The sequence below is a fragment of the Anopheles gambiae genome, chromosome 3 (genome assembly GCF_943734735.2).
Source record: "Anopheles gambiae chromosome 3, idAnoGambNW_F1_1, whole genome shotgun sequence".
NCBI lineage: Eukaryota > Metazoa > Arthropoda > Insecta > Diptera > Culicidae > Anopheles > Anopheles gambiae.
In genome coordinates this window covers 15,839,040-15,901,675 of record NC_064602.1, presented here as the reverse complement: position 1 = coordinate 15,901,675, position 62,636 = coordinate 15,839,040, and the positions used below count along the sequence as shown (strand labels likewise).

General features: G+C 45.4%; 8 protein-coding genes across 22 annotated transcripts; 3 read left to right on the top strand and 5 right to left on the bottom strand.

Annotated features, from left to right (window-relative positions):
• The first annotated feature begins 5,093 nt into the window (after positions 1–5,093).
• Positions 5,094–15,150, top strand: LOC133393070 (facilitated trehalose transporter Tret1-2 homolog). The gene is made up of 4 exons (XM_061656366.1): positions 5,094–5,671; positions 10,615–11,036; positions 12,991–13,182; positions 13,264–15,150. Exons 2-4 carry the CDS (start codon positions 10,634–10,636, stop codon positions 14,364–14,366), a joined length of 1,698 nt encoding a protein of 565 aa, XP_061512350.1. The 5' UTR covers positions 5,094–5,671; positions 10,615–10,633; the 3' UTR covers positions 14,367–15,150.
• A 2,567-nt stretch (positions 15,151–17,717) lies between these two features.
• Positions 17,718–24,662, top strand: LOC4578076 (facilitated trehalose transporter Tret1). 4 transcript variants are annotated; one of them, XM_001237605.3, is made up of 5 exons: positions 17,718–17,884; positions 22,139–22,421; positions 22,521–22,712; positions 22,891–23,039; positions 23,175–24,662. In XM_001237605.3, exons 2-5 carry the CDS (start codon positions 22,163–22,165, stop codon positions 24,129–24,131), a joined length of 1,557 nt encoding a protein of 518 aa, XP_001237606.2. In that variant the 5' UTR covers positions 17,718–17,884; positions 22,139–22,162; the 3' UTR covers positions 24,132–24,662. The 4 variants fall into 4 exon arrangements, with proteins under 4 accessions (XP_001237606.2, XP_061513855.1, XP_061513856.1 ...); XM_061657871.1 differs by lacking the exon at positions 17,718–17,884 and adding an exon at positions 20,819–22,065; XM_061657872.1 differs by lacking the exon at positions 17,718–17,884 and adding an exon at positions 20,939–21,162.
• Positions 24,663–26,338: 1,676 nt separating this feature from the next.
• On the bottom strand, positions 26,339–27,437 carry LOC1275570 (S-phase kinase-associated protein 1). Its single transcript, XM_314827.3, has 2 exons — positions 27,299–27,437; positions 26,339–27,139 (listed from the first exon to the last, which is right to left on the bottom strand). Exon 2 carries the CDS (start codon positions 27,072–27,074, stop codon positions 26,586–26,588), a length of 489 nt encoding a protein of 162 aa, XP_314827.2. The 5' UTR covers positions 27,075–27,139; positions 27,299–27,437; the 3' UTR covers positions 26,339–26,585.
• A 1,354-nt stretch (positions 27,438–28,791) lies between these two features.
• LOC1275569 (sodium/hydrogen exchanger 6) lies at positions 28,792–37,970 on the bottom strand. 12 transcript variants are annotated; one of them, XM_061662613.1, is made up of 14 exons: positions 37,336–37,958; positions 36,424–36,740; positions 36,066–36,352; positions 35,750–35,997; positions 35,479–35,681; positions 35,302–35,413; positions 35,065–35,218; positions 34,945–34,996; positions 34,583–34,612; positions 34,004–34,063; positions 33,461–33,564; positions 33,285–33,393; positions 33,092–33,205; positions 28,792–28,982 (listed from the first exon to the last, which is right to left on the bottom strand). In XM_061662613.1, exons 1-14 carry the CDS (start codon positions 37,628–37,630, stop codon positions 28,866–28,868), a joined length of 2,202 nt encoding a protein of 733 aa, XP_061518597.1. In that variant the 5' UTR covers positions 37,631–37,958; the 3' UTR covers positions 28,792–28,865. The 12 variants fall into 12 exon arrangements, with proteins under 12 accessions (XP_061518597.1, XP_061518598.1, XP_061518600.1 ...); XM_061662615.1 differs by lacking the exon at positions 28,792–28,982 and adding an exon at positions 29,252–31,575; XM_061662619.1 differs by lacking the exon at positions 28,792–28,982 and adding an exon at positions 29,252–31,169 and having other exon boundaries at positions 37,336–37,957.
• Positions 37,971–39,335: 1,365 nt separating this feature from the next.
• On the bottom strand, positions 39,336–55,120 carry LOC133392913 (uncharacterized). Its single transcript, XM_061655485.1, has 18 exons — positions 54,179–55,120; positions 48,064–48,281; positions 47,746–47,992; positions 47,419–47,666; positions 45,787–47,345; positions 45,257–45,716; positions 44,850–45,189; positions 43,163–43,322; positions 42,945–43,090; positions 42,592–42,880; positions 42,129–42,520; positions 41,946–42,058; positions 40,977–41,883; positions 40,696–40,904; positions 40,486–40,621; positions 40,193–40,408; positions 39,892–40,128; positions 39,336–39,817 (listed from the first exon to the last, which is right to left on the bottom strand). The coding sequence occupies exons 2-18, from the start codon at positions 48,243–48,245 to the stop codon at positions 39,719–39,721; spliced, it is 5,940 nt and encodes a 1,979-aa protein (XP_061511469.1). The 5' UTR covers positions 48,246–48,281; positions 54,179–55,120; the 3' UTR covers positions 39,336–39,718.
• A 1,089-nt stretch (positions 55,121–56,209) lies between these two features.
• Positions 56,210–57,718, bottom strand: LOC1275567 (hydroxymethylglutaryl-CoA lyase, mitochondrial). Its single transcript, XM_314824.5, has 4 exons — positions 57,576–57,718; positions 57,212–57,484; positions 56,970–57,138; positions 56,210–56,892 (listed from the first exon to the last, which is right to left on the bottom strand). The coding sequence occupies exons 1-4, from the start codon at positions 57,630–57,632 to the stop codon at positions 56,417–56,419; spliced, it is 975 nt and encodes a 324-aa protein (XP_314824.5). The 5' UTR covers positions 57,633–57,718; the 3' UTR covers positions 56,210–56,416.
• Positions 57,719–57,879: 161 nt separating this feature from the next.
• On the top strand, positions 57,880–62,293 carry LOC1275565 (uncharacterized). Its single transcript, XM_061655483.1, has 4 exons — positions 57,880–58,426; positions 58,514–61,695; positions 61,758–61,942; positions 62,008–62,293. The coding sequence occupies exons 1-2, from the start codon at positions 58,335–58,337 to the stop codon at positions 60,564–60,566; spliced, it is 2,145 nt and encodes a 714-aa protein (XP_061511467.1). The 5' UTR covers positions 57,880–58,334; the 3' UTR covers positions 60,567–61,695; positions 61,758–61,942; positions 62,008–62,293.
• LOC133392912 (uncharacterized) lies at positions 60,699–61,305 on the bottom strand. The gene is made up of 2 exons (XM_061655484.1): positions 61,193–61,305; positions 60,699–61,131 (listed from the first exon to the last, which is right to left on the bottom strand). Exons 1-2 carry the CDS (start codon positions 61,303–61,305, stop codon positions 60,699–60,701), a joined length of 546 nt encoding a protein of 181 aa, XP_061511468.1.
• Positions 62,294–62,636: the final 343 nt, after the last annotated feature.

Here is a 62,636-nt window from a genome sequence, read left to right as displayed (position 1 = left end):
GTGCCGAATGATAGCGCCGATGATGATTCACCGCTAGCCGCTGTATAGATATATTACCACCGAGCCCACCAGCCGGTCCGGGACGGCCCGAAGCTACCGATTTGGATACCGTGAGGCGCTAACCGAAACACCTGATCATACATCTCCCTCCCCTCCCCGTCCACTTCCTCGTATTAATACACGGCTGCCCGGTAAACATTCAATTCCCTTTCCCTTATCGAACAGGAAAGTTTTGGTTTTATGATCTACCACCTTCAGCTAAATAATTGGCACCATTCATACCACCGGCGTAGATTGGTGGTGTTGCCTTGTCTACCTTTCGCGGATATTATTTCCTACCCCACGTGTGCGTGTGTGTGGTTGTGTCTTTGTTAGTGGCAATTAACTGCGCCACCGTCGCTGGGACGCTGGGCTGGAACGTGATCGTATCGTTCGCAACTTTGTCGCAACGCGAAGAATGGCCCGAGGTCCGAGGCCCATCCTAACAGGTCCAAGGCTGAGAAAATACGCATGTGATCTGTGGAGTAAATGAATCTTTATCCGTTTAACTATCAAATTCGCGCACATGTGTGTAAGGGGGAGACTTTCGTGTTAAGATAAAACACGATCAATAGATAGAAGATTGGTGGATTTCAGATGATTCATGCTAGCAATACTTGGCTGCAAGAAAATGAGAAAAACCCCGGATCGATAAGAGATTTATCAGACTCTGTGGGATAAAAACAATAATTAAATCGAGAGAAAAAGCTTATCAGTTGGCTCCCATTGGTTTTTGAGGACCTTATCATTGTAAATGTGTTTATTATAATTAAAACCCTAAAATTCGGAAACCAGGATATTTCATCATTTTGAGTATGGAACTGTATTAGGCTGACCAGATAGAGTTGATAAAAACGGGATATTGGATTTTCAAAAAAGACAAGCAGCCACTTTCCCTAGCTCGATCGAATTCGGCAATGATCGAAGCGATTGTCAAAATGACATAAAATAGTGGTTTCCTTGGATGTTTTATGAACACTTGTGCTGTTGCGGTAGCAACGGGTAGGTTTGAGGAGATTTTTAAATTTGCAACGAAATGTTTCATTTGCCACGGTTAAGTTTGGGTAGAATTGGAAACTATTGTAGCTTATCGTATGAGAACAAGATCGCTGGCCTAAATAAACATACATTTTTGGGAACGGCCCGTTCTTGATAAGCGATAACAACACGGACAAAGCTTAGGGTAATAAAAAATGTTTTTAGAGCTGGTACATCCGGCGGGTGGAAAGAAATTAGGAAAAAAATGCATGCAGGACGAAACGTGCATATGCATAAGGTAATGAATCCTTTCAGTTACCAATCCAAAGCGAGGAGGTCATAAAATGTCAAGTTTGTTTAGGATCAATCTAGACTGCGTGGAACTGAAGTATAAACAAAACACCATACGAAAACATAAGGAATATAACATGGAATAAGGAACATGGATTTCCGAAAAAAAGCACAATATTTTCACACGCACTGGCACCAATACATTCAAACAACGTGTACGGACACATTTCAACACCATCAAACATGTTAGTATATAAGAACCAATTTTTGTCAAATAAACGTTAAGGCCGGGCTACATTGATCGTACTCTCTGGTGTAATTTTGATTTTCACTAGCGCATCTGGCGGCGGCTGACCGAAGCATTTTTCCAAACAATTTGGAGCCGCTTCAGAAAATATGTTAATTTCCCATGTTTTTTACTTAAATCGGAGGAGAAAAGTTTTGTAAAACGTAGATACACATGTTTTGCACGCATTGCATCTATTTTTGCAATGAAAAACGATGGAAAAACTACTTAATTTTGAGATCCGGCATGACCATTCCCTCGATAACCAAAAAAAGCTTCCACCAGCCGCCGCCAGATGCGCTAGTGAAAATCAAAATTACGCTTGCGAGTACGATCAATGTAGCCCGGCCTTTAGATCTATTTCAGAACCTGAACGGAGAACGTCTCGATTTTCTTTGAACGTCTTGGCCTTTCCTAGGATTTGCTTTAGATCTCATCCGGATCACTCTGCCCCATCCGAAAAGTTATTGTATCAATTGTTCCACTTTTGCAGCATAGATTCCCACGAACCGTGAATACTAGCGGAAAGTTTAATGCACCATTGATTATAATAACTGCTTTCGGGCGGAAACCCATCTTTTCCAATAATCTTGTTTTTGGTTGAAACTTAGGACAATGAAGGCCTTTTCTTCGCGTGGCCTGGCCCGAGTTCCGCCGTCAACATGTGCCATATTGTACGCGTGGAGGAGAAGGATGAATCACGAGCTTGCTGAGCTGCCTGGCGAACCGTACATCTCCTGATGGTGGCGAAGGCTGGCAGGATACGATGGTAGCGGCATGTCATGAAGATGACGGACAACAACAATGTTTTGGAGAGCACACCGAACTTGATGGCTGGATCAGGTGAAGCGATCACCTGTCGGAGATCGGGTGTCTACATGGATGGGCGGCTGCAGCCAGGAATCGAGCATCCTGGAGAATAATTGTTGGCCGGACAATGTCATACAGACGTGCTCTATCGTGAGCGGGCTAACAAGAGAAAGAAAGAGAGAGAGAGAGAGAGAGAGAGAGAGAGAGAGAGAGAAGTGAGAGAGAAATTTGAATTAGAAAGGCAATATTACATGCCCCAAACGCCTTAAGGGAGTGCCTTAGAATCTGTCGTATACAACCCTCAATCTCTAATTTAGTTTAAAAGTCGGACCATTGTCCTAAACAAAATAAAGTGAAATAAATACTGAATTGAACTTTTTGTTTAAAATAAAAAAATAGAAGAAAACATAAATTCAATGTAAATTTGTATTGTTTCAAAGTGAAGCAAAATGTTACCTGAAATCTGCTCTTTTTTAGAAAATCCATTATCCCGTTTTTCACAATGTGTTCCGTTTTTTTTATTACTCTGTCTGGTCAGTCTACCTCTTAACTTTCTATCTTTTGTTCTTTTTGTTATCCACAGCCTATCTCCTTTCGATTAATCTTCTTTTAATAATTTTCATTTAAAGATGCAGCTTGTCTGAAGCGGTGGCTGTAAGCAAGGACCCGCCTAAAAACTCCTATCCGGTTTGAAGAATGTATCTGAGCTTCACCACGGAAGAAAGCTAGCAAAACAGCAGCAACACGAGGACAGAATTGCCGTAGTGAAGTCCGTGCGAACAGCGTAGTGAACTCCCGTCAAAAAAGAAGAGTAAACCAATATGCAATAGATAGCCTTCTTTCATCGGTTGCACATTGTTTAACATTGACGTTTAAAAGCCATCCCCTTTAAGCATATTAGTGTGAGCTTTACACATCTTCTTCTTCTTTGGCTCAACAACCGATGTCGGTCAAGGCCTGCCTGTACCCACTAGTGGCCTTGGCTTTCAGTGACTAATTCATTCCCCCCCATAGCAGGATAGTCAGTCCTACGTATGGCGGCGCGGTCTATTTGGGGATTGAACCCATGACGGGCATGTTGTTAAGTCGTACGAGTTGACGACTGTACTACGAGACCGGTTACACAGCTTTACACATACTTCAAATAATTTTTGGTCATTTAAATACTTACTTAAAAGATTGTAAAAAAAATACACGGTAACGGTCTGTAACGAGCATTTCAAAATGCACGCTTCAGTTACAACCAGACAACCAGATGACGCTAATTTACTTATAGCTGATTCCAGCAGACGGCGCTAACATTTCTGTCGTTAAATTCAAATCAGCGCGACGTGCCACGTGCGACGTCCGTTAAAGCTAAAAATTGAAGCCGATGTCTATGATGCTTGTTGCGGTAATGGCAACAATTTCGGACTATTTTTATTTATTGCAATAAAACTATACACGTATTGATCCTTAAAATGCTTAACAATTAAGTAGGGATCATTTCTATCCGTTAAGGTATGCAAACGCATCCAAAAAGGTACACGCAGCAGTTAAATATGAAACAAAACGATTTGTTTCTCTTGCGCTTATCAAAATGCACAGCAATACGGCCGTCACTGCTGAAGAACAAAGCAATAATTTACCTTGTACAGGAAATTAGCTTAACTTTTGTTCAATCTTTTTGAAACATGTCATTTAAATTCTAGCGTGCATAAATGGATTCTTACGCCAAATGCTACGACATAAAGGGACAGATAGTTTTCAATGCTCTCATCGCTACGCAAACATGCTCGTTACCTGTTAATGTATAAGCCCATTAATTATGACCCAATTAGCAACAAACTTCAGCGATGACAGTAAACAACAGAACAATAAGGACATTTGCTCCCTTAGAAAAAAAGAAACCCCCATCAATCGATAAGAATGCCAGGAAAAACAAAGTGACGATCTACGAAACATGTTGATAAAATGGGCGGCCCGTGCAGCATCACCTGTTTTGTTATTGTTATGCTATCTGCGCAGGTGATGGTGTGTTGCCGACGCGACCTACCCTGCGACTCGGTAGTATGCCTATCATTTGCCCCACTCCTCCGCCCGAATACAACATGCAAAATCATTCAACCCAAATGAAACAATGAGGAAGTGAGTGTGCTTGACCTGAATGAAAACACAGCCACGCGGGGGCGTCCAGTTTCGGATAAGATAAAATGGTTTGAATATTTTTGGACAACGTTCGGTTGTCCATTAAAAAAACAACAAAACAGGAAGGTGTGTATAAAGTACTACGTCGCGTTTTAAAAATGAAACACTTGGACATTACAGCACACCCCAGTACCCCTCTCAGAAGACACACACCCTCAGACCAGGGCACAGTTGTCCACTCACATCACAGAGCAGTTGCGGCGGAAAAAAGGTATGCGTTGCGATTGGAACGGTATGATTACTAGCTCTTTACACAAGCGATTGTGTGTTTATAGTGCGCTGATGATCAGTCATGTGTTTGAGAGAGCATTTCACGCCTTAAATGCAGCGTTTGCTCAAGTGACAAATTGCAGCAACAAAAAAGGGTGATGGTGGTGGCAGAAAGAAAGTAAGAACGGCCAGGAAATGCACCGACCGTGGCTAATCTCATCTAACCGTTAGCCAAACAAATCCACACTCATCATCAACGCCGTCGTCGTTGTCCTGAAACGATTTGCACTTTTGCAAGTGTTTTCATGATGATGACACATACGTTGCAGAGCATTCACAGAGAGAGAGTGAGAGGCAGATAGGGAGACAGAGAGTACTTGTCCATCGCAGCTGATACCAGTGCCGCCGAACAGCACGCCAAGTGTGCGACGCGAGTGAGGACGGTTGCGCGATAGCAGAGTTATGGTGGTGGAGTGTGCGCGCATCAGACAGACCCGGCACCGCGGTACTAACTAGTCAGGACCAGCGACCGTTGCGAGCACAGTCTACGATCGGACAGGGACCCAAACGGAGGTAGGCCATCGCAGAGTGGACAACTCCTTTCCAGCTCGAAGTGCTACCCCCGCCACCGCGATACTAGAAGCTACAAATCGTGCCAGTGTATAAAACCTTCCATTCCAGCAGTACTAAAAGTTAGTAAAGTCTGAAGTGTCTAAGTACACCAAGTAAAGTGAGCCACGAAACAAAAAAACACTTAAAAGATAGCTGTGTAGAGTGTAGTAATACCCGAAACGCCTTGGTTGTGCGTGTTTAGTGACCAGTTTCGACCAGTGAATGCAGCAAACCCTGCCCCCTGAACCCTGTCTGAAGGTAGGTTTCAAGCCCCCAAAAAGCCCTTCAGTAACTAGTTTTGGAGTGAAGCGGGCTGCGCGGGCAAAACACAACCCGAGCAAAACAAAACCTGTTCACTTCTGGGGGGAGGTTTAGGAAGTGCATCGTGTTGCGGTGGGGTGTATGTGTCCGTGTCCGTGTGTGTGGTTGATCTTGAAATGCAAGCGCAAAGGCAACCCACTACTACTAAACGATCGCTGGGCTGCTTGGGTGATGATCACTGCACCGATCGAGCGACGTATTTTCTCCGCAATGTCACCTTCGTCAGACAACGGAACGGGGTGGCAAGGGGGTGTATACACACTACTGGTGACTATTTAAATAAACTTGTCCGGGATTGATCGAAAAAGAGAGGGCGAGGAGGTGATCTGGGGAATGTGTGGACATGCATTCATTCCAACAAATTGGCCCTCAGCCCAGCCGCCCCAGCCCAACCGCTCGGGAGATATATTTTTGGCCTGTTGGAAGCATTCCATTCCAAACGTTGAAATCCCACATCCTTCTGAGCAGACACGAGCATCCGGTTCAATTTCGAAGACGCTCAATTAACGGAGATCGGAATGAAAATTACTTGAGGCGGCATGGTTAAATGAATGAACCACAAAATCACACCCTTTTGAAATTCACGATATCGTTCGTGTGTGTGTGTGTTATTGTTTTTATCATACTTTATCAACCCTGAGACTTGTGTTGTACCTTCACCGATAAGTGTCCGGGCGAGACGTACCAGAAGACGTGGAGTACGCCTCAAACTGCAGGTGAGACGGGCATGTTGGTCCATTCTCCCATTACGCGTAACTTTAGCCCGGATTACTGTAGTGATGATCTCGTGATCCCATGCGCCAAACTCATGTACAGTGATGGCACCCTAAAGTCGGACATCTTATATGTTCATATATATTCAGAATTTGAGTCATTCGGAATAGTTCCTTGTAACACTTACACACTTATGCACATACTCAGCCACCTTCGCAAACTCGATCGAACTCGGGAACGATCGTAGCAATTGTCAAAATGGCATTAAATGGTGGTTTCCTTGGATGTGTACGTATATGCCATATTGTACGTATAACTGAGCAGGATACTCAAGAAATTAATTAAAGCAACCGTTATATCTAGGCAACGGCAACTATCGTTCCTCTTCGAGCGAGTTTGGGAAAATGGCTGACTGTCTTCACACATCCATGCGGACTGTCTTCAACTATGATTCTGTCAAAAATCAGATATATCTTAAACAATCAATCAATATCTTAAACAATCTGGCAAACCATGTACAAAAGTCAAAAGGGTTAAATGAATGAAGTCCACTGAAGGTCGGACAGACATGAAGCTAGCTAATAATTGAGAATGTGATGCTGAAATGGGATAAATCTAGTTATTAGTCAATAATTTTAGTCAAAAGGCTGTATTGATACTTCTTGTGCGAATAATGTAACCTATGTTAAGAGCATCAGTGCCACAAATTCCACTAGTTTATAAATGCTTTTTTGCACCAAAATACCAAAGTAGTAGCCTCATCGATATGTCAAGACGATATTCTGACACATTATTTAAGATAATATACAGAAAACAGTAAAATTAGCACACATTTCGTATAATGTATGTACAAAAATTGGGTGTCCGAGTTAAGCCGTTAATCACTGTATGAGATTAAGGATCACCCAAACGCTACTACCACAGTGGCTTGTCTTTTTCGTGACCTTGTGTGATCCATATCTTTCACGTGATCCACCCGTATCCACTAATTTACAGCACGCACTCAGAACCCGGTCCGTACCAGACAGACAGACACACTTCGCCCATCCCCGGGGTTTGTCTTCCGAGATTTACGTTATTTTTCTGATTTATAACGTCAGCATGTTTGTTTGTGCTTTGCTTGGCATGGTTGAATGCTTTAATTTGATGTGGACGGGGCCTTACTTTTTCTTGCCTCTTCCGCTCCATTGTGGTGGGCGCTCTGTTTACGTTTCTGATCACAGGGACATCACACAGCTGGGCCTCAAGCTCGTGGGACGATGACACGGGAGAACTCATCCGCGACAAAACAAAGCAAAAATATGAACAAAAAGAAGTACAAGAAGACCCCAGACATCACTCCCGAAATAGTAGATAAGTACTATTTCATAATGTTAACTAATGGCGTAAAAGGAAGCCACGGCAGAACCCGTAGCCGGCATTCTCCTGATAACAGCACCGGGCCCTGCCATTAGTGTACCTTTTACCGTCCGGATCCTCTGTGTTCCGTGAGATGTTCCGTGTTCCTTATCCCGGTCGCGCCCAGCGCCGCCTTTTACGGCCTTGGCATTCACGCATCGCATCCCGCTAATCAATCGCACTGGAACGCGTCTTTGCGTTTTTTTTTTTTTGGTTGGTTGGTCTGATGCGCATGCCAGTTCCAGAAACACGGTTTGTTTACGGTACAACACGCTTGCGCGTGGCAAAAAAGTCCTTCTCGAATGTTCGACCTACGAAAGCGGCAAGGTTCTGGAAAGTTCTCTCCGGGGTTCTAAGTCTGCGTCCTGGCGGCATAGGTGGAACGGATTAGAGAGAGTGAGAGAGAGAAAGAACTACGACGCGCATGCATTCCGCGATCCCTCGAGGATGGGGCATTAGAACCGGCGAGAACAATGCTGGTGGAGATTACGGCGGGCCGGTGATGTCTTTAACCTTTTGCAGCCACAGAAGCAGGCACAGGATGCCTGATGGATTTTGCGTATGGAAGCGGCGTGCGATGATTAAGCTATCAGGAAATACGACGTCATTTTTGACGCAATCTACCTTCTGGAAGGAATTCCTTTCGGAACTGTTTCGAGACAGTGTACAGTGCCGTTAGGACCTGGAGAGCACTGGTATGAATCGTGTTCGGGGGCGATCTTTCTTCCAAGTAATAGAAGATCCTCTGTTTCCACGAAATTGATGCGTGATCACGCTTGTTGATCTTGTATGTAAGTGCTCTCGATGCTTGTTTTAGTCCATCAGCCTCCTGGATGGGACTCCAGCCAACATTTTCGAAACAATCTAGTCGTAAGGAGATGAAGAGCACCGGTCAGAGCCATTTTTTGTAAGAGATCTTCCTTCCGACCAAAATAACATCTTCTGTTTCCATGCAACTCCTACGTGAGTGCAAGATCACCTCGTTGATCTTTTGTGCTGCGAACGCTCTTTTGTTCCCTTTTTTTTTAGCCAGCCAATTAGTTAGGCCCATAAATTAATACACTGATAGAGGCAGCTGCTGATAGAGAGCAGGTTTCGGATCAGTTGGAAGAAATTTAGCTCAGCCAGCAAAGACCGGCTGCAAACTGTCTGTAAAATTGACCGCTGAATCCTATCTGATGTACTACATACCCGGTGGTGCGCTAGGGCAAATCTATCAGGTCATTATCACCACACGCGAAGACGCGGCCCCTGAGCTCAGCTGATTTCATCCTGGTGTTGTAACAGGATCATCGGCCACGTTTTTGCCCTTTTGGGGGATTGTGGAGTCAGCCGCAAGCAGCATTTTGATGATTAGATGATGAAACACGATTGCATGTGTTACTGTAAATATAAACAAATATAAGATGAGGGGGCAACAGTTAACAATAAAAAATATATTAAAAAGTCCTCGAGACGAAGAGGGCACGAAGATCAATGTTTCAAAACGATGAAGAAACCATGAGGGAAGCGAGATTAAAAAGCTTTGCCTGGGGAATGTTGAATGCTTCTACGGTTCATATCACACACACACACACTCACAATCAGTGGAACGAATAATTGCATTTTAATCTACCTGGTAAGATAAGTGCTATCGATGGGCTAAAGTCCGGGAATTGAATGTCCGGGATTCCGCCATCCACGTCATTTTGAAGTCTACGATGATCTGCGTTGAGTTCCGATTGGGAGTTTGGGAGAGCTTCATTGTAGAAACCCACTTATGGCTGCAATTTCTAGTTTATCAAGCTCTTTGTATGAATACGTTTAAGCGTGCAGTCTTTTGAAACCCGTTTTAATGCCAAAGTGCATCCTACTCCTATTTGAAGAAACCAATGTCCAACAACAGTCCACCACATGCGATCGTGCGCACATGCAAATGTTATTCCCTCTGCGACTTCTCACGCTCTCCCGCTACGCTCCAGGATGCATTGCATCTCCATGTGCCCTGGTTAACTGCAATCGCAGCAGCGTCATATGCACTAAACGGCACTCACCATCATGCGCGACCGCATGATGGGCACCTCATTAATGCCGATTGGCGTTGATTACCGTTCATCAACTGCGCACGGTAACAATCCATTATCGCTCCGCGGTATTTTTTGTGATTGCCGCTATGCCTCCACCGAAAGGGGTGGAGGCAGCAGGCACTTGTGCCATGTTTACATAGCTCCTTCTCCCTCATCTCACACCTTCACCCCACTGGGAACTTCAGATTGCCTTCGGGGACCACACCTCTCGAGCGCAGGCTGTGCGCTGTGCGAAGGATGTGTTTGCGGGCCCTTTGGTCGTTGCTAACTTTGCGCGCGTAGGTCCCCGGTCCCCGTTATCAGGACAGAGAATCGCGAGATTCCTACAACACCATCATCATCATCATCGCCAATCGCACCATACATTATCATTGGTTTGTTGATCGATTATTATTATTGTGTTATGTTATTGGTCACAACAGGGACAAGCCCCGCCGGGGGGGTTGTGCTGTCCCATGCAAATCTCCCATTTGTTGTTTGTGCCTCATTCAGCATCGATCACCCACGGTTGATAACGCGATAAGGGGAGTCTTGGCCCCAGCTTCCCTATTCCCATAAGGGAGGGTGGGATGAGGGACTTCGTTTAGATGACAGAAAACTCACACGGTCACAAACGTGGTGACGAAGCCAGTGCGTGAGCTGATGTAATCTTTCCCCCGCATTATTCTTTGTTTTCAATGTGTTTTTTGTTTTTTTGCACAGTGACCCACAGAGCGAGATAATGGGCAACGGAACGAAAACCACCCAGCAACGGCAGGCGGAAGAGGATCGGGCCGATCTAGCGTCCACTGTGGAGGAGGAGGAACGCGAGCAGCTGACCGCCCCCTCCAATCTGCACTACATTCAGCCGAGCTTCATTTCGCTCATAAGCGAAAAGCAATGGAAACCGGACGTGGAAAGGGCGCAGGACGTGCCGGTGTATGGAAGGACCACGATGGCCACGACGATACTGACGCAGGAAGCGCACACGAACGGGGCCCGCATGCAGCTGATCATGAGCATACTGGCGAATCTGACCGTACTGTCGTCCGGGATGGGGCTGGGATATTCGGCCATTACGCTGCACGCGCTTACCAGCGAGGACAATCCGATGCGTATGAACTCCAGCCAGGCATCATGGTTCGGTAAGCATGTATTTCTTTTTCTGTTTTGGGCGTCTTGATTGAAACAAATCAATTGCGTGGAGAAGAGCAAACGAATCAATTTTTGGCGATCGTTGAAGGACTTATTCATCAATCGCATTGTCAATTAAGCATTCTTGTCAAAATGTCCAAAAATATCACAAGACCAAGTGAGCAGGATAGGCGTGTTTCGAGTTGTGGCATGATGGTTAATTCGATGACTTAGAAAGGGTTCCATCTCTACGAGTGAGGGCATGAAACTCATATTTGCATCTCCTATTATAATTATAAAACTCTTCAAGAAGTTTATTTTAAATGAATGTAGAATCTTATGATACACGGTTTGAATTTTCGCCGTTCCTCCGGAATAAAAGAAAACTGTTTAAAACTGTTTGAATTGTTCATTTGCAAATTGATCATTCGGTCATAGATCAGATAGGTCTAGATCAGGGGTCTCCAAACTTTTCAGTTCGCGGGCCGCATTGCTTCACATATAATGGTGTTGAGGGCCATTTTTTCGTTGCCTGTAGGTAATACGAACGTTCAAATTTTATCTTTATAAGAAAATACTAGCATAATATACAAAACTCCTATTGCTTTCTATTATTTAAGCTTGGTCTACGTCGCTAAAAAGCAACAATTACATTTTCTTTAGAAATAGTCACAAAAATTTTCTATTTATTTCAACCTTCACAAAGTTGCCACGGGCCGCATAATAGGCTCTCGAGGGCCGCATGCGGCCCGCGGGCCGTAGTTTGGAGACCCCTGGTCTAGATCATACCTTTGGTTTGGTATCTAATGATCTATAATTTAATGTGTATATCATCATTAAACAATATTTCACGATCTCTTTCACGATATTTGATATTTATGCTCATATGGCCTTTGATCGAAGGTCGAATCGACCTCGAGAAGAAGAAGAAGAAGAAGAAGAAGAAGAAGAAGAGGAAGAAGAGGAAGAAGAAGAAGGAGAAGAAGAAGAAGGAGAAGAAGAAGAAGAAGAAGAAGAAGAAGAAGAGGAAGAAGAAGAAGAAGAGGAAGAGGAAAAAGATATGTATGATGTAATTGAAAATTTGGAATTTTGATAATATTTGTAAAAAAACAGCTTCAAATTAGATATATAATTACAAATACATCAAATGACAGGCGATAGGAAGTTACAACGGATAAACATATTTTTCAATCAAATTAAACTCAATCATTTTTTAAAAATAATATTCCAGTATTTGTCTAATGTGTTTTTCTCGAAATTATCAGGGAATTAGAAATACATATGATTGAAAGAGAATAATTTGATAGGAAAACAGCCATTTTAATGCAAGAAAAATAACGGAAACACCGCAAAGTTCATTTTTCGCAACCTCTTATCGTTAACAAAACAGATAACGTATGTTCTTATTAATTGGAGCCAACAAATCTAGAGAAATTAGCAATGTGCCGAACAAATAAATAAAAAAGACAACTTTAAAGTAGAGTAAAACATGAAACAATAAGGACAATTTAAATCAAATAATTTAGATAAGGATAAAATTATTCAACGTGTTTGCAAAATATAGGAATAAATAGAAGATTAGATTGAAATAGTACAATAGAGCCTATATAAGGTTTAGATGTATAGATGTTATTACGGAAATTAAAATCTAGGATATATACATAAGCAAAATTGAAAAGAGTTCTTGTACACCAAAAAAGTAAAAATCCTAATTTTCCTAGTAATTTACATAGTAATTTCCAAGCTGATAATAGTTAAATACAATCAAAAGTTATTTACAAATAAAAGCGTACAATTTACCCCGGTCGGGTCAATGGACAATGGAGACGTAGCACACCACAAAAAAGAGAACGAATGCAACGTCTGCCGTCGTTAGATAAGATCGTACGCAGCCACTGCAAACAGTTTACACCCAACAAGCTCTAACAAACAAACAACTATCTTTGCTTTACTCTCTCATTACAGCATCCATCAGCTCGTTCGCGTGCCCCCTGGGCGGGCTCGTTTCCGGCTACCTGCTGGATCGCATCGGGCGCAAGAAGACGCTCATGCTTATCAACGTACTCTCGATCGTGTCCTGGGCGCTGATCGCCGTCTGCAGCACGACCAACTTTGATCTGATGTACACCCAGATCCTGATCGCGCGTGTCATCATCGGTAAGTGGCGTGTAATTTCCCCCAGCCGGCTTTACTTCATTTTGTGACTAATCTGACTCTCCTTCTTTCACTTCCAAACAGGCATTGTCATCGGGTTGGTAAGCGCACCGGCCTCGATCTATTCGGCCGAAATCGCGACGCCGAAGATGCGCGGACGGCTAACCGTGCTAACGTCGCTCAGCATTGCCGTCGGCATCCTGCTCATCTACTCGATGGGCTACGCCGTGCCGGACGATTTCCGGCTGGTGGCCGGACTGGCGGCCGGCATCTGCGTACTGTCGCTCGCCCTGCTGCTCTTCATGCCCGAATCGCCCGCCTGGCTAATGTCGAAGGATCGCGAGGAGGAAGCGGAACGATCGCTCAAGAAGATCCGCGGCTACGGTGCGTACAGCCAGCGCATCCCCGAGGTGGAGAAGGAGCTGATGCGCATGCGCGACAACGTGCTCGCTCAGCGCCGTGCCGGGCAGGAAAGCTTCCTGCGCCTGCTGAAGCAACCGCAGGTGTATAAGCCGCTCGGTATCATTATCGGCTTTTTCGGCTTCCAGCAGTTTTCCGGCATCTTCGTGATCGTGGTGTACGCGGCAAAGGTGTCCTCGGAGGCGAGCGTCTCGATGGATCCGTTCCTCTGCACGGTGCTGATCGGGATAACGCGCGTCGTCGCGACCATGCTGGTGGCGTACATCCTGGACACGCTCGGCCGCAAACCACCGTCCATCTTTTCCGGCGTCGGCATGCTGGTGTGCATGTTTGGGCTGGCACTGTGCAGCTACTTCCCACCGATCCAGTCGCTCAACTGGATCCCGACCGTGCTGATCCTCACGTACATCTTTACCAGCACACTCGGCTTTCTGACCATGCCGTTCTCGATGCTGGCGGAGCTGTTCCCGCAAGCAGTGCGTGGGCCTGCCTCCGGTGTGACCGTGTTCTTCACCTACCTGATGTCGTTCTGCACGATCAAGCTGTACCCGACGATGGTGGAGCTGCTCGGCAGTGCGAACGTGTTCCTCATCTACGGTGCCGTCTCGCTGCTCGGCGTCCTGTACGTCATCTACGTCGTGCCCGAGACGAAGGGCAAATCGTTGCAGGAGATTGAGGATTACTTCCGCGGCATGTCGCACGGTTCCACGCCCTCGCAGGAGGTGGAGGAGGACGAGGTGAGCAATCTGTCGTCGGAGAGCGTGTGAACGCCCGGGTGGCACGCGCGCCTTGCGAACGAGAACGCGTGCGAACGCGCTTTTGTTGACGCCAATTTAGAGGCCGGCTTACTGGCACGCCGCCACAGAATGATGGCGGCGGCTTACGCAGATGCGTCCCCTTGCTGCTCAGGAGTTTCGCTTACCATTATTGGGTTCAATTGATGTCAATCAGTTGGAAGTACGCAACCGTGGTGACCATCCTTTGGCTGGTGGCGTTTGGAGTCAAGCGCCACACGCATAGACACTACCATACACACATACACCCTAATTTGGAAGGAATGCGCTGATTAGGTTTAATTGGAATGCGTCGTTGTGGTTAATCTTGCGCCAGGAGAAACGCACACACTCAGCAAAATAGCATAGCAGAAAGAGGCCGGGCGGTTCACTCGTTTGGCGGTTGGATTTCGAATTGAAACCTGCACTTCTGGGAATAGTAGGAGAAGTAGATCGTTAATATTAATTTAGCCCGCGCTCTGTGATCAACGATAGATCTGTGATCCGTCAAGGAAAACTTAAATGTCCACCTCTACCCCCTTAACCCTAGAAATAGTACTATGTGGTCAATAGTATCTCAACGCATACGTTTTTGATAGTTTAATATAGCATTAATAGTGTCCGATAAACGAAATAGAAACACACAAACACACACTTTCATATCTTGTCAACGGAATAGGACTGATTAGTTCCCATCAACTCCTTTACCAGCATCACCGACCGAGTGTGTATGATTGAGATATAGAGAGCAAATAAAGAATGAGAAGATTAAAAAAAACCCTGTAACTCGTTTAATCGTTTAATTAGGACAATAAATTACCCAACCCAACCCAACCCTCAGGCAGCATGCGTCTCGGGGAGCTAAGCTACTGAATTTATGCTCGCTAATTGTACCGAACCACACACGATAAGGCATTATTATCGTCGCTGACAAAGTGACGAGTGGTTTAATCACTGTGCCCTCTCCGATATGACCGTAATTATTGTAATTAGCCATATGCCATTTAATCTCCCGTCCCACCCATCCCTCTGTGATTGAGCCGCCTCCGATGAAGTATGAATGAAGTATAGTCTGGCTCACATTGGCAGTGTGCTACCGGCATCAACTTCAAACATTTTACACCGCAAAATATGCGTATTACGACATGACACAGGGCAAAAACAAAGCTTCCGTGTGTATCTGTGTGGCACCGTCCTCCTGCTTCTCCGCTCCATAAATCCATCAAGTTCAAGGATGGTCAACATTACCGGGCGCAACTATGCTGCCCTGAGCGAACGCGCGTAGCACGTGCTTTAGGCGCCCGTTTGAATGTTTGTTTTACCGCCAATCCTCGCCCGGGTGTCAAACACACGCACGCAATTCTGCCGTGCCGTCACTAACATTCATTCATCCGGGCACGGATGGTGATGATAGAGGGAACAGAGAGAAGAAGAAAAAAACCGCAAACACACTCACAGTTTTGTGCGCCCTGTTGCTGGTGATGGTGAGAACCGGGGCTCGATCGTGTGTGTGTCCCCGCCGGCGCACGAAGCCACACATGGCCAGCTGCGGCCATTCGTGTGTGCGTTAGTGATGGGTAAATCCAACAAAAAATAGGAATAGCGTCCGAAAGACTGCGGCAAAATCGGGAGCGGTTCCGGAAGGTAGGTGCAATACATCAATCAAAGTCTATATAAAAGTCTATTTAATACAGCTATCGAGTCATCCAGAACATTTGATCAAAAAACGTGGGAAAGTTTTGACAGTTAGATGAAAAAGCTTCAATAGCTTCATCGTAGCATGCATTGAGGTTTTAGTTATGGTGCATGCTGTGGTCTGACTGCATTTTCGGTAATTTTTACAACGTTTGTTCATAATTTTGTACTTAAAAAAGTTGACGAATATAAAAAAAAATACAATTATAGTGCAATTATCGATTGTAACAAGATCAGTGCCCAAAATTGGGACCAAATCATGTGCAGCTAAAGAGATTCGTGATTGTGGTCTTTTTTAAGTAATGAATTACTGAAAGAAAACTACTCAATGACAATGACATGAGAAAGAAAAGTATAGTTACACTAGGTTTTGTGCAGAAAATGCACAATTGGCCCTAAAAAGTGTTTGATTGTGTGGAATCGTTTGTGAACACTCTTTTAGCTTTGAAAATGGTGGACCAAAATCGAGCTATACATCGACTTCTGTATTTAATAGACTTTGTTATGCAACACTCAAGTTACGCGAATTTTTAGTTTTGACAGTTCATACGTCAAATTGGTACAATTTCCTCGAACAATTGCCAAATTCTAAATAAACTGCAGTTTTGCTAAAAGTTTGAAATCGCTGTATACAGGTAGTCTCCGAGATACATAGTACCTCTTATACGCGGATTTGAAGATATGCGGTTTTCTAAATTTAACAGTTTGTTCAGGCTCAGGCACGGAAGCCCTGTCAGTTGATTCGTGTTTGACGAAACACGAAGATCATTCGTTAAGTTCGGAACTTTCAGGAACGATCGATTAGTTTATAAGTATAAGTGGATTTCGTGAAATAAATCTCTTCTAATTGTACAATACGAGAAACAACACCCTTTAAATATAAAACGCTAGAAAAAATTACACCGAAACGCGAAAGAACATTGCCCGAAATCGTAAGATTGAACATTGGTGCCGTGACCAGGATAACGACGGATTCTGGTTTTAAATAATTTTATGTATTCTCGCGATATTTGTGATTATTGCGCGTGTAACTTAGCTTTAGTCGCAACACCGTCGACCGAGCTCAACAAATTGTACAAACAATTTGAACAAATTGTACTGATTTCATACATCAATAGTCAAACACCAGTCAAAATTATATCTAATAATGAATTAAGTGCCTAAAACCACCTCCTACTTGCAAAATTACACAAAAACTAGTGATATTTTGGCTGAAAATCACGAGATTCGACTTACGCGGAAATTTGAGTTACGAGTTACGCGAATGTCCCTGGAAAGCATTATTTGCGTAACTCGGGGTTAAAGACTGTATTACATTGTGTATCACATATACCGCTTATAGTTGAAGTGCTTCAGAAAACTTTCGACTGCTATACCCGCGGATCCGGTCGGCCCCGAATGGCTCCTCCTACGGCTCCTACGGCTCCGGCTGCCGACTAGCGACTCCGTACGGTTCCGGACGGCTCCGGGCGCAATCGTCGATTTTATTTAGCCGGAATCGGAGCCGGAGTAGCAATGCTCGGAAGCGATTCCAAGCCGTGGGTTGCGATTCCAGATAACCCATCACTATAGTGTGCGTTTCGGTGCTTCGGGACCGAGCGCGCGCACAACACACGCGGATGATAATGCCGCGTATTTAGTCTAGCCGGATGATGCGAACGAACTTTAGTGTTTGATCGCTCCCCGTGTAGGGCGCGCACACAGCCGAGATAGTGAGCCGAGCAGTTGCCAAATCGCCGAACTGACCGTCGCGTGGTTCTAAATCAACGCAGAAAGTTTTTTTTGCGTGCTGTGTCCCTCTCTCTCTCTCTCGAAGCGTAAGTGTAACCCGGTGTGCGGGCTAAAGAAGGGGGTGAGATGGTTGGGGGTTCGGTGTGGTGTTAAGTACTTCTGCTCACTGTTTTGATAAACCTCCGCACAATGCGTTGCCCCAGAGAGTGTTGTACCCGATGTGCAAAATCCGCCTTCGCTTTCGGCGCAAGGCGACAAGAACGAGACGAGCTCGCGAAAACTTCGAACCTGGCAACAGGAAGAAAAAAAAAACGAAAAAAAAGACAACATCGATACAGAAACAGAGATTTAGTATGTAAAATCTAATGTAAAAAATGTTAATCGTTGTAAAAGAAAAACAGCAACCGAATCGCAAGTGCTGTTTGACCGTCCCGGTTATTAATAGCAGATGCGCATCCGCCAGTGTCACCATAAGAATGTTCGGCCGGTCGCCCGTAGTTTCGGTCAAGGGCAACTCGATCGTGTGTATTTCGTGGGTCCCTCAATCTTGTTTTGGAAAATGTCTGTGCATTTCAGCACTTTGGCGAGTGAATATTTTGAAGCCAGTCAGGGAAGCAACCGCGCGGGAAGAAACGTGAAATATGAAAGTGAAAGTGATGCATTAGAAAAACAAAAAAAAGAAATTTAAAAACGTGTTAACAATTTCTCACCCAGCCCGTTGGGTAGACGATTTCGCTTTCCGGCCTGTCTAGTAGCCGTTGGAAGGTTGTTGGACATTTTCGATCGCTTTCAGGGAAAAGGGGTTCTTTGCTACAAAACACATCTGCTGTTAATTAAGAAATCATTCGATTGTCCCCTAAAAACAGTGACATCCAGAGAGAGAAGAACCTCAAAAAATGAATCCAACCAAACCGAAACCTGAGACGCCATCTGTGGAAGAGTGGAACAAACGCCTTCAAGGATATCCACCGATGAAGGAATCTCTGAACCAACTAATTGTGAACTATTTCATCGGTGCGGGTTTCAAAGAGGCGGCTGAAAAATTCATCCAAGAATCCAACACCACACCAACGGTAAATGAGTGTTCGATAGGCTTCCGCTCCCGGATAATCGAAACCATCCGACAAGGCAACGCACTGGAAGCAATGGATTTGGTGGACAGTTTCGCACCAGGATTGGCGGAAAGTGACCGTTGGATGGTGTTCCGCCTTCAACAACTCCAGCTGATCGAGCTGATACGGGCTGGTTCGGTCGAAGATGCGCTCCACTACGCACAAACGGTGCGATGGGAATGTCCAGAACGTACGCAGCAAGTGGCCAGTGAGATTGAGCGCACCATGGCACTACTGTTGATGGTGCCACAGACTCGTAATACAGACTCATCTAGTTCGTTTAGTACGTTACTGGAGCAGCAGCATCGAGATCAGGTCGCACGAACAGTCAACGAGGCACTACTGCTCTGGGACAACCGGGAACTGCCCTCCGCACGGATGGAGCATCTCTTCAAGCTGATACTGTGGGCACAGGCCGAACTGGAGAGGAAGATGGTTCAGTTCAGCAAGCTGAAAAATATGGCCGAAGCTACATTTGAGGTAGAATAAAGTCAAAGAATGGACGAACAGGGCCCGCTGAGAGCTGATCCTCACAATCATCGGCGACGACCTACTAATGATAGTGGAGCACAACCCCAAACCCCAGCACGCCCTGAGCTAATGACGTAAGAGCAGCAAAATGTGGATGATGATGATGATGAGTGGTTTTGTTATCAACAGTGTTCGAAAAAAGAAGAGCAAAAAAAGCCGGATGCCGGAGAAGAATAGAGCGGGAAAAGTGGCACTTTTTGTTTGTTTGTTACACATTCGGGCTTAATTCTAGCGCTAAAGAACTTTGCTCCAACTTCACCGTTTATATAGCAAGTACTCAGCAAGAACTCAGATAAAATGAGGTGAGGGTTGGGTACACTTGACGCCTCAACAATTGTCTCATTTTGAGGCCAATCATCTCTAACCAATCGATTAAGAAAAAAAAAAAAGAGTCGGCCCAATGAAGGTTAAACCGGCTGCCCACTTCAGGCTTTGCAGAGGACCGAAGCTAATAACGGTTGTCTCCTACTACCGCTCCCGCCGCCGCAGCTCATAAAACGTAATTGATTCGCATTCGTACACAGAGCTGGCCCTGTCTTCTTGTTGTTGTTGCGGCATTAGATTGGGTCAACAGCATGGAGTGACCTTCGGGTGGACAACTGTGACGCGTTACACGGTACCGGTTCGTTGGATGGTAGCCGTACATACAAGACCCCGTTCTGTAGGGGACTGCTTATGCGGAGAGCTCCTCCAGTGCTGCTCAACTTCCACTAACGGCTCCAGAAAAGGGACCCGTTCCTGGGACCGTTATTAATTGGCTTATAATTTTGAAGGATTTTCAGCACCAACGCGTCGGGTTGGTTCACCCACGTGACTAAACGTGTTAAACAATAATGGCGCCACAGCAGCGTTTTGCAGAAGTTGATCATAATTCATCTTAGCAGCCTGGGTTTTGTTTGTCGCGTCCTCCGCTGCGTCCACTATTAAGCGCCACCTGTTTGCGTAAATCTTTCTCTTCTTTGCCATGCTTGTGCTGAGTGGTATTACGTAGCAATTACATTTTGCTTAAAAAACTCTTGTTTGTTTAAATAGCTTTATAAATCAAAACTTACCAAATAAACCGTTGATTGTTTTTAAATTTTCAAAATGCCGATATATCGTCCCAAACCGCAATAGCGTTCGATTTGAAAAAGCGGCCCCCATGCGGTTCTGGCCGCTGCAAACTCCACCAAGCGCCAAGCGGCTGTCAAAACCGTACGCCGTGTGACCTTCTTTTTCTTTTTTTTTCTTTTTTGTTGTTCAAATCCGCCAATTCGCGGTTACGTTTTGCTTTCTCTGCGCATGCTTCGCGCAACTGACGGTTCTCGGGGAGCGCGCGCAAAACGCAAAAAGAAGCGAACGAAACCTTCCGGAACATGCAACATCACCGTGCGGGGTATTATTGGTAAACATTTATGCTCGTACTTTCGCGTACGAACACGTATAACTGCGTGTGTTTGAGTGGTGTGTGTGAGTCGATTTCGGTGCTTTTGTTGACAGCTGATCATCCTCAGTAGGCCCTGCCGCCGGCGGCTGACTCATCAGGAGCAGAGTAAACGTGACACGAATATTAACAAAAAAGACGTGTTAAATCTATCACAAATTAGCGGACGGGGAAAAATAGATCCACCGACCATATTTTGCGCCGACCGTGTGTGTCTGTGTTGCTGGAAACCAGCCAAGCCTGAACGGAGCAATAAACACATTGCCAAGCCTCAAGCCCCGCGCCAGCAGCCTGGGTGGTAAGTTTGCGGTTCCCGTGTACGCGGGGCTTTGCATGGGGCGGAACAACAATGTTTACGGACACGCACAAATACGGCCGACGTGTGCAAAACAAGCCCCCGTTCGACCCATTCGACAACCAGCCCCCTCCCGCAGAGCTCATTGATTGAGGTCAATTATTTTCAAAGGCAACACAGCAAGCCGCACAGGCCCACCGGTAGGAGGTTCTTGCGGGAGGCAAAGATATTCACCGCAGCAGCAATCAAAACCCTCGATACCGGTTCCAACTGGAACGTGTGCCGTCCCGAAGCGGACAGCGTGATTAACGAAAAGTCTCCCCTCCAAGGTCCAAGGTGCCCTAATCTTGCGCGAAACAGCGTAACTGCGAAGAAGATGGACGAAGAGACGAGAATGCGCCGTATCTTGCGCTTGTTGATTGGCAAACAGCACAACGAGACAAGTGTGTTCCAGTGGCAAGCGCTTCTGCTGCTCAAATCTCATTCCCGCGGGACCGGTTTCGTCAATATATTCGCGTAATTTATGGTGGCGATTTTTATCGTCTTTGATTTTGAGGAAAGGTAACAACCCAAGCGAAATGCTTCCCTTTCGAACAGCGCCCCAAAACGGATCGCACGAATTATGCTGCGTCCAGCTTTAATCGCTCTACCTCGCAGATTGGAATAATCGGTTCATTAAAAAAAACACACACACACAAACGAACCCTCAGTGTGGCAGGGCACACAGCATCACTTTTGCCTTATTCGCGTTCGGTGTTTCGTGGTGTTCGGTGGAGTTTTGTTCCGATGTGCTAAAAACAAGAGCCAGGGCCGTGTGCTTCTTAAACCGTCACAAGCAAACAACAGGTAGCAAGCCCCGGTATCGGTACTAGCCATCTTGTAACCACCCTAGCAACCGCACACTACGTACGAATTCGCGTTTCAAAAATATTCTTTACCTAATCGGTCTGTTTTTCTTCTTCTTCCTCCATCCTCCCAGGACATCACACACACACACCACACCATGAGCGGCAAAGATACGGCCGAGGTGGAGGCCGCCCTGACCGAAAAGCAGCCGCAATCGCCCTCGAAAAGCCCCACGCATGCCGTCCTGACGCAGCTGACGCGCCGTGCCGCCATCGTGCAGATCGTGACGGCCGTCGTCGCCAACATTACGATCATCTCGTCTGGCATGGGCATCGGCTTCCCGTCCATCGCCATGATCGAGCTGACGAACTCGACCACCTCGGTGGTGCTGACGGAATCGGACGCCACGTGGTTCGGTAGGTGTACGCGGTAGCACGTGCTTTCTTCTGGAAGCGCTTGGAAGGCTCAACCAATTTACACTTTTTGTTGCGTTTCTATTCTTTCTGAAAAAACAGCATCCATCACGTCGATTATGTGCCCGTTCGGGGGGCTGCTTTCCGGCTACCTGCTCGACAAGGTCGGACGCAAAAAAACGCTCTACTTTATCAACATCATATCGATCGTTTCCTGGGCCATCATGTCGTTCGCGAGCCGCACCGATAGTGCGACCCTCTTTATCCAGCTAATCGTGGCCCGTATAATTATAGGTACGTACGTGTGCGTGTGTGTGTCACAACCGTCGGCAGTTTTATCTGCTTTCTTTGCCGTCCGTCGCAGTATCTATTGCCTCTTGACACCCCAAAAAAACATAATGGCCATCACTAATGATACGGTGTTTTTGTTGTTGTTGTTTGCCTCTTCTTCCCCCTACTCCCAATCGGACAGGCATTGCGATAGGCTTATCTAGCACTCCAGCATCGGTGTACGCGGCCGAGGTCGCCCATCCAAATCTTCGCGGGCGCCTCACGCTGCTGACCGCCTTCTGTACCGCGATCGGCATGCTTAGTATCTACACGCTCGGCTATGTGTTCAAGGTAGGTGGTGTACGACGCCAATCGAGCTTATCAGCCTGCTCGGAATTGATTGAGAACCGCACCGGGCACAATAGCAATGCAATTGTTCACTAATCCCTCTCTTGTGCATTCCTGTTCCCGTGTACCGTTTGCCAGAATGATTGGCGGTTCGTCTGTATGATCTGCGGCATCTTTACCGTCGTGTCGCTGCTCACCGTTATACCGCTGCCCGAGTCCCCGAGCTGGCTGGTGAGCAAGAAGCGCATGCCGAAGGCGGAACGCTGCCTCAAGGTGGTGCGCGCCATCAAGGAGGAGAATCATCCGGAGATACGGGCCGAGCTGGAGGCGCTCGAGGACAACATTGCCCGGTTCCGGTCGGCGCAGGATGGCAAAAAGTCGAAGCTCGATCAGCTGAAGAAGCCGGAAGTGTACAAACCGCTCGCCATCATGTGCACGTTCTTCTTTTTCCAGCAGTTTACCGGCATCTTTGTCATTATCGTGTACGCGGCCAGCTTTTCGATCGAAGCGGGCGTTGCGATCGACCCGTTCCTGAGTGCGGTGTTTGTGGGGCTGACGCGTGTCGTCACCACCGTGCTGATGTCGTTCATTTCGGACAAGTTCGGTCGCCGACCGCCGGCCCTGTTCTCTGGGTTCGGTATGGCGACGTGCATGTTCGGGCTGGCGGTCTGTGCCATCCATCCGGTGAAGGGAACGTCGCTTAGCTGGATCCCGACCGTGCTGCTGGTGGCGTTCATCTTCACTGCGACGCTTGGCTTCCTTACGCTACCCTTCTCGATGAATGCGGAAGTGTATCCGACCAAGATTCGTGGCTTTGCGTCCGGGCTGACGATCTTCTTCGGCTACACCATGTCGTTCATCATCCTCAAGATCTACCCCTCGCTGGTGGAAACGATCGGTAACTCGAACGTGTTCATCCTGTTCGGCTGCCTGTCCATGCTCGGCATTGCGTTCGTGTACTTCTTCCTGCCGGAAACGAAGGGCCGCACGCTGGAAGACATTGAAAGCCATTTCCGGGGCAAAAAGCAGTCGTCACCGGACAGCAAGCAGGAGGTGGAGATGAAAACGATGCTGAAAGCGAACGAAGCAGCCTAAAGGCGTTTTGCATTGGAATGGGGAAGGTTCGGAGCTGGAAAAGGAGCTCTATTTGCGAACAAAACCGAACATCGCTCCACCGAACCGAACACTTCTTCTTACAAGCAAAACACACACAAAATGAACAACTCAATGGAACCATGAACTGTGATAAGGCACCGGTACATTAAAGATTATGTGCGATTTGTTTCCTTTTTTCGCTTTTAATTGTTGAACAAAAAAGGGCGACACGCATTTCACTTATGAAGCTCTACCACCACCTGCCGGTGTAGCTGCTGCCGGTCGAATTAAAACGGGGCGCGTTAGTTGGGGGAAAGGGGGAGGGGCGTGATAAAGAGGTATATCAACGAGACCACACCACACCACACTGCCTGCGAAACCCTCTGCGGTGGCCCAAACCATTCTAAAGACGACAACGGGAGGTTTACTTACTATATCTACAACAAAACAAAACAAAACCGAGTGGGAAACAAAATATATGCAATCCATCCCAGTTTACAAAGATAAAGAAAATTCGAATCTATCACAAAACTGTGACCGTTTGTTTGGGTGTTTTTGTTGTTGTAATCTAATCCATCTTTTAAATGGTAATTGAATATTGATAAATTTTCATGCTTATCTTAATCCATCGCCCGCACATGTTGGCAGGGTAAGTAAAGGTTGTTTAGTTATTTTTTCCCACATCGGGGTGTTACTATTAACACCAAGTTACTTTCTTACTCACTTTCGAATGTGCACATAATTATTCACCGCCTCCGAGATGTTTTTCAACGGCTGTCAAATGATGTATTTGCATCAAAATAAAATTTGAATTATTAAACATGATTTTCAACACATCCCCAAAGAACTGTGTCAAACTCAATCCAGCTTAAGATGTGTTGAAAATCATGCTGAAGAAATTAAAAATTATGACGATGGAAATGAAATATCAGCTTAATGTGGATTAGCATTTTGCACACGGTGAATGACAACGTTTACATTCGAAACTGACTTGGAAAACCCTGTAATGCCGTTTACATTAGAAACTGATCCGAAACACAGTGTAATAATTTTTAATTTGTTAAGCATGATTTTCAACACTTCAACTGTCAACGGGTAATGCGATCATGCGGCAAACTTCGGTGAAAAACGATGGCAGCAGCCCGTTGAAGTGTTGAAAATCATGTTGAAGAAATTAAAAAAAAATATTATGATGAAAATAAATTGTCAGATCGACGTGGAATAACATCTTGCACGTTGAGGAAAATGACTTATATTTATTTACTACTTATTTAACTTATATTTATTACTTATATTATATTTATTTATATTCGAAAATGACTTGGAAAACCCTGTATTGGAGTTTGCATTTATCTGCGTTTTTATACATTTTCAACTTGTTAGGAAAGTTGTATATTTAACTTATTAATTAAGGCAATATTGAAATGGTAATATAAGCAGGAATTTGTGTCTCTTTTAATGGCTAGATGCACTACAATTTATAAACTGCTTCTTAGATTTTACACAATTTTCACTCTACTTGCGAAAGTATTGAACTATTGATTGAATTGAGTTATGTTTTGTAAATTTGAAAAAGTATTCTACATCGATTGATGTACATTTTTGTAGAATAGTTTAAAGCAAATTGCGAGTGTAACTGTTTCATGTTATCACTTTCGTACATTTTCCTAGCAACATAACTGGCAGAATGGTAAAGTATATGATATTTTTAGTTTTTTAATTACGAATTGTTGTTAGAAGTAATGATGACATGACACAAATAGAAATAGGGCCTAATTTGCAAAAATTGTGAAAATTTTAAATGAGAAAATTTAAAAAAAGTGTTATAAACAGTGTCCGGAACAAGATATCGATTCAGGGAAAACATTCAGAAAAAGTAAAAAATGTATGTGAACAATTTAACTCAGTGTTTGTTTACTTACATGCGTCGTATTCTTTTCTGTTCCAACGTATTTTAGCAAATATATCCAGCTGTCCGACAATTTTGTTGATACTGGAGAGACACAAGCACCTTTATGAGGAAGAAATAACAATAATTAATAATAAATTGTAATGAGCAACCTAAAGCTAGTCCATTACTTACCTTTTTGGATTGATTTATGTATGCACGATCGATTCCTTCTGAAAAGTTATGTTGTATTATTCTGCTCACACCTATAGGGGAGATTTCTTTTAACACTACAACATCAAAAAGGAAAATAAACCGCTTTGCTTGTGTTTTATGTAGCAGAAACGCGTTTATTCATGTTCCACTTCATAGAACCGAGTAAAATAAAAATTCAAGTATGGTGGTACAAAAAAATTAGTTAACCAATCAGATGGATTATCGATCTACATGAAGGTATAACGTATGCTTATTGGACACGAAACACAATCACCCGACCCCGGAGCGCATAGATATAGCTGCAAACCCTGCACAGAAACAAGCAAAGAGACGCCGCCGCCGCCACACTACTACTTCTCCTCACACCACTCGTTCTCCTTGCGGACCTGCTCCTCCTCGGCCGGCGTGAAGTCGTTCTTGATGTTGAACGTTTTGCGAATCTCTTCCGGGGTTTTGCCCTTGATCATGTTCGCCACCGTTTTGCAGGTCACATCCAGCAGCCCCTTGATGTCCAGATAGTTCGCGGCCAGGATCAGCTCGAACAGGGTGCCCTGGTCCACCTTCAGGAAGTCGGCATCCCACGAGCTGATGTCATCGGTGCGCTTTTCCTTGCTGTCGTCGTCCTCGACCGGGATCGGATCATCCTTGTGGAAGGTGGCCCACTGTAGCACCTTGCGCAGGATGGCCGAGTTGACGTTCGGCAGCGGCACGACCTCATCGTCCCCCTCGTCCATGCCCAGATCTTCCAGCATCGTTTTGATGGTGCCGGAGCATTTGGCGATCTGTACGTCCGTGTCGAAAATCTCCCCGTCCGACGACTGCAGCTTGATGGTAGGCATCTTGGATGTATTTGTTTTTGTATGTGTGTGTGTTAGGGCGAGATTATCGATTCCTAGGAAGCACTCTAAAAATACACAAAGAGCGAAAAACAAGGAAATGTTAGCGCACGTTTTTGGCACGCGATGCACGTAATTCCTAGCCAATTTTTACTTTCAATGGAAGTGCAATGGCTGGAGCTTTCCAGTAAGCAAAGGAAACAAGCGAAAAACCCTAAATTACTTACCGTAAAACGCGCTGGTAGGAAAATTTTCTGCGTGTTTATGCTGAAGCGCTTTACGAGACGAAATGGGGCTTCAAAACTAGCAGAAAACGGGTTGGGCCATAATAGGCTCAGATGTCACTTTTGACAGCAGCAGAACACAGAGGATTTCGAAATTAGAGGGCAAGATTTTTAGATCGATTTTGAACTGACGGTTATTAGAGACGGTCATATTATCATGAATTGAAAGTAGAGATCGATTGTTGATAATTTGAAACTTATTGAAATTCTACTACGGAGCATTTCATTAAGCACTTTAGTGCTGTGTTACATTTATTTTCATGTAGAAGTGAAATACACATTGCATGCTTTGTATTTGCAACAAAACAACCTTCATTGTTTAGCGTATTAGATACATTTTATGAAATTAAAAATTCAGAAATAGAATAAAATACTTACTTAACAGCAAAATTTGAAAAAAAGAGGCCTAAACAATTGAGAACAGCAACATTTTTGTCTCTAAAATATCACAGTCACAAACAATAATTTCACGTACAGCCAAGTAGGGGAAAGCGGGGCAAAATGGGCATGTTAAGCAGTTTACTGAATATTCCATTGAATATGCCACAAAACACAATTATTCATGCATTATTGTATGCCTCCACTATTTATCTATGGATTAAAATTGCCACATAGAATGAAAACAACTTAAAATCATGAAAACAGTGTAAAATAAAAGTTGATGTTTTACGAGAAGCTATTTTGACACGCGGGGTAAAATGGGCATAGCCCTGGGGCAAAATGGGCATATGTAAACAAACTGTGAAACGTCAAAACACTGGGGTAAAATGGGCCACAACAACTGCGCTTAGGTAATGGTCTATGCTTTTGCGCACCGTTTCGTGAATTGTATTTTCGTTCTATCTTTTGTTTTGCTGGTCAGGAAAGCCCTTAAAATTCTTCCAAAAATATGTTATCAAAATTAAAACAGTTTTTACACGTTTAAATCTACAAAATCGATTCTTTTGAAGCTGTGTCTGTTATCATTATTGAGGCGACAAATACAACACCATAGCCTCACCAAACGCCATTTGTCAAAAGTATCTGCCCATTTTGCCCCAAGCGTAACTGCCCATTTTGCCCCACGTGAAGCATTTTTGTATTTTATGTTATATTAGTAAAAATACGCATTCGATCGCCTTGCTTTCTTCAGACAAATTGTATAGAAATATCATATCTTTAAAAATATATAATGTAAAACTTCAACGCATCCCTGTGACACTGGGTTAAGCTTATTTTCGAAGTGACAAAAATTACATCAATATGCTACTAAACCTTATTTTGCACTTTTCTTGGTTATTTGTTGTGTTAGGGTTATGAAACTTACATGGTGTTCATAAAATACTCTAATGAATACATTTTGAGCATTGGAAAGTAGCTTTGTAGTCAAATAATGCTTAAATAGAGGGTGCCCATTTTGCCCCACATGCCCATTTTGCCCCGCTTTCCCCTACAGCTAACTAATATTAGGAGCTAAGTATCTCATTGTTAGGATGGCAGTTTAATATCAATATCTAATGGATGATCTAGTTTAAAAATGGAATATTTTTCCACTAGCTCTTCTTCCCTGCTGTATGATGCGGTTAGCAATGTTGCTAGAGGAAGAGACACGGAACGTCCCATGATCACTGTCGTCCATGATTTCTAGCTAAATCGTTTAAAACAACGACGATATTTTTAGTCAGACAACCAACAACACATTAAAAAAAAACGTCCGTCGGAGAAGCATTTCAATTTTCGGATTAAAGTAGTAACACCACACATCCGGAGTGGAGAGGTTGATTATGGAACCATTATACAGAGGGTAGAAAAAACGTTAAAAAGAGAAAGAGAGGGAGAAAGAGAGAGAGAGAAAGAGAGAAAGAGAAAAGGTTATGATAGCGCAACTAGGAAATACAAAGTAGTAACAGATACAGGTCTCATTTAATATCAGTGTATTTAATGCACATAATAGTTGGTTGTTTGGATTCTTCCTTGTTTTCGTAAGAATTAACTAAACAATCTGCAGCTGCATCGAGTACTGCTGATGGCTGACTAATTCCGCCATCGTATCCGTCTAGCTAGCACCTTCGTTTACTATCCTGTCAAACTGTCGGCTTAGTATCGATCACGATCGAGGTTACGGTGAAGCTGGTGACTTACGTACAGCTCGACGAAACTCTTAACGTAGCACATTGCTATACAAATCTACCTTCAGTATCTGTGTTTTCCCATCTACTCACCATATCTAATTATCTTGAATTACCGCTAACCGATAGTACACTAACGCAATGCGCCTCTGCTTTAGTAGCAAGATCACTTAAGGAACTCATAATGCATTAAAACCAATATGTCTGCACACACACACACTCTCTCTCGACGCAGCGTTTTAGTGGAGCGTATTCGTTTGTTTTTTTTTGGGGAGGTTTTCTTTTTTCAACGGGAATATTGTATCAATATTTGTGTTGCATTACATTCTTTGACACATTGGCAAGCGTTAACAATTTATACGTTTGAGCTTTACAATCAACGAACGTTCAAACCTGTGTGTATTACTCACGCACTAAGTACAGTGTACGATTTTATTTTGTTTTTGTTTTTCTCTCTTTCTTAAATCCAATCTACCAAAGTCGAAACATCTTACTGCTCCTGCTGCTGCTGCTGCTGCTTTGCTGTCTCTTCAAAGCAATGACCAATCACAGAGGGGAGTTTTGTATCTTTTTTTTTTCTTCTTCAAATTACAATCTACTACTCACTAATCGTGTGGGGTAACTATAAAAACGGAATCTTTGTAAACAAAACAAAAAACCAGGCGGGTAAATACAAACAAAAGTAGTAGCGATAAATAATCATCAAAACCAGAACGTAAAATGGGGAGAAAATTCGCTGCAAGAGAGCTGAATAGCTGCATCGTATGATTATTGTTGACAACAGTTTGGTTGCATCAAATACTGCACAAAATCGTATCGAATTGCGGAACAAAACGTGGACTGATTAACTTCTTAAAACAGAACCCGCCAGATCGGTTTTAAAATAACATGTTTTCTATTTGTACCATTCATAATTATTACTTTAAAATTGGTTTCGTATCTCTTCCTTACAAATGATACTTGAATACTACAAAATTAAACATAATTCGTTACCAATTCAATTATACAAGGTTTTCCGAGTCAATTTCGAATATCTACATCATTTTTCATTGATTGCGAGATGTTTTCCAGTTGCTGTCAAATGTTGTATTTGCATCACAATAAAATTTCAGTTCTTCCACATGATTTTCAACACGTCTCAAGCTGGATTGAGTTTGACAGTTCTTTGTGGTGTGTTGAGAATCATGTGTAAGAACTGAAATTTAATTTTGAGGCAAGTACACCATTTGCCAGCTGTTGAAAAACATCTTGGAGGTGGTGAGTAATGTTGTCCACATTTGAAACTGACTTGGAAAACACTGTAAAACAATAAATGTTTTAGATGAAAGACTTTAAACAGCATATAAACGGAAGGGTCGTTGTATTGTTGTCGTTTCTCGCTGATCAAACAATTTACCAGAAAAAAAAACCCATACACCCCAATAATGAAAAAAACTATCGAATCTAAAACACTAAATAACAGGATAGTGTAATTTTGTAAACTTAAAATTATGCTAAATAATACCAAAGAAGAAAAAAACACAATAAAACCCTATGGCAAAACATTAACACGTTTTTTGATCGAGTTTTGCTCGTTTCACTTTTGACGTTCACATCTGCATTCACACATCTGTTGAGCAAATCAATTCGTGGAGGGAGGTAGGAGAGAGAGAGGGAGGGAAAACTAGATAACGGGGCCAACAATCAGCTTAAACAGTACGTTTCTGCTGCACACCAACGAACGCACCGAAAAGAGACGAGATAAGAGTCATGTAAAAATCGGAAGAAACAAAAAAACAATCGTAAGAATAAACGTTACAATGCCAATTAATATACGAAACAAAAGGATAAGAATGTATAAAATGTTGTTGCAAACAGTGAAATGAAAATGAAATTTAGAAAAAAGAAAGAGAACATGCAACCGAAACAAAACTAAATATAGTAAAAAAGAAAATTAGGTAAACAAAAAGCATAACCCCATATATATAACGCCATTTTGTTTGCAAACATACGCCAAATACCAGCCAAATAACCGGATGGTGGTTTACTATTTCACATAAAATTAGATCCCAAACTACTTAGTATGTTGATCGCATCGTTAGCTTCGTGTGCCGCATCGGAATGTTGCTGTCGCTGCACGGGTTGTGTTGTAGTATTGGTGGTTTAGTGATTAGTTTAGGTTTGTGTGTGAAATCGGTGGCCAAAACGGGAGTTCGCCAGACGAGAAAGTAGTAGAAGTAGTAGTAGTGGTAGTAGTTGCAGTTGTAGTAGTTGGAGAGTGGTCGGTGGCAATTGTTGTCGATAGTAGTAGATTGTAGGGAAATTATAGCACAAGGCGGAAGAGAGTATGTGCGTGTGTATTGATTTGTTGGTTTTGTTTCAGTTGTCGTTGTTGTTGCGAGTTGCAAGAAAATTATGATTTGTTTGGACGCATACATACGGGACGACGTGTGACACCCAATAGTAAGAACAATTACACACAGTTGAATCACGCACACGACAGTGCACAGACGCGGGGGTTTGGGTCAAAATTGGGGGTCGTGAAAAGGGGTCGTAGGTTACGTAGGTAAGCGCATGCATGCAAAAAATAGGGATACATTATTTAGATCACAATCAACGAAATCAACGGTTAAGTAAGTAAGTAGATCATACAGGTTAAGAAAACTAATCGTTACTCTTCTACTGATGGCCTTTCTCTGGACGTACACACGCTAATGCTGCGCCAACAATTCACATTATTCATTAACATAGAATGTTATCTATGCGTCTACCCACTGGATGATACTACTTCAACTCTCTCTCTCTCTCTCTCTGTGTAAGGTTCAATAATTCAATATACTGCGACCCAATATATAGGCCCCTGGCGGTATAAAAACTGGCAGAAAATTTCTATCACCATTCATTCCACAAACGGCCAGTCTTTACTTTAGGGACGCCTCACTTGAGGGTAGCCTCAACTACGCTACACATACGCTTCTGTTTTATGCACAATTATACAATTATTTCGCTTATTTTATGTTCCTGCTAAGAAAAAGCAACTTGCTACACCGTTTTCCTTTTTAAACTAAACGTTCCCATTTGACTAGACAAAGATAAATACCACCGTTATAGTATAGTAGGGTTTAACTACCCATTAATACACCTTTTTTTTCTAACAATAATCCCGAGACACTCACCAAACAAAACAAGAAAAACAAACACGCTTACGGGCAAATGCGCACACCGCAAGCGAGGCACGACTGCATATTTTTTAATTACTGTACGCTTCTTCCTTCCAATGCTTATATGCCTACCATTGGGCGATGAGGGAGTGTGAATGTGAGTGTGTTTATGTGTATTTATGAGTTAGTATTAGTACTAGTAGAACTATTTCATGCATTTTCTTTTACGTTTGCCAACCACGGTTTAATAGAAAGAGAGAGAACAGGAGATGCTATGTTAAAATTCCTTACTTAACCCCCTCCTTTCTTCCTTTACTACAAAATGCACTAAAATGCAATTGTTCCCTACGAGTGTGAGTGGGTTTAGTTTTCACAAGCTCATCTGCTCTTATGCGCACACTACACCGCGCAACGGATGCTTTTTAGTCGCGGTTTTTATAGCTTGCAAATATCGTGCTGCGATCGTCCGAAACGAGGCGTATACTTACGCGATTGATTGAATTCCTTCGGCCGGTACCGTCGGCGGGACCGCCGCGCGACGCACGATCGTCGTCGTCGATGCACAGATCGGAATCGGAGTCCGAGCGACGCGTTGGCCCGTCCTACAATTGAATGAACGAATGTTGTGGATGAAATGTTTAGCAATAACGCAGCAATGGAGGAATGCTTTTCTGTACACACCTGTGTTAGTTGTTCGGTGGTGGTAAGCAGACGAGCCAGCGGGCTCAAGCAAACGGGTAGCGTCTCGAGCAATGTTGGACGCGAGTGGGTTAGCAGGGGTTTCATGTACCTGAAAATGGGCATAAAATTAGAATTAGTAATAGTAAGAATCAACCAATAACACACTAAATTCCTACCTTGAGTCGAAATTGCCCCACAGCCGAGCTAAAACGGCCTTTTCGTGGCCCCTCCTTGTGCCTCCCGGTGTGGTGGCACCCTCACTGTCCGGATTTTCCAAATCCTTTGCGCATAAAGTAAAACGGAAACATTACTATTAAAGATAGCTGGAGACAAGCGTTTAAGCTCTCATACAGTCAAACAGCAAACTAGCGTAACAATTCCAAATAAAAGCCCAAGGCTAACTGGTTTGGGGGAGGAATGAATACCAATTAAAACATGTAAGGAATGTGACTTTAGCGGTGATGAGTGTGATAAAACAATAGGAAAATGCATGATAATGTGTGTTTGCGGGGTAGATCACGATTCGGGGTCTAAGTTCTCCGAAAGCACAAAATAATACTAAAGAATCGTCTTCACTAAGTCTTTTTTGACTAAATGTTCTTTCCAATACAACCTACCAAACTAATCTAATAAATAATACTAATTTAAACCTATTGCATACTACTTTTCAATTTAACTAGTACAATTTTGAAGGTAAAAATGTAATAAACGCCTCTTACCAGAGAACTTGCCCTCCTATTAACTTGCAGTTGGCTAAGGTTTAAACCAACGTCGATCGACTTTAAAATTAAACCGACCGAACAGGATTTGTGTGCCGAAATGTGCGAAAAGCAATGATGGAGAAACATTTGTGTTGGATTAGTTTTTTTGTTGTTGTTGCTGTTAGGGAATGGTGCAAATACGCTATTTCAAAACAAATAAATGGCAGGTGAAAGGTGAAAGGGGAAAGCGCAATGATCTACACCGACTGCTGTATGCGACGAGTGACACTAGCTAAGCAACGCTTAATCGATAAAGATGGGAAGGAACATTCGAAAGAAGCGACGAAACCATGGAAACGCAAACACGCATAGGACGAAAGGATTTGGACGCAAGCAGCTGGATGAAAATCGGCCGATCGCATCGATTAACGAACGAAGCAAACACGCACGCACGCATACAACAGTATTTGGGCGAGGAAGACAGGCATGCACACATATTAGAATATCATTCATCAACTCCACTAGCTAATGATCAAACAACGAACAACAATCCTAATGCGTTAGGACATGCTTCTTCACTGTTTTCGTTACACATACCCCAGCTGTGTTCTCCATCGAATTGTACACCTTTTTTTTGGGTTGTGAGTGTTGGTAAGAGGGGTGGTGGTGAGAGAACAGTGCGCCAGTGGTGTACATTGTTTATGGAAATAATAACGATTCAGAATTATTTTCGAGAGTAGTTTTTTTCCTCACGAATTTGCATCAAGCAGAGCGTTCGTTTTGATTCGGTGAGGTTTTTTTGTAAAATTAAAATAGGATTAGCACAACCAATATTTTAAAAGAGATGCATTATTTAGGCCAGGGTGGCTTTATGACCGTTTGTTATCACAGTGCAACACTAAAGTGCAATGGAAGATATAAAAAAACCGATAATTAAAACATCATTTTGCTTTACTTACGCTTCGGACGCCTTGGTAGGGTAGAACTTCTGTTTCATCATCAACACCAACACTGAAAAGAGTCGTCGAGACATTAGAAATGAATGGTTCGCTTGACCCTACTGCAACATTATTGCTTACGGAATATTTAACCAGTTGAGCAGAAAGTTGGCTGCCCCACCCTGGATGATCACGGTCGTAATGACAATGAGCGACGTGGTCGTTAACATTGCCTGCCTTGCGTCGGAAACCGTGTTGCGAATCGCCAGTGCAAAGGACATGGCACCTCGTAGGCCTGTGCGAAAGAAACATAAAGTAAAGACATTAAAGACATTTCACTGCTTAATGAGGCAGTACGTGAACGTGCGGGCAACGTACCGGCAAAGAACAGCATGTGCTGGAAGTTCCACGAAATCTTTGGCTTTCTAGCTATATTTAGTAGGGCTGACAGGGGATAAATATTTACAGCACGCCCTATAGCCGCACACATCTGTGGAAGGGTAACAAACATTAATATCGTACAGGGAGGCACTCATAAAGCCCTGAAACACTTACAAAACCGGTAAAAATAAACAGCGGATCAAAGTGGTGCTTCGGGAAGGTGAACATGGACACGCCGATGTACGAGAAGATGAAGTTTTCGGCCAGGAAGTTAAGCAGCTCAAATATCTGCTTCGTGCGCGTGCGGGAATCATCGGACAGGTTGTTGTACGTGTAGTGCGCTTGGCAGATGCCGCAGAATAGTACCGCGACCACTCCTGCGAGTTAAAACATATAATAAATGGTAACTCTAGACGTCCAAATAATCCCCTATCGCTTCACTTACCTGTTAGCTCGGCCGCTTCGGCGATCAAAAATGTACTGTACGACATCAGCACAAACAGGGCCGACTCGAGCAGCGGAAAGTCTCGTATCCGCGTGAACTTGGTCATCATTGCCGTCACGCAACCCATCGAGGCGCCGATCAGCAGCGAGAACGCAAACACGCTGAAGAAATCGCCCAGCGAGCGGAGAAACGCGTGCCCTTCAAACTCGCCGTTGCTCGAGTAATGTTCGCCATAGTTTTGGATAGCGCTGCACACGCAAAAGATACAATAATTAGTCAAATTTGATTAATTAACAATAATCCTTATTCTACTCACCCACTTAGCACGATCGCAACGGCATCGTTCAGTACACTCTCGCCGAACACGAGCGCGTACAGATTCACGTCCACATGCATATCGCTAAAGATGGCCAGTATCGTAAGCGGATCGGTCGGTGAAATCAGTGCCCCGAAGTAAAGCGTGTCCAGAAAGGTGAAGCTCGACTTGAGCTTCGGCATCAGCTGCACGAAACCGTACATCAGCGCACCGATCAAAAACGCCGACAGTGTGGTGCCGATGATGGCAAACATTAAAATAGCACCAAGGTTGCGGAAAAAGTATTTCTAAAATAATACAAAATTGTAATTCAATCAGTAATCTGCAGATAAAATCCTGCAACAACTCTAAACCGTACCCGCTTCAAGCTGTACCCGGCGTGGAAAATGATCGGCGGCAGGATGATGTTGAAGAACACTTCCGGATCAAAGGTGGCTTTCAGGTCGATCTCGTTCTCCTCCACATTGCCCAGCTCGCCCCGAAAGCTGTACGTGTACGTTTTGTTCGCCTTTACCGGCTGGTCGGAACCGTGCGGAAGATTGCCCGGAAACTTGAGCCACAGCGTGTCCGGTGGGAGGCTCTGGTTGAACTTGGCATCCGGTTCCGCTTCCACCGAAACGTGTATGATTGGGGTGGTGGTGCCGGCGTAGCGGATGATGGCTCCCACGATGAGGCCTGGTGGTAGAGGAAGGGAAGAAAGGGAGAAAAAAAAACAAACAAAAAACAGTTGTTATCAAACAGTTACACTAATTTGCATAAAACCTTTTTTTTCTTCTTCACAAGTAATTACATATGAGCGCACATTGTCGTGGTTATATTATCACAGCCGGTTTCCCGTGAACTGCAGCTGGCGACGAAAAGTAAATATAGCAAGTACGTACATGACCATTAGAAGGCCATGCAGGGGAGGAACACACATCGCACTACCATACAGTGTGTACTGCCGTTGCGCAAAACGCATTAGTCATTCGAGCCTCGCTGCCGCCGCTTTGTATGTCCCCTTCCACTATCAGCACTGTAAAATGATCCGTCCCCGTACAGCCGTACCATATGGGAACGCGCTGGGCGACGCACAGCCGTACTATTGATTACAGACCGCGCGTTAATATTGGAATAATCCGATTTTCTTTCCGGTTTGCTTTCCTTCCCGTTTAGTTTCGTTGGTTTTGATAACACCGCACCGTAACATTTCACGCCACTCACTGAAGCTAGGACAGAATTGGAAAGAGAAAAAAAGGAAAAGACATGTTGGGAGAAACTTTTCACTTACCGTAAATCACGGCCAGCCCCGTCTCATGGAGCCAGGAGACGCGCCGATGTTTGAACAGCCATATCGTTAGCACCGTCAAAGTTAGCAGGAAGGTGTAAAGCAACAGATTGAGCGAATCGATCTGATGGATTTTGTTTGCCTTCGCATCGAGCTCGATGTCGGTCGATTCGGCCGTAACGACCGCATCCAGCAGGCACCATTGGGCGAGCACCAGCAGCACCACGGCGGGCAGGAACCGGTACCGGGAGCGCTGCTGGTGGCTGGTGGCCGATTTCGCCGCACGCCGCCTAAACATTGCTGTACCCTCGCCCGGTTGGGCTATGTTGGCCCGGATCGGATCAGGCTCCCCGTGTGGATCCCCCGGACAGGCGGCGGACCGAGACACTTGGTATCGACTAGCTACTGCGAACGGTGCACGGTGACGGCAGGGAGCTGGATGATTGCGGGTTCGATTTTACTTTTCTCGCGATTCTTCTCGAGCGTGAACTACACGAAATTGGGGGAATAACCCCGGGGCCAACGCAGAAAAGCACACCTTCAGCCGCTGCTGCTCTTCTCGCCTTTGTTATTCCGTTGTGGACTGCTCTTCCACTTCGTTTTGTTGATTATGGAATTGATTTTTTTTTTTCTTTCGTCTTTTGTTATGACAGCCAGTAGTTTGACAGTTGGTTGCTGCTGCTCGAACGCACGATGACAATGTGTTCGAGCAGTGCATGGCACTCGAAAAAAATAAAAAAAAATTGAAACGTAATTTTGTTTATAGTTTTTTGTACATGTTTCGCAATTTTCTAGCTTTTTTCTGATATCTTTATTTTTTTCATTTGAATATCTTTTTATTTCACTTTTGTGTTGCAATGTGTCATTTTAGATGACCGTAGCTTTCCACATGCAAACAACAGTGTGGTAGTAGCACTCGTGGTTTCATGGATCATGGAAGTTGTTTATGTGCGTCGTAATTTTCCTGCTTGGAAGTGTAGTTTTACCAGTTAAACTTGTGTTTTACATCAAGAAACTTCCGTTGCATAATACAACCATCATGAAAAATGTAAAGGTAGGTTTGTTTACATCACCATTCTACTAACTTAGCGCGCCACAAGCGTTCCATTGTTTTGCATGTTGTTGGAATCTCGTAGGACGCGTTTAGGGTACTTCCTCTGACACCTCAGCTTGGGCTTTACTTTGTGGATTGTCCTATGCTCGTCAGGATCCGGGCGGTCTTGGTTAGCTTTTCCTTCCGACGATCTTTGTAGTCCATGTCTCAGATGCAGGGTGTAACTCCTGGAGTCCTAGCGCTAGCGAATCAAACACTACGCAGACTAAGCGGCGGCGTGGGGCCCTGTTACCAACAGGGGTCCCAAGATCAGAATTCCCGCTCGTGAGCAAATTCTTGCAGATTCAGCCTTAATTCTCGAGTCACCGACCTCCGCTCGGTGCTTTAGTAGACCTTGTATCAGTTGACCGTTTAGGGTCTTATCTCGCAGTATACCTCTACTGGTTGCTAGACAGCATTACCAGCCCCTACTCAATTCCCAATATGGCTTCACATGTGTGTCTGTACTTCTTGTAGTTACCGAAAATTAGCGGAAGGTGGTGGCAATTGATAGTAGCAATCAATTTGGAAGTGTTCCTGCTGCTGGATGTCAATCTGAAGTGACTTGGAGTCTAAGCTCATTCCCGAAATCTTCACCATCGAGCCTCGGAGGGTCCAGTCTAGTGTTGAGTTGGCTAGAAGACAGGCAAGTACATCTTACTGATGAAGTCGTTTGTTGGTTACATATAGCATTTCTTATTTGTGGGCCATTTGTTGTTAACTGGATCAGCTTGATCGTGATGCCATCATGATCAGGATCAAGTCATGACTCTTCTTCATTCGATTACGCATTGGGTGAGCTGTAGATTTTCGGGTAAAAACATTTCTTTCTCTACTGTTGCTACATCATCCATTTACTTTTCTATTGTTTTTAGTAATAATTTTCTCAGAATTCCACATTGAAACCATATTTCTTCAATAACGTGCCTTTTATTTTTACCAAAAACTTATACACATTAAGAAACAACCCACCGTAAAACAGCAAGTGGAACATTATTTTTATTTTTCATTTAAACAATTGCTCTCGGTTGTTTCATTCTCGCTATCAACAGTATCACGATGAACAATTTAAAAAAAAGTGCACTTTTACTCCACTATTAAACGATAGACACGGACGTTTGCATTTAACTCGTTAGTGTGTGAGAGTGTGAGTGAGTGTGTGTGTGAACGTGTACGGATATGATGGAGAGATCGACAATGATTCGAATCGAATTTATGTCACAAAACATTGTCCGTCTTAATTTCCTCAGCCTCAGCCAGTAGAGCCGCATGTTGCCGTGCATGTTGCCTTCCTTAACCTCCTCCGCCCGACGACTGTCCCGTTGGTGGAAGGTTAGCACTGAGCCGCTTTCGTTGCGCCGTTGCCATGGACGGTGTGGGAGGTTTGCCAGCCTAATAAAATGTAGAACGATCGTACAATGCAGATCTTCTCCCCATCCATAACCAACTGATTGTATGCTACTTACTCTAGCTAAATGCGGTGTACTAGCAGACACGGGCCTTGGCGGCACAGTCGATGTAGGACCATTGCCGAGCGTCTGGATTGCAACCGGTCGTTGTACTTCGCGATCGATCGCCTCGGCACTGTTGGTGCGGGAAGATGATCCCGCCCGACGGAACATGCCCGATATTTTTCCCTTCAGATTGCTTTTGCTCGACCGAATATCTCCCGCCAGACTCAGGTCGGAATCGGATCCTTGATGCTATCGGGGAACAGAAAGAGACATTAGAAATTCAATCTTACCATATGAAGGTTTTAGATCCTACCGAATAGTCACTCTCCGTGCCCTTGCTACGGGTAAGGCTGAGGCTGCGCAGCGTCCCCATAATGCCGCGCTTCTTCTTGCGCATGCGTGGCATATCGCTCTGGGTGGAACCGGTCGATAGGCGCGAGTCCAGACTGGAGTCCCGGCGCATCATGCCATAGTCGGAGTCGATCGATTGCAGCGACGACATACTATCGTCACCTTCCTTCCAGATAAGCTGAAATGGGAGAAAGACGCGGAAGGGAATTAGTGTAATCCATTGGAGAAGCTTTAAGATTCAGTGTCCGTTGTTACCCCCTGCTGCTCAGCTTGCATGGATTGATCCAACGAAAGACTCTTCCTGTACAGGCTGCCACCGTTACGGTTCACCCGCATCACAGGCCGCCCAGGGACGTTCTCATGCATTGCGTCGTTCTCCTGCGATGCAGCACTGGAAGGTGGAAAGAAGTGGAATTGCAATTTACTTAAATTCCTGGAAAAATATAGGCGTGCGTGAGTGCCTACCGTCGCATTCCACCGCGGCGTGCCCGTTCCCTGTCTTTTTCCTCGTCGCACATGCGCTGGTAACGCCGCAGATCTTCGGACGCATCGGCCAGCCTGGCTAATACTGTAGAAATCGACTGCTGTGGCGGCTGCGCGGCTCCACCCGGCCCCGGCGAGGGGCTCTTGTGACGCATCGGCGGCGTTGGAATGGGTGCATTAGCTGTGATGGTCTGTGAGATGGCGAGAAGAGAAATGGCGTTTGAAATCAGTCTCCAAACAGTGTAGTGATCTCCTGCACTTACCTTTCCAGTGCTTGTCGTGTGGGAATCCTTGGCGGGCGCAACCTTCTGCAGCTCCGGTGCCAGTTTCACCAGCTCGTCCACCGTCTGCAGCAGCGCCCCTATCCGTCGGTCACCCTCCGCCTCCAGCCGCTTGCGGGTCGCATCCTGCCGCTCGCGCTCGTAACGATCACGATCCCGGCGCAGCTTCTCGTTCGCGGTGCGCAACTTCGCGTGCGCATCGCGCAGCTCGAGCAGATCGCTCTGCAGCTCCGTCACCTTGCGGCGGCCCTCCTCGATCTCCTCCTCAGTTGTCTTTTTGATTTGCTCAATCTTGCGCTTCGATTCGAGCTTCTCCTTGTCCCGCTCGCGCTCCACCTCGAACAGCGTTTGGCGAAGATCGCGTGCCAGCGTGGACGTTTCCTGCACCAATCGCTGCAGCTCTTCCCGTTCCTTCTGCCAGGACAGCTCGAGGCGGGTCTTGGTACCCGGGACCTTCGATTTGCCGCTACCCATAATCTTCTCCTCCTCCAGCTCGTTAATCTTGGACTGCATCTCCGAAATCTTGATCTCGGATGCGCTCAGCTCCGAAACGAGCTCGGTGCGTACCTTGCTCGCTTCGAGACGTGCCTCGCTCAGCTCGTCCTCGAGACACCCGATCTGTTGCTCGAGTGCCACTATCTTCGTCTTGTCATCATCGTCCCCGCTGCTGCTCGTGACGGATGCAAGACTGCGCCGGTTTGCCTTCATGTCGCCGATCTGCTTCTGCGCGGCCTCGACCAGCTGCTTGAACGTGTCGCGATCGCGCTTAAACCGTTCGCACTGTCGCTGCATTGCGGTCAGCTCGTTGTGCAGATTGGTGACCTGCTGCTCGTAGCGGAGCCGAGTCGCTGCCACCTCGGATTTTACGTTCATCTCCGACGCTTCCAGCCTGTTTAGATGAGGATCATACGATCAAAAAGGATCAAAGGGAATAAGGACTTTAAAACTCACTTAGTGTAGACACTCTTCAGCTCCTGCTCCAAGTGAGCGTTATGCTCGCTAAGCGTCCTCTGAGCCTTGTTGATGCGCTCATAGTCATCCAGTTTGCCACGAAGATCTTCGTTCTGGAATTAAAATGTACGGAAAATGAATTATCAAAGGAAATGGAACCACCATCCCATCCCATCGACTTACGTCTTTTTTCAGCTGGTTCACTTGGTACGCGTTCATCTCGTTTTCCTTCGCCAGCTTCTCGTAGTCATGCTGCTTGTCCTCCAGCGCTGTCTTCATGCGATTCTTCTCCAGCTCGATGCTGGCGTACCGGCTGTCGTTGTTCGTTTCGGCAGCGGTCAGCTTCTTCTGCACCTCCACCAACCGGCGGCTCATGTTGGTGTTTTCCTTCACCAGCCTCGTTTCGATCGCCTCCGCCTGGAGCAGCTTGTTCTTCAGCTTGTCCAGCTCCTGCAACTTTTCACGCTCCGCCGCTAGCTGTGCCTGGGTGACGAGATGTTCCTCCTCCATGGTTTCGTGCTTTTGTAGCAGCTCTTCGAATTTTCTGCTCTGCTGGTGGATCTCGGTTGTTAGTTCTGCAAATGCGATGGCATGATGTAAAAATGAAACAATTCTGGATTTGTGTAATGTCAAACACTCTCTTTACCTTCATTTTGTTTCTTAAGATCCTGCAGAATCTTGGACGATTCACTATCCTCTGCTCCGGTGGCCGATTTGCTCTTCAGTGTCGCCATTTCCCGCTCGAGGCTTTCCTTGATGAGTTCGGCATTCTTCTTGGAAAGCTGCAGCTCCTTCTCCAGATCGTTGATGCGATTGTCCAGCTTAATCTTTTCCTTGCGCAACTTCTCGAGATCACGCTCGGTGCCCGTGTGCTTCTCCTTTTCGGCCTTCAGCTGTATCTCGAGCAACGATTTGCTCGATTCTGCCGTTTTCATCTGTGATAAGGGAATAAAACTCAGTTTACTTAGAACATAAAACTCCTACCCTTCCAACACTTACTGTTGTATTAACTCTGGTGATTTTATCTTCGAGAGTTTTGATCTTGTCATTCTGCTTTCGGTTTTCATCCTCCAACCTCTCCACCGTTCGCTGTGCCTCGTTCAGCTTGGATGTTTGCTGCTCAAGCGTTTCCTTCTTCAGTGTGCCTAAAATTGGGGTGGAAAATATACAAATATTACTTTTATGTTACATTTTTTATCCAATTTTCCTTCAGTTACTTAGTTCGGTGGTTAGTTTCTCTTGCTGTTGCTTCGTTGCGGTCAGCTCCGCTTCGAGTCGCTTCTTTTCCTTCTCGAGCGTGGCTATGTTCATTGCACCGGCTTTACTAACCAACGCTCTCAGCTCGTCGATTTCCAATTCACTGTCTTCAACCATTTTCTAGAATAAGAAGACATAATTAAATACGTTTGTAAATAAATCCATTAAAAATAACTCTTAAACTGTAAGAGGTACTAAAATACAATACATCATTAAGAATATTTGACTGAGAAAGATTATTATTATTATTATTATTATTATTATTATTATTATTATTATTATTATTATTATTAGATGTAGTATAAGGCGGCATTTCATAGGAAGTTAGAGGGTAACACCACGCTTACCCTTAGATTTTGACATGGAATGGTTAAAATCAAACTAGTTGAGTACATATTGAAAGAAGAGACAGGTAATATTATAAAAGATGCGTTTTGGACGCTAATAAGAAATGATCTGTTTCAAAATATGAACGTGGTAGAAGGTTTGAAGTGAAAACCTTTTTTAAGACCTACGTCGGTATAAATCTACATTTTTTTCGCTTTTTGATCCTAGAATCAAGTGCTTCGCAGCGAGATTCTCAGAAGTGCTGCATGGGGCTTTGAAAAGCACTAGGCATGCATAGGCATACTCGGGGATAATGCATTATAGGCAGCACGGTATAGACGTTCGTTCGATTCTAGCCTAGAATTTTCGCAACCTTGATGAGACAAGGTTGAATCTTACGAAGTTCTGCAAGGGTTAGGTCAGCAATGTAATGTATACATCGTGAATCTTATGCGGCTTTTTGCTTTCTAGATGGTGACTCTTTTGCCTTCGTAGAACCATCATACATTACTGCAGTTTGCACATGTAATGTACTCGACATTTCTAAGTTGTACTTGGAACTTTACCAGTATTTATCAAGAATTAGACTATCAATAGCGCAAAGTTTGACGATCACTGAACTAGATGATCGTGATCTTGCTGTCAATCAAACCCTAGTCTTGCTAAGACAGTTTAAAAGAAGCCTAATTTTGAACAATTAGTAAGAACAGACAGTCCCCGAGACACACGGTATCTCTAATACGCGGATTCGGAGATACGCGGTTTGAGAGTTGAGGTTTGAGAATTTGAGAGTTCTTTGAGCAAATTGTACTCAATTGACACATCAAGTATAAAATGTCAAATAATTTTCCTTTTAATTGAATGTTAAAAACTATTTCAAAAAGATTCAAAGCTGTTAAATTCATTCAGAATCATATCAAATAACTAATTAAGTGGCTAAAACCACCCCCTACTTGCAAAATTACACGAAATCATTCGTGATATTTTGGCTGGAAATCATGTGATTCGACTTACGGGGGAATTCCCGTTTTCGGTCCCCATTAACCATGTATCTCGGGGCCCGCCTGTTTGAGATCGTTAAACGCGATTAAAATGTCCCTCGAGTTAGTGGACAATTTCAGGAAACTTGTCTAGAGGTTTCTAAAAAAAGAGCCTAATAACTCCAGAAGGATCTCCAAACAATAAACAAATAGTTAGAGCCCAGAATAAGTACTAATGTTGTAACTCCATCTGAGCATAATTTTGAGTTAGAGAACTGCACTAAACATTATCAGTACTAGAGGGTCTCAATCAATCAATTATAACCCAGGAAAAACTTACCCTCAGCTGCAGCTTAGTATGCATATCGGTCGGGCTCTTCGCCAGACGCATCGGCAATTGGCTGGTAGACTCCTGCACAATGCGCTTCAGTCGTCCCTCGAGCTCCTGCTTCTCCTTCTCCAGCTGCTCGATGGAGTCGGTCAGCTTCTTCGTGTCTGCCGCCGATGTTGCCCCGGCTGGCTTAGCCTTGGCCTGTAGCTTCTTGATCTCGCCCTGATACTTTTCATTGTCCTGCTCGAGGCTTTGCGTTTTGGCGCGCAGTACCGTCGCCTCCTGCTCGATCACCTGCAGCTGTCGCTTCAGGTCCTGTACCTGCTGTTCGGTGAGTGCATCAAGTGATCTGCAAGTGAGGTGAGGTACACTGTAGTGCAGAGTCCGTGAGATAATGAAATTAAGGGCCTACTTACTTCGTTTTGGACAGCGATTTACCGCCCTTCGATTTGGCCAGCGCCATCTCCGCCTGCAACCGCTCAAACTCGCGATCCTTCTCGATCAACTTCTTGCGCAGCTCGCTGATCTCGTCCTCCATCACGGTGATCTTCTTCTCCTCCAGCGGATCCTTCACACCGGACTTGCTGCCCAGCGCGGATGGCACCTTACGGCCCAGCTCCTTCGTTTTCGTGGCGAGATTCTCCTGCAGATCCTTGATTTGTTCCCGGGCGTGTTTGTTCTCGTGCTCCAGCTCCTCCATCTTGCGCCGCAACACCGCCATTTCCTGCTCGTTCAGCTCCAGCTGGAGGCGTAACTCGGCCGGATCCTCCTCGTCGGAGATGCCTTCGTCCTTTTCAACCGGAGCTGGATCGGCGTTGGAGCGTGACGTGGGAGCGGGGCTCAGCTTTCTTGCCTTCGAGAAGATGCTGCTCTTTGCTGTAAAGAAGAGATGCCAAATATTAGTTCCTTACCCATTGTTTATAGCCTCCTTTAAAAAATCACTTACTCTTCGCCTTCGTTGCCATCTTCTTCAGCTGCATCACCAGCGAATCGTTCTCGTCCTCGACGCGCGACGATTTGCGGCGCAGATTTTCCGCCTCCTCTTCCGCGTACTTCAGCTGCTCCCGCAGGTCCGCCTCCCGCTCGAGCGAGTCCTGCAGATCGCGCAGCAGCTGGGCCGGATCTTCCTGCGAGCCGCCGCGCGTAAGGGAAGCCCGCGACATCTTACTGTCCGCCGACGTCGACTTGCCAATGTTGCCCAGGCTTGGCGTACGCTTCGTCGGCGAGGTCGGCGCCGTGCCCGAGCTTTCCAGCTCCGCCTGCAGCCGGCGGGCCACCTCGTTCGACACCTTCAGCTCGTCCTCGAGCTGCTTAATCTTCGCCGCCAGATCACCGCTCGCCCCCAGCGCCGCCTTCTCCGACTCGAGCTGCTCGATCCGGCGGTCCGACTTCTTCAGCTTGAACGACAGTATCCGGCAGTTCTTGGTCGTCTGGTCGAGCTCCTTCTTCAGCGACGCGTACTCGTCCGCCTGCTCCTCCCGGAAGTTGTCGTGCATCTCCTCGATCTCCGTCTCCATGTTGCGCAGCTCGCGCTTGATCTCCTCATTCTCGTCCATCAGCTCCTCGCAGAGCGTTTCCGCCTGCTCGAGCTTCTGGCGCAGCTGCTCCTCGATGCCCCGGCCGCCCCGGGCGCTCATGTCCGCCGACAGCTCCTTCAGCTTGGTGGTGAGGAACTTCTTCTCGTCCTGCAGATCGTCGATCAGCTGCTTCTGCTCGTTCACCTTCTGCTGCAGCTTCAGCGCCTCCGATGCGGCCGTCTTGTTCGACACGGTGTCGATCGAGGCGAGCCGCCGCAGCAGTATGTCGCTCTTGTCCCGCTCGGCCCGCTCCGCCCGTGCCTTGACCGTGTCCAGCTCGCGCCTCAGACTTTCGTTCTCCTCCTGCAGCTCGCGCAGATCGGTGTGGTCCACGATGGTCGCTTCCGTCGTTTCGGTCGTTTCGGTCGTGATTGACCGCTCGTCGTCTGCTTTCGCTTTCTTGTCTTTGATCGAGATGAGAAACTTGACGTCATCGCTGCTGGTACTCGGGACCTGCGGTTCGCTGGCGGGGCGAATGGTGCTCTTGGGTTGGAAGGACGCTATCGTGGGGCTTGATTGGGTTAGCGTCGCCTTTGAGGTTGACGTTGAAGTGGAGGTGGACGTGGAAGACGATGATGACGCTGACGGTGTGGAGGATTCGTCGGTGCGTCGCCTTCGGATGATGGTTTTAGTTGGGGTCGTGGCAGTTGACTCACTTGTGTGCGATTCCTTGCCTGACGAGGCGGCACTTGGCTGTGTTGTGCTGGCGAACGTTACCGAGGGTTTGGCAGCACTGCTTGCGCTTACCTTGGAGGAGGTATTCGCGGAGGAGGAGGAAGAGGATGAGGATGAGGAACTGGTGACACTGGAATCGGGTGTGTCTGGAATGGGTCTACGTCTTCGTCGTTCGATCTTCTCTACCGTTTCCGGCTCTGCTTTGAGGGATGGCTTTAGGACCACCTTCGCCGTAACGACCGGTGGCTCTTCCCTGTTGTGAATGAGATAGAAGGAATATTATGGAGAGTTTTTTTTAAAGTACTTCACGCTAGATGGACACTTACTTCTCCTGCTTCGGTGGCACCGAGCGCTCTCTGCTCGTTTCCCGCTCTATACTGCCCTGCCGCTTTATGAGATTCAGCTTGCGCACCCGTTCCGCCAACGAGTCGCCCTTCTCGATCACAATATCCGCCACACTGTCTTCGCGCTTTTGCAGCTCGACCTTGTCCTCCTTTTTCACACTTTCCACCTTCAGAATTGGTGGCAGCGGGGGCCGTTTAATGGTCACCGTTGTCGAATCAACTTCATCCAGCTAAGCATTATAAAAAGAGGGAGCATCGTTAAGATCATTTCGGTTTCATTTTCACACTTTTCTACAAATCTCTACTAACATTGTCGAATGTTGTCGTGTGTCGCCGTCTGGGCAGCGGCAAGTTGACCGTAAAGTCGGCCTTCACCGTCTGCAGAATGTTGTCCAGGTCGGGCGTTGAGGCCCACGAGGCAGGACGCTGCTGGAAGCTCTGGGAACCACCGGCACCACTGCCGCCATTGCTACCGCCCGGGCTGAGCAGGTTCTGTGTCGAGGTCCAGCTTCGGACCGGTTTGTCCAGTGTGGTGCTACTGCCACTGTCACGATTACTATCAAAATGGGGGAGAAATGTGACGTGAAAACACTCGATCACACACACACGCGCGAGATCGCCACTTACCGTGACTGTGTTGAGCCGGGCAGCACCGGCGTGGAAGCGGCTATATCGTCCCCATTCCGCTTGTTGCCGTGCTCTTTGTAGTCGCGAAAGCAGCGCTTACATCGCGTCGGCCAGCGCACTTGCGGATGGAAACCAAGCGGACACAACTGATCACCCTTGGCGCTTGGGAAGAGGTGCGACATGGTGGTAGCGGCTCATTCAACGGTAACTCCTAAACGCTGGATGGCAGAAGGAGGGAACAAAAAGAGAGGGAGAGAAAAGAGCAAAAAGCGGGTAAATTTTCCCATTCTTTGTACTACCACCGATGTATCGATAGCGATCAGTGATCGGTGTCGGTGGAGAGAGCATCGGTAGTACGGTGTGTGTGGGCGCGCGTTTGATTACAAACATACATCGTTAGCGCCAGGCTATAAATAGTCATCCGACGACGACGCCGCCGCCACACCCACGTGCTTTTGGCGGGACCTTGTGCACTAAATTCTGTTCACTATTTTTATCGCCCATGCCGTCGCGCTTCGCCTACCGTAGAGGGCTTGGCTGGGGGGAAATCGATTGATCATATGTTTCATTTCGTTGGCTCTACCCTCTGTGTAACCCAATTGCTTGTAAGTGCTTATTAACAATTATTTTTACTGACATGTTAGCCTTTTTCAGGCTGTAATTGTTTTCCAATGGGATCGGCTTTTTTGTAATTTAATGATTGGATATTTACTTGTGGGATTTGTCGTCGGATCATTCGCTTTTTTGGTTTGTTTTGAATGCGGTTCATTATTCCAAAGTTTTTATTTAAAACCTCCTAGTTTTTCGTTGTTTTGATGATGCTTTTTTTCAGAAATATTCTACAAGTTAGGTTTGATCAAATAATATTAATATTATTTTCTATTTATTCGCATTTGATCGATCACTAATTCACTATTCATGCATTATATTATTGCTGGTAGGTCTACTTCAACTAATCTCATGTCTTTTATTTCCAATATTTTTAGATCTTTTGAGGCCGGTACCCAACTTGATGCAATATACACCGACTTTCATGCTGCTTTTGATAGTTTACCTCACTCTTTATTATTAGCTAAATTGTCTAAACTTGGTTTTGGTGATGGCATTATTAGCTGGCTGTCCTCATATTTAAGTAATCGACCATGCAGGGTTAAAACCGGGTCGTACTTATCTGAGGAGTTTTTTTGTACGTCAGGTGTCCCTCAGGGTTGTGTGCTAAGTCCACTTCTGTTTTCTTTGTTCATCAATGATGTTTGTAATGTTTTACCTCCTGATGGTCATCTCCTTTATGCGGATGATATCAAAATCTTTTTACCTGTGTCTTCTTCTTCTGATTGTCTGAGACTTCAGCATTACCTCAATGCTTTTGCTCATTGGTGTTCATCCAATTTACTTCGCCTGTGTCCCGAAAAATGTTCTGTTATTTCTTTCTCTCACTCTCTTTCTCCTATTTTATTTAACTATACTCTCTCTAGCGCTTCCCTCTCTCGTGTTATGTCCATCCGTGACCTTGGTATCATACTTGACTGTCGTCTTAACTTTAAACTGCAGCTTGCTGAGGTGCTACTAAAAGCAAATCGAACCCTTGGGTTTATCTTACGTTTTACCTCTATTTTTAGAGATCAAAGCATCCTAAGAATCCTTTATTGTGCTTTGGTAAGGCCTATTCTTGAATATGCAAGTATCATCTGGAATCCTCCCACTATTGATGGCTGTTCGAGAATTGAAAGCATTCAGCGCCTCTTTACCACGATTGCCTTTCGTCGTTTGTTCGGTGCTGCCTCACTACCTCCCTATGAAACGCGATTGCAGTTATTCAATCTTCACTCTTTAAGCTTCCGCCGCCAAGTGTCTCAGGCATGTTTTATTGGTGGCTTATTACTTTCTGATACTGATGCTCCTGATTTACTCTCGTCCATCTCGTTGTATGTTCCCTCTCGTTCCCTTCGTCCTCGTGATCCTCTGTCAATTGAAACACGTCATACTCTTTATACTTTCAATGACCCTCTTCTGTCCTGTTTCAGGTTGTTTAACCACTTTTACTATCTCTTTGATTTCGACTCCTCTCTTAACTCTTTCCGTAACCGTATTTTTTCTTCTAATTCCCTTTAATTATTCTCCTTAGTTTTCTATTACTCTCTTTTTTTTTGTTTTTGTTAAGTTTATGATAGTCTCTACGCTCTACTCTTGTTTTTTTTTCTTTTTTGCTAGGTCAAGACTAGGTTAGTTAGGCTTAGTTTTTCATGAATTATTTTGTTTATTTGTTAGTATTAAATTAGTTTTAAGTCTATTATATTTAGCCTTGATGGCGGATATTGTATTAAATAAATGAAATGAAATGAAATGAAATGAAATGAAATGAAATATTACAATTTATAAATAAATGTAAAGTGCATAAATTATCTAATATGTACTGTACATGTATTAAATACAGTTGTATTTATACGCTATACGCGATGTATGCGATTTTGTTAAAATTGAAAGTTATTTTAGCAAATTGTACTGATTTTTGATACATCAATTGTCAAATACAGAATAAATTCCCTTTTGGTTGATTTTATAAACCTATGTTATAGATTTAGAAAATTCTTCAGCTGAATTCAGATAAATTAACTAATTGTGTGGCTAAATCCTACCTCTTTGAGCAAAATTATACAAAAATTAGCTATAACTTGACATAAACCCGTGAATTCGACATACGCTAATATTAGCGATACGCTATTGCCTTCGGTCCGCATTAATAGCGTATATCGGGCAAAACTTTTACTAATTTAACGAGATTTGTTTCATCTCACATGTAACATATAACACTCCTAAACTGGTAACTTTTTCAACTAAATCTTTTGTTTTTATTATTTTGGAATCAAAAGTTCCATGTCTGTGTCTTTAATCACCAGCGAGCGCTGTAATTAAGTTCTGATAGGAATCGATTTAATATGAATCCGTTTTAATATGAATCGTATTGGGCAGTTACAATTTGAGTGTTTTTGCTATGATGTTGCTGAATCTTCTATTTCTGCACAAACTTCTTCTTTTCCAAGTGGCCAAAACTAGGGGTCTTAGCCTTTTTACAGACTTCTAGGTTTTTTTTCCCTAGACAAAACAAGTGAACAAAACCAGGGGTCTTTTCGATGCTGTTCTCCAAAATTTTGCTTTTGCTTTAGCGTATTTTTCTTTTTTTTAGCTCATTTTTTCCACATTTGTCGCAAGCTTTTCATCCTAGAGTTACTACTTCAATAGCTTACATTTTTGAATATCAAACCGTAGGAGTATTATTACAGAAGCTCCTTTTGCTTCTTCTTATTTTTTGAATGTTGGCTATCAGTAACTTATTGATCATAGACAGAATAAACAATCCTTATGTACGAGAGGCACGGTTCATACCGGCCTAGGACCTGAGATCATTGAATGAAAAACTGTGATCGTACGATGGACATTATCGTTCTAGTCCGGAATCACATACACAAATATAAGTAATTTTTATGGTATAATTTATCTTCTTCCTTGGAACAATAACAGTGGCTCGTTCCAGGAATGGCGTACCCCTTTTTCAATTCAAAATTCACAACTGTGTGTGGGGGAACCACCCGTTCTCGATTATAACTGAACTAAGTTAACTATTGTTCACCCAATCTATTTGTTTATCAAGTCCGCACGCACAAGGCACCATGCGCCTCCATTGACTTCGCAATGCATCGATCAGTTTGAACGGCACAGTGTTGTATTATGAGCAGTGCTTAAATTTACTACATGTATGTTCCTCGAATTAATTCAAACTTTTCAATGGAATGCTTTTGAATTTGAATTTTTTACTTCGTGTGAAAAAACTGCAATTCAAAACGAATTTCCTTTGTTTAAAACACTTGACTTCTCAGTATGTAAGTCATGTAGAAGCTATCGCAATGGCAAACTTGTTAGCTGTGGTTTGCTCAACCACATCAGTTTCACCACTGTTTTTTTTTCGAACCCCTCTCCCCATGTCTCTCATCTACCGTACACGTGACGGACGGTGATGGGTAGCTAACCGAGCGGCAGCGTCAGCCACTGTCCAAAAGCCAACACATCTCTTCTTGCAAAACGTCAACGCGTGATCGGGCTTTAAAAATAGATAAAAGGCTCACCACCATCACTTTTCCTGCACACACTCACACACACATGCACACAGACCGCTCAGCTAGACCGCAACGGTCAGCGGCCGCTATGATGATCGCGGTGAACAATGCAAACAAAAAGTGACAAAGAACTTCCTCGTCGTTTGGTCGATGTTTGCCGCCTCTCCCGGCTTTGTATTAACTTTGGCATGCATCCACACACATATTAGGGTGTCTGTGTGTATAACACTTAGTAATTTTGCACGAGATCGAGAGCGCGGAGATGTTTTACAAGTGCTACGATTGATCGGGACGAGATGTAAATGCACATTCCTACGGGGGTTCGTACGTCACAGGCAGCACAGGACGACGGTAGAGAAAATTAACACGAAATTAACATTATGGCGTCTTTAGCGGGTGCTAATTTCTTGCTGAAGAAATTCCCAAAATATCTGCATTTAATGTATCTTAAAGATATTCAACTCATCATGAAAATCACAGCTTATACAGGGCTTTCCAGGAGTTCTCATAGCTGTGCAACACTTTGTTGACTCCTTCTTGCGTGAAATGAACTTAATGTAATGGGAATTGGGCTCTATAGCACCCTTGTTGAACAAATCCAAGAGGAATTTCCAAAGTGCCATTTTCTTACGTGAGTTTAAGTAATGGAATGGATTAAGTTAATGTAATGGAAATTCGACTCTAGCACCCTTGTTGGACAAATCCATCAAGAATTTCCAAGGTGCCTGTCCCAAAAGGATGCCATAGAGTTCAATTTCCATCATATGAAGTTAACTTCCCAATGAGAAAAAGTCAAGGAAGCGTCCCACAAGTATGAGAACTACTGGAAAACCATGCATTTTCTTTAACTTAGCCCAAAAACACAAACTTTATTCAAGGTGACAAACGTGTGAAACCACCTCAACCAGCGTTTGTCAAATGCTCCATAAAGAGCGACCGATCGTTGCCACGTGCGTTCCATTAGTGTGTCGTCTCACGCTGACATTGGCCCCCGCGTGCGCGCTCGAACGACAGATGTGTTCCCATTTTCCAGCAGTGTGCGTGTGCGCTACTTTACTGCAATACCGCTTAACAGGTTTCCATCAACACTCTACATTTATTGGAGAACCGCATGTTTGCTCCGAACCACCCATTCCTCACGCAGCTATTCCGCTTTCCACCTGCTTGCTGTTTCGAGAAAATCGATTATGCTATTAACGCGCGCCTGCCCCAACGGCGTAAGACGGCGACGAAGTGGTGGAGATCATTTTCCACGATCAGGATCAGAGCGTTTGTGTGTGTGTGTGTGTGTGTGTTTTTTTTTTAATAAGAAACTTCTCTGGTTCTTTTTGAGATCTAACGTACACACACACAAACACACACCAACACATCGAGGCCACGACGCTTGCCTTGGATTGCGTAACGTTTAATACGGCCCCCCAAAGAGAAGAGCGGGCGGCCGCTGCTACTGCTACTCCCTTTTTATTTTCGCATGGGGGATCGGTATGCCTATGATTTAAAAATATCTTCCGCTAATACTTTCTCTCTTTCGCGCGCGCATCGTTTGGTTCTGAGAAGCGGATTTTGCCCACCAACCGTGCGTTCGCTACCATCACCACTACCACACAGCTCCCGTGCGTTTGCGTATAATTTACTGCTCTTCAGCAGAATCTCCAAGAATCTTAAGGGGCTGTGCCGCTGCAACACACGCACACACACACAAACACACGTTGTTGCGTAGCTGTGGTATCGGAAAAACGGGCACTAGCACAATACATGATCACACACACACATACACACATACACGCACACATACACTTGTAAGATTCTCTGGCGGAAAAACTTGAACCATCCTATCCCGCCGCAAGATCATCTTTCCCCGCTATGTCTTGCTCCCCCTTTTTTTTGGGACGTCTTCGGTGCATGTTGGCCTTTCCCTCTCCCATTTTGGCCCCCATGTTTAGTAGCTGTAGTGTAATAAGTGTAATGATCAATTCCAGGAAGCGCGATCTTTTCTTTATCACCTTTTATAATTATAGCTCCAGCTTTTCTCTCACTCTCACTCTGGCTGGCTGGCTGGTTGGCCGCACTGGTTGTGGGGGTTTGCAGCCTTTACACGATGATGGCGGCGGCGCTATGGCAGCACGATAATGATTTAGCAGCGCACCAATAATGGACAGACATTTCAAGTTTCATTCACTTACACTCACGATCGCACACTCACACCCCTTTATTTTCTGTTGGTTTTCCTTTCCTCGGCAGCGGAACAACGAGTCATAATGCGGGCAAAAATAAACTAAGCTCCCAATATCTTCTTCTCTTCTCTTGTTTTTTTTTTCTTGGGAGGAAGAGGAGGGTTTGACCACTACCACCACCACTCCTCGTCGTGTCACCCCGTTCGTGATCGTCGCGCGCGAGATTCACTGGCAAGATTTTCGGATCTTCGACGCATGGAACATGAAATCCCTTGACGCACCACCACGACGCCACACGCACCACTGGGTTGTTGCGCAAAATTGGGATTGTGCGCTAATTTGTGAAATTTGAGAATAGTGGGTATCCTTTTTTCTTCACGCTGTACTGCAAACGCACACTATCTCACACTCAGCTCACTGCTGCTACTACTTTTGCTTACGCAGATGATCGATAGACAGGGCAGGGGGTTACTACTAACTACTGCCCGCTTACACTGTAACTCCCTTCGAACTCGGCTCTCGATCGTCTCGGATTGCTTTCGGATTCCTCGCTCTCTCGCTCTCTCTCTCTCGTTCTCTTTTTTTCGAAGGGGGGGACTTTTCTTTTATGTCGTTTGGTGCATACTCGGTCAGCTCGGAAGGATGGATTGGGGATTCTTGGCCACTCGCGCGCTGTTCGATCGGTGCAGGATTGGTGTTGCGCGGTCACGAGTGTAGCCCGATGCGGTACCGAAACTCAACTAAATTTAAGCACGAGTCGGACGGCGACAGCAAACCCCGTGCGGCGGCCCCGTGTGCGCGCGAGTTCGAGCCTGCGCAGACGTCCTAGGCCAGCTCTCGGAAACGTCATGTTGAGCGTCTCGAGTTGGTAGTAGTGATGGGTGATGGGAGTCAAAAATCAGGAATCGACTCCGATTTTACTACGATTGTTTCGGAACCGACTCCGGAAGGTAGGTCCGCCCAGCATTATCCGGAGTCGTTCGGAATCGTCCGGAATTGCCCGGAGTCGTCCGTAGTCGTCCGTAGTCGTTCGGTGTCGTTCAGAATCGTTCAGAGTCGTTCCGAGTTGTCCGGAGTTGCCCGGAGTCGGACTCCGGAAGACTCCGGATAATTCTGGAATCCAGATGACTCCGCCTACAGACGACTCTGGTCGACTTTGGACGAATCCGGGCGACTCCGAACGACTCCGAATGACTCCGAACCACTAATTCCGCCCGGAATTGGAGTCGTCCGGAATTGCCCGGAGTCGTCCGGAGTCGTCCGTGGTCGTCCGTGGTCGTCCGTAGCCGTCCGAAGCTATTCGGAGTCGTCCAAAGTCGTTTGGAGTCACCCGGAGTCATCCTAAGTCGTTCCGAGTTGGCCGGAGTTGCTCGAAGTCGGACTCCGGAGGACTCCGGACGACTCCGAGTGACTCCAGCCGATTTCGGACGACTCGAGCCACTAGTTTCGCCCAGAATTGGAGTCGTCCGGAATTGTCCGGAGTCGTCTAGAGTCCTCCGGAGTCGTCCAGAGTCGTCCGAATTTATCCGGAGCCGTCCGAAGTCGTTCTGAGTCGTTCGGAGTCGGCCAGAGTCGTTCCAAGTAGGCCGGAGTTGCCCGAAGTCGTACTCCGGATGACTCTGGAAAATTTCAGATGACTCCGCCTCCAGACGACTCCGGACGACTCCGGGCCACTCCGAACGACTCCGAACGACTCCGAAAGACTCCAGACGACTCCGAGCGACTCCAGCCTACTCCGGACAACTCCAATTCCAGGCGGAATTAGTGGTTCGGATTTTGGTGGAGTCGGAATCGGATCGGAGTCGTGGGTGTACATCACTAGTTAATAGTGTCACAATGCGTCACTGCGCTGTGTTTTGGTTGTGGTTTGACTATTACGGTTTAATTTATTCGTTTCTTTTTTACATTAAAAATGCTTTGTAGAAAAATAATATTTTGTATAAAATGTTTGATTGAACTTTGATGTTCGTTTTAGGCCGTTACATCCATCAGATGGATTTAAAAATCTTACAAGCTAGTAAATGCACTTTAACCCGCGTGTGCAGAGCCTTTAAGGTTGCACGTTTTCTAGCAAGCGTTCGGATTGCTCTTCCTCATGGCACGGTTCACCTTCGATTCCGATTGGCGCTGAAGCTTCTCACAAATGAACTTGCCCACGTTCACCAGCTTCGGCAAATCGATGCCCGTCTCGATACCCAGCCCGTGCAGCATGTAAACCACATCCTCCGTTGCCGCATTCCCCGAGGCGCCCCTTGCGTACGGGCATCCGCCCAGTCCCGAGACGGAAGCATCCACCACCGCGATACCAAAGTCCAGCGAGGTGAGAATGTTCGGCAGCGCCTGCCCGTACGTATCGTGACAGTGCACGGCCAGCATATTGACCGGCGCGATCTTGGTCACCTCGCGCAACATCTCGGTAAAGGAACCGGGCGTACCGACGCCGATCGTATCGCCGAGCGACACCTCGTAGCAGCCCATCTCGATCAGCTTCTCGACCACGCGCACCACGGCGGACGGTTTGATTTTACCTTCGTATGGGCATCCTGCGAGATCGAAAAGTGAGCAGGTTTGATTGCAAAATAGTGGGAAAGCATTGCCATGAAGGCAAGGCCACACTTACCGACTACCGTCGAGACGTATCCGCGTACTTTAACGTTCGCCTTTTTCGCTGCCTCCATAACGTCCTGGAACCGGGCAATACTCTCATCAACCGAGCAGTTTACATTTTTGCGCGAGAAACTTTCCGAAGCGGCTCCAAAGACGGCCACCTCTTCGGCACCGGCTGCCATCTGTAAATGTAAATGGCAATTGTAGCATCCCTTATTCAAATTTGCGATCCGTATTGGAACATTAAAGCCTTACCGCCGCCTGGAATCCTTTCAGGTTCGGCGTTAGCACGGGGTACGATATACCCGGCTGCTTGTTGATACCCTTCAGCACCTCCGCATTATCGCCCATCTGCGGGACCCATTTGGCGCTAACGAAGCTGGTCGCTTCAATCGTACGCAGCCCCGTTTCGGACAGTTGATTGATGAGCTCAATCTTGACAGCGGCCGGCAGAATCGTGGGCTCGTTTTGCAAACCATCCCGCGGGCCTACCTCCACGATACGCACCGCAACGGGCTGGGAGATGTTCTACGGAGTGATGTAAGCGATAATAACGATAAGCAAAGGTTGGCGAGAGGCGAATTCGATTGAATTTGAGTGTGTTCGGTGTGAAACTTACGGTCGTGTAATGGCGATGGCGTGCGAGCGATGGCAGAAATCGGGTAAAGCGCATCATTTTGGAAGAACGGGGCGGAATAGGAACGATTTACACAGGAATGTTTAGAAATTTCGTCAAGATCGTTTGCGATCTTTGTTGTCGACTCGCGGCTATTGACGTGAATGTAAACAAATAGAAAAAAAAAACTACAGCTGTCATGGTTCAACGGTCCGTTTTCTATGCCGGATTTTATTTCTAAAAGAATTATTTACGCATAAATATTGCTTATTAAATTCTGGTTTTTTGAGCGGCAATTTTTATCATTTACAATTTGAGTGCTATTTTTATTTTATTTATATGTTATGAAGACAAAAACAGTGTTTTTTTTACATCCCGCGAACACAGTGGGAAGTCTGCATGGAATAATACCATTTGAAATATATATTTTTAAAACATCGTTTGTAAAATAAGTGCAGTGCTATTTTTACCTTTTACCCTATTTTGATGTCTTATCTTTGAATTCCTAAAACTTTCAATAAAGTACTAATACTTATTGAAATAAAGTTATACTTAATTTTACAAATCTGTCAAATGTCAATAACCCGACGTAACGACCCACTGTCGGGCATCTGTCAACGGCGTCGCTCGTTGGAATGCATTCAAAAATAACCGTCCAGCCAAACAACAACACCAAGCGTACGCCGTGTACCTACCCCTGTGTGCAGTGCAGATAATTATTTGTACCGTTCTTGGAAGTGAATTTTACCGTGCATCCGTAGTATGTCTCAGCCGAGTGAGAAACAGACCGAAACCTCGCCAACGTACGGAACGCCCACACTGAACGACTGGAAGCTATATTTACGAAACTTGCAGTAAGTATCCCAATACAATCGAAGGTGGCAAGATAGCATTGTTTGCTTCATGGCGGATATTGTTGTGCTTTTTTCCGTTTTTGGCAGACAACTTCCTACCCAGCAAACGATGGCAGCGCGGGATTCATCCTCATCCGAATCTTCCTTCGAGCTGGAGGAAAGCTTCAAAGCGCTGCTGCAGCGCAAACGACAGGAAATGCAGGAAAAGGCGTGCGAAGAACATTTCCTTGCCACCGAGGGTGGCTCTCGCGACGCAGCCCGATCGGCTCCGGTGCCGCAGTCCGGCAACGATTCAACGTTTCTCGAGCGGGACTCGATAAGCAACATATCCGATACAAGTTTCGAGGAGATGGAGAAGATATGTGCCGTGCTGGACAAGGTGAACGGGTTCGACACGAGCGTGAAGGAGGAGAGACACAAACCGGCAACCGCCACTATGCCAGGGTCGGTAACGCTGCTGAGCGATGTAACGCAGCTGGAGGAAATCGACGAACCGTCCGGACTGTGGGAAAACACAATACTGCCCGGTGGTGGTGGTAGTGCGGTTGAACTTTCACCCGTCAAGCGCATGCATCTGCTTCGGCCGTCCACAATTCTGGAGGAAACAACAACATCCTCGGCGGAAGCGTCCAAAAACTCGTCCCTCGATACGTTCATCTCGGCCAAACAGGCGGTGGAGGATTCGGACAATAGAAACTCGGCGATCAGTGGCAGCGAGGTGTACCGGACGGCACAGGATACGTTCGGGACGGATTCTTACGCCCGTAGCAGCATACTGGATATGGATTCGGGCGTAACGAGCGACATCACGGCGGTCGATAATCGTACCCGCCACGAACGGGAGGACGAAGAATCGGGGTACAGTAAGGACTCTACCAGAGAGGCAGGAGAGTCGCTGCTGGACGACATGGAGCAGCATCAGCAGCAGCAGCAGCAGCACGTTATCATTTTGGACAGCAGCACGAGCGATTGTGAGGAAGAGCGGGTAGATGAACATGGACCTGCGGGGTACGAAACGCTGGATAATGCAGACCCCTTAGAGTCGATGGTCAGCGAGCGCGAGGAAAGCCTTCTGGAACGGGAAGGATCACCCTCGTACTACGATGAGCATGGCGAGACGACCGAAAACTACCCGGACGAAATGTCCGTGATGGACGAAATGCCTGACCGCTTTAACGACACACTCGAGGAGACGGACTTTATGCTGAAGCAGGGCATGAAGCTGATGGCACTGAAGAAGCAACAGCAAGAGGAGGAAGAACGTCGCAGGGAGGAGTCGCAACATTCGTACCTGTACCGTGAGCAGCTGGAAAGCAGCAGCCAGGTGGTAAAGTCTCGCACCAACTCCAACTCGGAGGACGGTGCCCGTCCAATGCTGCACACACCGAAGGATAAGTATGCTGCGAAGGGGGGTACAACACCGTCAGGAACATCGCACATGTCGTATCTGACACCTACCGGAAGCATGGGTGCCAAAATGGCCCACGGTTCACACAGCGGCGCAAAGCAGACACTGTTTTCTAGCGTGGGTAAAACGGCTGCTCCAAAACATCCAACCCCCAGCGGGGCGGTCACTTCGTCGGGATCGTTCAAGAAACCGGTCAGCCGTTTGCCACAGCTGCGGGTACCGGCGGGCCGCAAGTTTGATCACATCGTGTCGCCCATCGGCGCTTACATCAAGCAAACGCCCCAGAGCATGCTGCAGACCAAGATTAACCGCCACAACAACAACATGAACCTAATCGATGTGCTGCACAGCGAAAATCGGGACAGTGCCATTAGCACTGGCAGTAGCAGCGGCAGCAGCAGCAAGGAAAATCATGGCGTCAATCTGAAAGGATACACGTCTACGCTGCCGGGCAAGGGTGTGATCAGCTCGAACCGGGCCCATGTGCTGGATGAGCGAAACGTGGTGCGCATCCCGGGCGGCGAAAAGATGCAGAAGCTTATCAACAACTCACCCACGATGGTCATTCGCCACGAGGGGCGCATTAAGTACGCCGAACGGGCGGGCGATGGTCAGCAGCGCACACTGGCGCACAACATTAGCGCCCTCACCGACGACAGTTTGGTCGATCTGTCCGTCCTGTCGAATGATGTGTCCGTCCGCGTGCTGAAAGACGCCAAACGCTACCACTGATAATGCACAGAGAAGTGAAAATTGGAACTACTTTTTTATATTTAATAATACGATTTATAATGAGGAAAGATGTTATAAATGAAATATAATATTAGAATAAACTATCGCCTGATAAACACACACACACTTCTCCTATTGCGACTGTGCCTGCTTGGAGCGGCATTTTGTTGGTGGTTTAAAGTACTGCTTCACCTTGGATTCAACGTAATCGTACTTTCGCTTTTTGGCCGGCGGTAAACGTTTCCTTAGCGGCTGGCTGCTTTCCGCCATGTCTGAGCTGATCGATATGAGATCGTTTTCGAAACGTGTGTACGATTCAATGTCGTTGAGCGTGATATCGCTATCGCCGGTTTCCCCGTTGCTGGTGCTGCTGCGATCGGATGCAGATGAGTAGGAACTCGTTTCGGCGGAAACGGTTACAGCAGCCAATGCAATCTTCTCTTGTTGGATCTTGTCCGCCGAATTGGCATGTTGATTGTCAGCGTCCGGCAGGAAACAAACCATCCCGGGAGTTGGAAGATTTGTTTGTTCTTCTGCTTTGGCTTCTCTCATCGCTGCAAGGGAACTGAATTGTGGATTATTGCAAATGTAACGTACTTCATTGCGAGTTGTATTTGCATACGTACCCTTTGTGATGTGATGTTTCCATTTGAGCAAAGATTACAATATTCAACCAATAGCCTTGAAGTGGAAATCTGGGAAATGTTAGATCTCTTTGTGAGAATGCTAGAAAATACATTCTTTTGAAAAGCGCTGTGGCTTTCGATGAGCATGTGCTTCACTTTGTTTTGCACAGTTAACTATGATTTGCTCTTTGGATTATGTTTTGTTTGAGAGAGAGCGTTTTCTTTATGTGTTTTTTGTCCAAAAAATAACATAAGAAACGGCTTTGAAATGATTTTACCAATTATAATACGAAATGTTTAATTTAAAACACAAAAAAAAAAACAATAAAAATCATTTCGTACGTTATGCGATCAAACGGTCTTTTTTTAAATTATTCCAAAAACTTTTCAACTGTCATCGTAGTGACCGGAGAACGTGCTCGGTGTGTCCTTCACATCCACACGACCGGTTGTTGTTATGCAAGAGACATCAAAACAAACTGTTTCTTCTCCCGTGGCAGCAGGTTCGTTTCGCTCGTAAATTAAGCAACAATTGTGTTAAAATAACATTTTTTTGCCATTTTAGGATGAGATACGGTCGATCGCGCATACCGGAACTGCTGATTATCTCGGTATTCGGAATCGGCGGTGGATTTTATGTGTTTCAACCAACCTTCCGGCAGCTGCAACAACAACGCACCGGTACGCCCGCTACCGAACCAGCGGCTACAAACTCCAAAGGAACGTAAACAACAACAAAAAATCAGCAATGTAAGTTGTTTTTGATAACAAAATACACGTTAAAGAATGTTAATGTTACTGCCATTTACTTGCAGCATGTCGATGCCCGCTATTTCGCGCATGTTTCAAATGCTGAAGGGATCTCCGGTGGCAGTCGTCGGTGGAACCATTCTGGTGACGGGATCGCTGCTCTACACGTACCGCGCTGTGTATCGTCCGTTTATCACACGACGAGAGCGGGCCGAATCGGAAGCAATGGCAAACTACATTTTTCAAATGGAGCAATCGAAAGGGCAACGACAGACCAGTGAACACAGTTGAGCTGTGATGAGGGGGATGAAGATTGGTTAATAAATTTAGCGAAGTACATTTAACCATAAAGTGAACTATTTGCTAGTTGAGCAGTTCATTGGTTCAAACTGCCTGACAATTTTCGCTTCATCAAATATTGGTTAGTATTTAGCAACAGTCCCCCAAACACGATAAGGCTGTTTGATTATAGAGTTTAGTTGGCTTATAGAAAAGATAAAATAATGAAACATTGGTATGCATATAACATTCAATTAGATATAAATTGTTGTTGTATCATTCGATTGCTTGATTATGTTTTGATTAGCACATTCTCTTCCTTAAATCGTATTTATGATGAATAAGCCATCTAAATGACAAGGGGTGTTTTATCATAGGTGGGGTGGTGTTGGAGCTTCAACCTTTTTCCGTAATG

What these genes read in the sequence shown, in the direction of transcription:
- LOC133393070 (XM_061656366.1), top strand. Translation starts at nt 10,634, where the DNA reads ATGGGCAACGGAACGAAAACCACCCAGCAACGGCAGGCGGAAGAGGAT. An exon ending in CAGCCAGGCATCATGGTTCG is followed by an intron (nt 11,037 to 12,990) that starts GTAAGCATGTAT and finishes CTCTCATTACAG; the next exon opens with CATCCATCAGCTCGTTCGCG. An exon ending in GATCGCGCGTGTCATCATCG is followed by an intron (nt 13,183 to 13,263) that starts GTAAGTGGCGTG and finishes ACTTCCAAACAG; the next exon opens with GCATTGTCATCGGGTTGGTA.
- LOC4578076 (XM_001237605.3), top strand. Translation starts at nt 22,163, where the DNA reads ATGAGCGGCAAAGATACGGCCGAGGTGGAGGCCGCCCTGACCGAAAAG. An exon ending in CGTGGCCCGTATAATTATAG is followed by an intron (nt 22,713 to 22,890) that starts GTACGTACGTGT and finishes CCAATCGGACAG; the next exon opens with GCATTGCGATAGGCTTATCT. An exon ending in CGCTCGGCTATGTGTTCAAG is followed by an intron (nt 23,040 to 23,174) that starts GTAGGTGGTGTA and finishes ACCGTTTGCCAG; the next exon opens with AATGATTGGCGGTTCGTCTG.
- LOC1275570 (XM_314827.3), bottom strand. Translation starts at nt 27,074, where the DNA reads ATGCCTACCATCAAGCTGCAGTCGTCGGACGGGGAGATTTTCGACACG.
- LOC1275569 (XM_061662613.1), bottom strand. Translation starts at nt 37,630, where the DNA reads ATGTTTAGGCGGCGTGCGGCGAAATCGGCCACCAGCCACCAGCAGCGC. An exon ending in CCTACCAAGGCGTCCGAAGC is followed by an intron (nt 34,613 to 34,944) that starts GTAAGTAAAGCA and finishes CCCAAAAAAAAG; the next exon opens with GTGTACAATTCGATGGAGAA. An exon ending in CCACCGAACAACTAACACAG is followed by an intron (nt 33,206 to 33,284) that starts GTGTGTACAGAA and finishes ATTCAATTGTAG; the next exon opens with GACGGGCCAACGCGTCGCTC.
- LOC133392913 (XM_061655485.1), bottom strand. Translation starts at nt 48,245, where the DNA reads ATGTCGCACCTCTTCCCAAGCGCCAAGGGTGATCAGTTGTGTCCGCTT. An exon ending in GATGGCAACGAAGGCGAAGA is followed by an intron (nt 45,717 to 45,786) that starts GTAAGTGATTTT and finishes TCTTCTTTACAG; the next exon opens with CAAAGAGCAGCATCTTCTCG. An exon ending in GTACACCGCATTTAGCTAGA is followed by an intron (nt 39,818 to 39,891) that starts GTAAGTAGCATA and finishes ACATTTTATTAG; the next exon opens with GCTGGCAAACCTCCCACACC.
- LOC1275567 (XM_314824.5), bottom strand. Translation starts at nt 57,632, where the DNA reads ATGATGCGCTTTACCCGATTTCTGCCATCGCTCGCACGCCATCGCCAT. An exon ending in GCCATCGCCATTACACGACC is followed by an intron (nt 57,485 to 57,575) that starts GTAAGTTTCACA and finishes ATCACTCCGTAG; the next exon opens with AACATCTCCCAGCCCGTTGC. An exon ending in ATACGTCTCGACGGTAGTCG is followed by an intron (nt 56,893 to 56,969) that starts GTAAGTGTGGCC and finishes TCGATCTCGCAG; the next exon opens with GATGCCCATACGAAGGTAAA.
- LOC1275565 (XM_061655483.1), top strand. Translation starts at nt 58,335, where the DNA reads ATGTCTCAGCCGAGTGAGAAACAGACCGAAACCTCGCCAACGTACGGA. An exon ending in CTATATTTACGAAACTTGCA is followed by an intron (nt 58,427 to 58,513) that starts GTAAGTATCCCA and finishes CGTTTTTGGCAG; the next exon opens with ACAACTTCCTACCCAGCAAA.
- LOC133392912 (XM_061655484.1), bottom strand. Translation starts at nt 61,305, where the DNA reads ATGTATTTTCTAGCATTCTCACAAAGAGATCTAACATTTCCCAGATTT. An exon ending in GAAACATCACATCACAAAGG is followed by an intron (nt 61,132 to 61,192) that starts GTACGTATGCAA and finishes TCCACAATTCAG; the next exon opens with TTCCCTTGCAGCGATGAGAG.